The sequence below is a fragment of the Podarcis cretensis genome, assembly GCF_951804945.1.
Source record: "Podarcis cretensis genome assembly, chromosome: 7".
NCBI classification, from domain to species: Eukaryota; Metazoa; Chordata; class Lepidosauria; order Squamata; family Lacertidae; genus Podarcis; species Podarcis cretensis.
In genome coordinates this window covers 14,469,627-14,538,929 of record NC_137176.1, presented here as the reverse complement: position 1 = coordinate 14,538,929, position 69,303 = coordinate 14,469,627, and the positions used below count along the sequence as shown (strand labels likewise).

The 69,303-nt window shown below is 42.5% G+C and overlaps 1 long non-coding RNA gene across 1 annotated transcript; it reads left to right on the top strand.

Moving 5' to 3' along the window:
- Positions 1-14,285: 14,285 nt before the first annotated feature.
- LOC307220992 lies at positions 14,286-45,667 on the top strand. The gene is made up of 2 exons (XR_013841258.1): positions 14,286-14,371; positions 45,474-45,667. It is a non-coding gene; the product is annotated as an uncharacterized lncRNA (long non-coding RNA).
- Positions 45,668-69,303: the final 23,636 nt, after the last annotated feature.

Below are 69,303 nucleotides of genomic sequence, written 5' to 3'. Positions count from 1 at the left end.
GTTGGTTTTTTTTTTGCACTTGCATGTTTCATGTTTGTTTGGAATCTTTTTAGAAATCTCCTTGCCTCTCGAAAGAGCAAAGGAAACCACGTGGCGCTTCCCCCAGGCTGAGACTCTGAACTGCAAAGCATTCGCGGGGGAAGAGCTCAGCCACTCCAATCTTTGATCTAACTACACACATCTATTGTAGAAAGATAAAAAATCATTTCTGTCCTTAGGCAGGAGAACAATGTAGCCTTAGGAAGAGTCTCTGCCTTTTTCTTTCCCTCTTTCCCTGGGAGATGAAGCCTTGCATTTTTCAAGGTGAAAGAAGATTTCAGGTGATTATCATGCATTATGAAAGCCACTGATGAAATACCCTTTTAAACTGTGTTTGAAATTGGGGGGTGGGGGTGGGGTTTTGACAACGTGGATTGGATTTTTCTTCCTGATGCTATTTTTGTGCTCTGTAACAGCTGAAGCATTTAACCAGCGGTTATCAATATCCAATCTATAGGGTCTAAGGGATGTATTATTTTTTTGCTTACTCACAAATATTTTCCTACCAAATAAAGCTTCCTAGGACAACTCTTTGGAACATTTAAATTACAGGATTATAGTGGATTTAGTTGTCGTTGGCAAATTCCTTATCCCACACAGTTAAACTATTGAATTCAATTCCACAAGTAGTGATGGGGGAGAAATATGATTTGATATGCATTTAAAAGGCAAGTCTACCAAATTTCTGACATGATGTAAGAACCTAAACGCAGCCATCCTTCGAAAGTAACACAAATCCCAATTTTGTGATGCAGTTCTCTGATGAAACCAAGTTTGACAAATTGTATACATCCCATAAAAGCTTGCATAAGAATTATATGCTAGTGAAAATAGCATACAAATATAGATGAAACTGTTTGCAGAAATGTGCACATTAATCCAATTTACATACAGAAATGTGTTTATTAGGAGAAATTCGCACCAAAGTGCTGAAGAATTTTATTTATTAATTTAGCAAGTTGCTTTAAAAATATGACCTGAATTTAAGATGGTATTCAACTCTGAGTAGGCTTGCTAACATGTATAAGATGAATCAGATAAGCGCTGGAGATGCAAAGAGGTTGAGGGAACGTTCTTCACATGTGGTGGACTTGTAAAAGGGTAAAAGAGTATTGGGAAATAATCCATTATGAATTGGGGAAAAATGTTTAAAAGTACTTTCCCGAAAAAACCAGAGTCCTTTTTGTTGGGGATAATTCAGGCTGAAATTCCCAGGTGTCAAAAAAAGAAAGGAAAGGGTTATTTATGTATGCCACTACTGCGGCCAATGTTTTGTTAGCCCCCAAAAGAAAAATGAGTGAGGTCCCAACCCAAGAAGAATGGCAACTTAAGCTGACAGAATATGCACAGCTTCCAGACTTAACATATAGAATAAGAGGAACATACATTTAGAGAAGATTGGAAAATGTTTATTGAATATATGGGGGGAAATTGTGTACAGGTGAAAAAGTTGGCAGCATTAAGATAAATTCAACAGTGTAAACAAGTTTTGATGGATGCAATAATGGAATACTGAATGGTATAGTTTTTGTAAAATATGCAGGGATTTATGATATGCAAAATGAACCATGGAAAGAGAAGAAGGGAAGTTATTGATATCTTAAGGATTGTAAAATGAGTATTTGAAATTGTAAAACAGAAAATTTAAGAAATATGTATATATGACCTGAATTTAGTATTGGTAAAATGAGGAACAGAGAGAAATGGCATGGTCAGATCCTTCTACCGTACCACAAGAGGTAGTGATGGCCATGGACTTGGATGACTTCCAAAGAAGAGGCTAAGGCCGTCAGTTGCTAGTAGTCATGATGACTCTGTTCTGTCTCAATTGTCGGAGGCAGTATGTCTCTGAATGCCCATTTCTGGCAACTACAAGTGGGAAAGAGTGTCGTGGCCCTCAGATCTTGTTTTTGGGCTTCCCCCATAAAACTGTTTATCCTTCCACAAATCTTATGTTTCCCCTGAGCCTGCTAATATCTCCTTCTTCAACACGGGTGGTTCTGTTTGGCTACAGAAGAAATGGGACTTGCACCCTGAACTTTGGAAACAGAGGCAATGTTTTTATTTATTAGACAATATTGTTCTTCCAAGAACAATTTCTGCATATTTCTCATATCTGGGCTGTTTACATGACCACGAACTACTTAGCTTCATCTGGTGTGTGCCTTCGAACCATTTTCTGGGCCCTCTGTGCAAGAAACCGCCCACTTGTCTGCCTTGAAATTAGAATTAAGTAAGTTGGTTAGCCTAAATTTATCTGTAATGACCGCATAAAACGGGGGCGCCCTTTGCGTGGACGCGCGTAGCCCCTGGATCTGGAGCGGCTCCATCAGCACAGGCTTGGCTTTGCCTTCCCCCAGGTGGGATAGCTGGAGGTCTCCGCCTACCTCAGTCAGTTGTCCAATCCCATCTGGGGGAAGTGTTGCCAAGGAGACCAGGCCAGGTAGGGGAGGGACTACCTGCCCACACAATAGAGGGAGGTTCTTACCTGGGAATCCTCACTTGGCTCCAGAGCTTCTCCCACCCTACCCACCCTCAGTTAATGTCTTATTTTGCAGGTTAACTTTTCTTCACAGGTATGCGGGTGCTGCTATGTCAAGGTTGCTGTTGAAGGGCCGGAAAGGAATTCCCCTGCATTGGCAGGTTTCGCCTTTCCCGTAGCCAAACGTCACAACTTTGGCAGTATGAGGCCTTGGGTAGAATCCTTTAGTCTATCTTCCTCTTTGCAGCGGCGATACCAGGGTTCCCCATTAAAGGGGTTTCTGAGGGGAGGCTTTGACCATACGCCGAGAGGTCATCATTTCTCTCTCCCTGCGACGGCGGCATAACGGGGGCAGCTATCTCTGCTTGAACATATGTTCTCCAGAGCCGGCCCATCCCCCCCCCACACTGGATAACCCTGATGTTCCCTAGGTCCCCGGCTGGGGACTGGGGAGGGATAACGCCCAATGCCTGAGCCAAGGTCTACCCACATCTGAAATTTAATAAAGTTGTGGCCAATTTAATCCCATAGCCGTTGTCTTGAGTCGTTATTCCACATGATGGGGGGACGGGGACGCCGCCTGTCCACGCAAATCTGTTTACTTCTTATGTACGCAAGTTTTAATAGCTTCACATAAGGGGGAGGGGGAGGACATGGAATCTAGAAAATACTTTCAAGGAAAATTTCTCGGGTCTTTTTATAGTCTCTCATTTTGAAAGAAAAGTCCTGTTATTGTCATTCAGAGGCTGTTCAGGAGGTCTGAAGACCTAATAGTTTTAGGGGTGTAAGATGGGAGTCTTATTCAGGAAGCAATAACAGAAGCAATGTAAAACCTGTTTCAGGACTCCAAGCAGCCCTTAAAGCAATCATCATTTCAATGACTTATTGATTTCTGGGATAGTTAAAAGTGCAGGGCACATTCTCAGACTTGAGCAGCAAATCAACATAAAAGATGTCCCGTCTTTTGATTATGAACAAACACTAGATAGCCTAACAAGATAACTAATCTGCACTAAAGGCAATGGTCTGAAACAAGTTTGAACATGGCAAAGGAGAGCTTTTTCTGGACATTTTTAGATTATTTCATAGGTTTTCCAAACACCACACAGTTGAAGTCCATGATGTGCCTTACGTACATAAAATGGGTTGTTGTCTCTATGCGTGTTCAAGCAGGATGGGCAGAAAATGCCCAGAGAACCCTGAGGGGAAAAAAAATCTGTACCTGTTTGTGGACACTGAACTTCCCATTCAACTGCTTGCTTAGTGCTGGCTAAACGCCTAGGATAGCTTTCACCAACCAGATGTTTTAGTCTGTAACTTCCATCAGCTCCAGCCAGAGTAGCCATTTTCTGTAATGTACTGAATTTCGGGTATGTTGCCCTCAGAGATATAAAAAGTCACCTGGTGTCATTGTGATATCAGATGGCTGACAGGAGGGTGCCAAACCTGGCCAGATCCACTGGCCAGATCCAGTTACCCACTCCTGTTTAATCAGACACTGCCAGTTCAAACCCCATGACGATTATAATAAAATAATAATAATAATAATAAATAACAATAACAATAACAATAACAACAAGAACAACAACAATAATAATAAATAATAATAATAATAATAATAATAATAATAATAATAATAATAATAATTTATTTGTACCCTGCCCATCTGGTTGGGTTTCTCCAGCCACTCTGGGCGGCTCCCACAAAGACAAAAAATACACTAAGATGTCACACATTAAAAACTTCCCTGAACAGGGCTGCCTTAAGATGTCTTCTGAATGTCAGGTAGTTGTTTATCTCTTTGACATCTGATGGGAGGGCGTTCCACAGGGCAGGCGCCACTCCCGAGAAGGCCCTCTGCCTGGTTCCCTGTAGTTTTGCTTCTCACAATGAGGGAACCGCCAGAAGGCCCTCGGCGCTGGACCTCAGTGTCCAGGCTGAATGATGGGGGTGGAGATGCTCCTTCAGATATACTGGGCCGAGGCTGTTTATCGCTTTAAAGGTCAACACCAACACTTTGAATTGTGCTCGGAAACGTACTGGGAGCCAATGTAGGTCTTTCAAGACCGGTGTTATGTGGTCTCGGCGGCCGCCCCCCATGAGTGCATATGTGAAATTAAGGGATTTTATATGAATTTATATGTGGCCGATTTGCACATTAACAGCCATGAGTTGCCCTTGGTATTGGTCTTCCTAAACTTTTTGTCATTAAAATAACATTAAAATAAACAATTTTAATGTTTGGATCCCGTTTTTATCAGTAATAAATAAATAAGAGCCAATTTTTTATTGATAACAATGGGATCCAAACATGCATTCAAATTTAACTCCCCCCCCCAAAGCAAATGAATAAATCATAGGTCTGCTTACTTAAATTTTAAGAAACCAGTGTGCAAAACCTTGATGTGCTCTTCAATCCACTTGTAGTCAGTCAAACACAGAGGCAAACTTAGACCAGTCTAAGTAATGTTTGCTATCTAGGGAACTGATAAAGATCCCCTGGGCACTCAGGGATCTTCTGTAGCCTGGGGGCCTTTGTGCTGCCTGTCTCCAAAGGCAATCTCTTTCATCTTCATTCATAACAGTATTCAGTAATTGATCACAGGAAAACTCATAGCAAACATGCTGATTGTTTTATATTCAAAGTCTGCCTGTCAGACTTCTCCAAGATATTCCCCCCTGCCCCCATATTCCCCAAGTCCAGGGGTGAGGAAACTCAGGCCTGGAGGGGTCAAATACATCCCTCCAGCTCTATCTATTTGGACCCTGGGATTTCCTCAGGCCAAACCCCTCATCAGCTTCCTTGACTGTTTCCCCCACCTGCTATAATGGGCTCTTGAATGCTGATAATCGTTCTTGTTTGCCTGGTGAAGGATAGAGATGGTTGCAGAAAAGCAGTTTGCGTAAAAACTAGCCTACTGTACAAAGGGAAAAATAATTTCTTTGTCCTGCCCACTTTTTACCTCTGGACCTGCTTTCCATGAGCATGTGGTCCCTGAAAGGTTGCCTGGAATGGAATCTGGCCCTTCATTTGTAAAAGGTTCGCCACTCCTGCCCTACTTAAAATCCTATTTCTAGTTTTGCTGTTCTATGATTCCCTAGTGCACAAAACCCAAGAGCGGGGCTGGGGGTAAATTCTTTTGAATGCCAGTGGGGTTAAATTTCTTAATTCGGCCAACCATTTCAGTCCCATCTCGTGTAAATAGGTCATTTGTTCTTTCTGACTGTTCTCCTTTTGGATCATTCTTGAACACAAGCAGTTAATCTCGAGGTAATATCCTATACAGGACATTGATAGATTACTATTGCTTCTCAAAATGAGCATCTAAAACTGCACTTGTGACTTGGACTCATGCTGTAAGTCAACCAAGATCAGCAGATGTTTCTCATCTTGATATTTCTAGCGTAATGAATCGCTAGCCAATCGTAACAAAAGTTTGAGCTCCCCAAACATCTTCAGTCTGTAATCCTCAGATAATCATGGGGATCAGATTTGAAGGGAGCTCGCCCAATGGGTGAAGGTTCTGACGCAGTTGAGGTTGGAATGAAAATGGCACTTGAAGCATCAAAGAACGTGGAGCTTGTAGAGAAATTGATAAGTGAGGAAAGGGATTGACTGAAAATCCAGCATTTGGATCAGTGCTGAAGATCAGCTAGTATGTGTTAGTTTTGAATAACGTCTATGACATTTCCCTTGTATTGCCATTTCAACCCTCCCAATGCCCCATAGGCATATTTGCTGCCACTAAGAGTTTGGAATATGCCATTGAAATTCAGATAGTTGTTGTTGTGAGTGTTTGATTTGTGATTTAGTGATTTAGTGATTTAGTGACCTTTCTCCCCTCCTGTTCCTGGAATCCCTTTGTAGCTTCATATCCGTCCTTTGTAAACAAGCTGCCATAAGAGCCTGGCTACATGTTACACTCACCATCCAAAAGGAAAGGGAGTCTTATGGCACCTTAAAGGTCAACAAATGTATTATGACATCAGTTTTCCTAGACCAGACTTTTCATTGTTTTGGCTGCAGCAGACTAACATGGCTACCTTCCTGGAAATTGTCACAATTACAAAAGTGCCCTCACTTCTGTCAGTCAACACTGGCGGAAAGTTTGGTGGTATTCATCTTGGTGTCATGCTGCGAAGGAAGGAACAGCTGCTGGCCTATGGGCTTTTATCTGCTGCTAACATGCATTGTTAATTTCCCCTGTTTCTCAATAGCTGGGGGAAATTAGCAGAGCAAGATAAGAGATAGGCCAGCCGCTTTTCCTTCTCTCTCAGTGTGACATCAAGGCAAACACCTCCAAGCTTTCCTCAAGAGCTGACTGTTCAGGGGGCACCTTCAGAATTCCAAACCGTCAAAGCCTGGAGATGCCAAATGTGATAGATGTCATGTGTAGCTAGGCTCCTCCATGGTTACCAGAGGTTCCACATCATTAGAATTGAGAAGGGGTGAGGGAGAGGGCTGAGATATGCAGGAGGGTGAAAAATGAGGCCGCGGGACCCCAAGCTGCTGAAAACCAGTGCTTAAATAGTGGAACAGCTGGCAAGGTTCCTTCAACTACACCTTTCCATTAGAATTTAAATTGTTTTGCTCCAGTTCATGAAGCCATCCATTTCCTCCTGAAGAATGTTCTGGTCATTTAGGAAAAAAGGAGAAAGAAAGAAAGAAAGCAGACTCTAGAAAGGGGACTTGATTAGTTTCCAATTCGTTATATGTCAATCTCGATTGACTGGAAGAGTTGTGAATTTCCATTAAAACCGAGACACAAATTAGAAAGTGGCTCAGTATCACTGCAACTTCTGGATCTTGTGTGGTGTGGCCAAGTGGGCACATAATGGAGTGGGAGGTGGGATTTATCTTCTCTGATCGCTGTCCAAATGTGTAAATACAATGACCAATGACTGGTAGGGTTGTCAGGTTGCCACCTAGACTGCCCTATCTTCGCTTGAATGTTAACAGCACAGCAAGAAAGTTTATAAAACCATCACTGGCAGCCTTCTGGTTCATTCCTTTCCTGGTCCTTCTCCATTGCTCTTTTCTTGCAGGCTGGGAAGGAAGGTGAGTAGATGGATTGGGGGAAGCATTAGGAGATATGTGTACGGCTGATCTCAATCTCCTCCTTCATTGTTAAGGTCAGAGGTAAACCTTCACTTCCCAGGTTACTTGGATGAATGTGTTTGGACACAGTCCTTTAATCAATGGGAGGAATCCTATCATCCTGATGTTTGCCTGTCCATCCAGCTGTGGCACATTGCAAAAAGGATCAGGAAAGTTTCCACTGTATAGCGGGTATTTCACTTTTACTGGGGGGAAAATATATATTTTTTTTTGCCCTGGATACACATAGACAGATTGCATTCGGCTTGTTTGGCTCTGACCTTTGTACACTGCAGCTGTTCTACCCGGGTTAGTTGAACTGTAAACAAGGGAGAGCATGGATGGTTCTCCAAATTACAGAATAATGAAAAGGTCAGAATCTCTTTTACAGACTGCCTTGCATTTCTCCAGCCAGAAGGTATTAAAAAGCCACAGTGCTATGCCTCGTTTGGGTGTCTTAAGGGTTCTAATGAGAGCAGAAAATGGCTCTGCATGAATCTATGCTTCTGACAGAGACTGTAATGAGAAGAGCAAATGGTGATAAATGTAACCATTCATGGACCTTCTATGGCGGTTTTGCCTTGTGGCTTTTTTTTTTGCTTGTCATGCAAGGAGGAAAGCACCTCTATGAAAAAGGCTTGCCTGCAAATACACCATTCTTTTTAGCTATCGCTGGTTAACTAGTTCATACCAAATGATGTTTTCAGTTCACAGCAACATGCTTTTTAAGACGGACTCTGAGAGGAATTGTTAAGAGAGGCCAGGAATTAGTTTTATGAGTCAATGCTGCAGGAATCCTGACTTCTGTGCTTAAGATCACTAATGGGATTTCATCCACACATAACTGTATACAGTGGTACCTCTGGTTAAGTACTTAATTCGTTCCGGAGGTCCGTTCTTAACCTGAAACTGTTCTTAACCTGAAGCACCACTTTAGCTAATGGGGCTGCCGCCACGCCGCCAAAGCACGATTTCTGTTCTCATCCTGAAGCAACGTTCTTAACCTGAAGCACTATTTCTAGGTTAGCGGAGTCTGTAACCTGAAGCGTATGTAACCCGAGGTACCACTGTATTGAGAAGGACGGGAAAATCACGTCACTTTTGCTACCTCTTTTCATGCTCAGGATGGTTGAGAAATGGCTTCTTGGGTTAAAGGATCTTGATTATAATTCCCTTGTATGCTCAAATATGAATTGCATCTGCATGAGACCAGAGGTTATGTACACTCTCATATTATTTAAGATTAGGCTCTTGGGTGCAGCTCCTAGAGATCTGCATAGCAGAACATCCTGGTGGGTTGTGACTGGTGGGGACTGGTAAGAATGGCTTCCTTCCCATTCCAGTAGTCTTAATAGCATTCCAGATCTGCCAACAGAGGGGGCCACCTATGTTTAGAACTTCCAGAAGCACCATTGAAGATAGGTTCAGTTATCAGCCATGAGGATCTGTTTTTGTCTCTTGGAAACAAGGAAGATCGAGACTGGGGAACCCTTTACAAAGTATTTGAAGATTCAACAAAGCGAACTGGACTCCTTGGCTGGTTTTGAATAAATAGTTAAACAGTTTGACGATTTATACAACTGTGTAACATGCAGAAAACAGCATTTTTAGAGAAATCAAAGACTGGAACTGAGGGAAGTCGGGGGGTGAGGGTGGGTGGGTTCTGTGGGGGGAGGAAGGGGGAGGGAGGAAAAATGGGGGGGAAATAAGGATGATGTTTCTGGATAATATGTTTTGTTTTAATTTTGAATAAAAGTTATTTAAAAATAAATAAATAAATAAAAATAATAATCATTGTAGCTTTTTCACATGTAGAAAATGTACTATTGCATTTCTATTCCTCCATCTGTACCAACACAATTGTTTTAAAATGGCGGTGGCAATCCATTCTACTCGAAGCTGTTTTGCATCGAGACTGAAGGCCCTTATTTTGTTTTCCTCATGGGAAGTTTGTTTTTCAGTGAAATATTCTGAAATGAGGTTTTAATATCAAAGCATTGGGAAAATAGTTGAAGAAGATACTCCAATGATGAGACGAACTGCAGAGTCTACCACTCCTTCCCGACTTCCTTCCTTCCTTTCATGTGAAATAGAGCAATTTCAGGTGTGCACAAGGATGTGAACAGTGCCATAGAGTTTCTCTTTGAATACATTTTTATAAAATCCAGTCTACACTGGAGGAAACATTCTAGTGCAAATCCTGACAACAGGTTGACAACAACCCCACTTGTTATTTTTTTTTAATAATAATAATTTTTATTAAATTTTCAATTTTACAACTTCAAATAACATTTTATAAACTTTAAAATATCCAGTGACTTTCCTTCTGCTCTTTCCATGGTTCATTTTACATATCATAAAGGTAAAGGGACCCCTGACCATTAGGTCCAGTCGTGGATGACTCTGGGGTTGCGGCGCTCATCTCACTTTACTGGCCGAGGGAGCCTGCGTTTGTCCGCAGACAGCTTCTGGGTCATGTGGCCAGCATGACAAAGCCGCTTCTGGCGAACCACAGCAGTGCACAGAAACACTGTTTACCTTCCCGCCGGAGCGGTACCTATTTATCTACTTGCCCTTGACATGCTTTCGAACTGCTAGGTGGGCAGGAGCAGGGACCGAGCAACGGGAGCTCACCCCGTCATGGGGATTCGAACCACCAACCTTCTGATCGGCAAGCCCTAGGCTTTGTGGTTTAAACCACAACACCACCTGCGTCCCACTTACATATCATACATCTCTGCATATTTTAATATAACCATTCAAATCATTTTTCCATTTTTACATCCATCAAAAATTATTTACTCTGTTGAATTTATCTCAATGCTTCTGGCATTTTCAGCTGTATACAGTTACTTTCCATATATTCAATAAAAGTTTTCCAGCCTTCTTTAAATGTATGTTCTTCTTGCTCTCTCTCTTTTTTTTTTTTAAATAATTTTAATTCATTTTTCAAACACATAATAAAAACAAAGCACAAAACAAAAAGTCAAAACACAAAACAAAAACATACAAAACATTTAAACAAATATAACTTCAAAATTGTATTTTCATACACCTTCTTTCCTTCGACTTCCCCATACCTCCCCATCCCTGCATCCTTGTTTTATGATTCTTTAGCAACCCTTTGGTCAATTTATCCTGATTCCCTTTCATTAAATTTCCTTTAGTTTTTTAGTTACAGCTGTAATTCTCTGTTTCTTACCCCTTGACATCTTAGCATTCCTCAATTTTACAACAGTTTTTAAGGTATATTTTAAATTTCTTCCAGTCCTCTTCCACCGTCTCCTTCCCCTGGTCACGGATTCTGCCCGTCATCTCAGCCAGTCCCATAAAGTCCATCACCTTTGTTTGCCATTCTTCCAGAGTAGGTAGTTCTTGCGTCTTCCAATACTTCGCCAGTAGAATTCTTGCTGCTGTGGTAGCATACATAAAGAAAATCCTATCCTTCTTTAACACCAATTGGCCTACCATGCCCAAGAGAAAAGCCTCTGGTTTCTTAGGAAAAGTCCACTTAAGGACTTTCTTAATTTCATTATAGATCATTTCCCAGAAAGCTTTAATCTTCGGGCAGGTCCACCAAAGGTGATAAAAAGTACCTTCAGTCTCATTACATTTCCAACATTTATTATTTGGCAAATGATAGATTTTTGTAAGCTTGACTGGGGTCATGTACCACCGATAGATCATTTTCATTATGTTTTCTTTTAAAGCATTACATGCAGTAAATTTAATACCGGTAGTCCATAACTGTTCCCAGTCAGCAAACATAATATCATGACCGATGTCTTGTGCCCATTTAATCATAGCTGATTTCACCGTCTCATCCTGTGTGTTCCATTTCAACAGCAAACTGTACATTCTTGATAAGTTCTTAGTATTGGGTTCTAACAATTCTGTTTCTAGTTTTGACCTCTCTTTCTGAAATCCTATTTTCCTGTCCTGTTTAAATGTCTCATTTATCTGATGATAGTGCAGCCAATCTCGAACTTTGGGCTTTAATTTCTCGTAACTCTGAAGTTTAACCCTTTCACCATCATATTCTAAAATTTCACAATATTTTGGCCATTTAGAGTCCATATCAAGCTTTTTCACTTCCTTAGCTTCCATTGGTGACACCCACCTGGGAGTTTTACTTTCCAAAAAATCTTTATATCGAATCCAGACATTATACAATGCTTTCCTTACAATATGGTTTTTGAAGCCTTTATACACCTTTGCCTTGTCATACCATAAGTTTGCATGCCAACCAAAGCTATTATCATACCCTTCCAGATCCAAAATGTCTGTGTTCTCAAGAAGTAGCCAGTGTTTCAACCAGCAAAAAGCTGCCGATTCATAATAAAGTCTTAAGTCCGGCAGGGCAAACCCCCCTCTATCTTTTGCATCAGTTAAAATCTTAAATTTTATTCTGGGCTTTTTGCCCTGCCAGACAAATTTTGATATGTCTTTCTGCCACTTCTTGAAACAGTCCATCTTGTCCAAAATCTGCAACGTCTGAAATAAAAATAGCATTCTAGGCAATACATTCATCTTAATAGTAGCAATCCGGCCTAACAAGGAAAGTTTCAACCTTGACCATATTTCTAGATCTTTCTTTACTTCTAACCAACATTTTTCAGAATTATCCTTAAATAAATTCACATTCTTAGATGTTAAGTTTATCCCCAGGTATTTCACTTTTTTCATTATTTCCAAACCTGTTTCATTCTGAAATCTCTCTCTTTCCTCCATTGTTAATTTTTTTCCCAACACTTTCGTTTTTTGTTTGTTCAGTTTAAAACCTGCTACTCGACCAAATATTTCAATTAATTCTAATACTCTTTTAGTACTAGTGTCTGGCTGTTGCAGGGTCAATACTAAATCATCTGCAAATGCTCTTAGTTTGTAGTGTCTAACTCCGACCTGAATTCCTTTAACCAACTGGTCCTTTCTAATCATGTTTAACAAAACCTCCAAGTGCAAGTTGTGCATATTCTGTCAACTTAAGTTGCCAATCCCCTTTAGTTGGGACCTTGCTAACTTTCCATTTTGGGACTAACAAAACATGCGCCACAGCTGTTGCATACATAAATAACTTCTTTTGACAACTGGGAATACCAGCCTGGGTTATCCCCAGCAAAAAGGACTCTCTCTCTGTGTGTTTTTTTTTGGGGGGAGTAGTTTTGAACATTTTCTTCAGTTCATTATAAATCGTTTCCCAACACACTTTTACCTTTTTACATGTCCACCACATGTGGAAGAATTTAGCTGGGATTTAGTTGGGATTTAGTTGGATTTAGTTGGGACCACTTCCTTACACTTCCAACACATATCTGATTCTGTTTTATAAATCTTAGCCACCTGTTGTTGTTTAGTCGTTTAGTCATGTCCGACTCTTCGTGACCCCATGGACCAAAGCACGCCAGGCACTCCTGTCTTCCACTGCCTCCTGCAGTTTGGTCAAACTCATGCTGGTAGCTTCGAGCCTCAGCTTCACGATCTGTCCTTCCAGTGAGCACTCAGGTCTGATTTCCTTAAGAATGGAGAGGTTTGATCTTCTTGCAGTCCATGGGACTCTCAAGAGTCTCCTCCAGCACCATAATTCAAAAGCATCAATTCTTCGGCTATCAGCCTTCTTTATGGTCCAGCCCTCACTTCCATACATCACTACTGGGAAAACCATAGCTTTTACTATACGGACCTTTGTCGGCAAGATGATGTCTCTGCTTTTTAAGATGCTGTCTAGGTTTGTCATTGCTTTTCTCCCAAGAAGCAGGGGTCTTTTAATTTCGTGGCTGCTGTCACCATCTGGAGTGATCATGGAGCCCAAGAAAGTAAAATCTCTCCCTTGCCGTGGTGAAGGGGCTTGAATAACTCAGAGAAGCTATGAACTATGCCGAGCAGGGCACCCAAGATGAACAGGACATAGTGGAGAGTTTTCACCAAACGTGATCCACCTGGAGGAGGAACCGGCAAGCCACTCCAGTATCCCTGCCATGAAAACTCCATGGACCTAGCCACCTACTCAGAGTTAAATACCATCTATGAATCATTTTCAAACCACTTGTTACATATTTTACTCTGCTAGATGTTCTTTAACCGATAGCCAGTCTTTGAGCCTTCTGTCTCATTCTTGGAGAGAACAAGCTTTTCAATCCTACATTTGCCTGCTCAACATAAAACCCATGGGGCTTACTCCAAGGTGGATACACAAGTCTAAAACTGTCAACACAATGCACTGAAAGTGAAACAAGACCAATCACCTCTTTTTGCTCTGGTTGTCTTGAAATTCCTACTCAACTACACCAGGGAACACCACCAAATTCCTTATTGCCGACAACAGATACTCTCCATCTTAGAACACAAAATCTTCCTCATAAATATCACTTATTTATTCTTTACCAAGGGGTAAGTAATTTCCTCCACCATCCCAATGGCCTCCAAAACATGTGCTTTGTCTCATTTTATAATTCAGTCAATAATATATGACCATACACTGTTCTACTGCTGCAGTTAAGGTGGGGCAGAGCTGAAAAGCAGATGTTTAAGATGAGTCTTTGATTTTTCAATTGAGCACTGTTGAGATGAGGTCACAGTGACCTCACAATAAGGCTATAGTGACCTCACAATAAGCCTAGCCTCAGTGACACATACAGTGAAAGTGTTTATATGAACTATAACTCATACAGGGTTTTACAGATCTCAATATCTACAGCTAAGATACTGGAAGATCTCAACAATGACAATTAAGAGAACAATTCTGTTTACCTTGGGTAAGTGAGTTATATGATGGCGGCAATGGGATGGTTGCTGTCTAATAGCAATTGGACTCCATTATATCTTATTTCGTTTGGGGAAATTGTCTGCATATAATTTGTTTATTAAAAAACATTTCAAGACTGCCTTTATGAGTAAAACTTACTCAAGACTGCTTATGTAAAAATAACAGATAAAATACAGCTCCAGTGGTAAGAGAATACAATACAAAACCTCTCATAAAACCTGCATTAAGAAAACCAACAGTAAGAGCATATCACTCTTGGATAAAAAAAAAATTTCCCCATGGCTACCAATCCGAAAGACCTCAATAGCAGGATAGAGTCACTCATGGATATGTCAGTGAAAATAAGTAGGTCTTCAGTGCTGTTCTGGAGTTGTAGTAGCACTACACTTCAGTTACATGATCCAAATGGAGACAATCCTTTGCACGCCTATTGAATTTAATTGGTTTTAGACACTGAGCTGTTCCCTCTCAGTGTGGATATGTCTTGGTATTACTGTCCATTACTATGATGCTCGTCAGACTAATTTAAGTCCATGGACAATAGCCATTGATTTCACTGGACCTATTCTCCCCACCCCCCAACTTTTATAGGTTTTATTTATTTTTCCCAAGAAAAATAAGACCAAAAAACTCCAGGCTCCCAGGGGAGTCCCCCTTTTTTTAGTATCAACTACAAACAGGGATGTGGGTGGCGCTGTGGGTTAAACTACAGAGCCTAGGACTTGCCGATCAGAAGGTCGGCGGTTCGAATCCCCGTAACAGGGTGAGCTCCTGTTGCTCGGTCCCTGCTCCTGCCAACCTAACAGTTTGAAAGCATGTCAAAGTGCAGGTAGATAAATAGGTACCACTCCGGCGGGAAGGTAAATGGCGTTTCCGTGCGCTGCTCTGGTTCACCAGAAGCGGCTTAGTCATGCTGGCCACATGACCCGGAAGCTGTATGCCGGCTCCCTTGGCCAATAAAGTGAGATGAGCACCACAACCCCAGAGTCGGTCACGACTGGACCTAATGGTCAGGGGTCCCTTTACCTTTACCTTACAAACAGACCAGGGATCAATCAGAACCCCCTCCCTGCCTTCCTTGCACCAGTCTGAACAAATGCCTTTTGGGGTGGGTCAGGAGTGAGAAGGCAAAAGATGCTTTGGCAGATGGTACCAGCACAGGAATGTGTGTGTAGAATTCATCCATCCAAGAAAGTGGGGTGGAAGGTCGACATGTATCTAAAAAATGGGAGATTGGAACACTGTGCATCTAAGAAATCCAACATTTGAACCTAAAGGCAAGTCACTGGATCTATTCTGAGCAGCGCTTGGATGGCTATCACCCTAATTCTGTTGAAATTTGTAGTAGGAATAAATTCCTGCGCTGCGACTTGTGGATATCCTCATTTGTACATCTTGCAAGTATTAATCAGACTAGCTAGAATAGGGATGGGGAACCCAACAACCCACCTCCCCCCCAGTTTGTTGGGCGCCATGTTTCATTGGCCCAGCCAACATGGTCAGTAGTGAGGAATTATGGGAGTTGTAGTCCAAAGGCCACCTGTTTCCCCACCTTAATCTAGAAGACCCTGATAAAAGTATGTGCATATGCCTCTTTAATATTAGTCTTTGCATTTTTGTTTTTGCTTGTAGGCCATGTAGAAGGTTGCTGGAGCTCTAGCCCGTGAGGTGGGCCCTTTCTCTCTAATCTTAGATGCATTGGGATTGGTTGTACTCACTTTATAGCTGCAGGGGGAGAACTTGGCACATGCCCAGGAACAAGACAGACCTCTGGTACTGAAAAGGTGTTGTAGCACTGGGTCTGGGGATAAATTAAGCCATGAATGGTGTTTTTATAAACGAAAAACAACCCCCCCCCCAAGAAAATGCTGAACTCAATTTGTAATTTTGAAAGAGAGCAAATTCTGCATTACCCGATGATATCACAGGAAACATATTTGCTAGGTAGGTCTTTCCAGACCTGCGAGGACACCAGATGAAAAAATTGATTGGTTTGAGCAAGGGCATAGGCACATATTTAGGACTACAATTTTTCATTTTTTCATTTTTATTTCGATGTATCTGGCTTCCTTTCATCAAGCAGCTATAGCAAGCAGTGCCACTAATGGGATTCCATGAAACTGAATGCAAGTTAATGTAAAATTACTCAGTTTGCTTGTTTACAGCTGGATTTATTGTCATGCCCACGGCTAATTTTTGTTACATTAAATGAGAAAGATACCATGGCATTGATGGAAATTCTAACGATAGTCACTACCTCGGCTGGGAAGCCTCAAGTTGTTAGTAAGCCCATCAGGATTTATAAACTGAAATACAAGGTTTTCTTTTAAAAACGCATGCACACAATAGGCTATATGCCACACTTTTACAAGTAGTGACTTTAATTAATGCATTTAAATAATGCATTTGGAATAATTTGGAACTATCTGTATACTGAACAGCTGCCATGATGCATTCCCTGAAGAAGTGGGAAATTAAGTATTGTGGGCACATGTGTATGTAGCTGAAATGTCACACACACACACACACACACACACACACACACTGGCTTGATATATTGAAAAATGACTAAGAATTTGCTGCTTTTTCATGACACCTGAATAGCCACCTCAGTCTGCCCGATAGTAGGGCCAGGACTTACAGGCCCACTGCTGCAAATATATGCACACACACACACACACACACACACACACACACACACCACTGGTGGCACTGTGGTCTAAACCACTGAGCCTCCTGTGCTTGCCGATCGGAAGGTCGGCAGTTAGAATCCGTGCGACAGGGTGAGCTCCTGTTGCTCTGTCCCAGATCCTGACAACCTAGCAGTTCAAAAGCACACCAGCGCAAGTAGATAAATAGGTACTGCTGTGGCGGGAAGGTAAACGGCGTTTCCATGAGCTCCGGTTTCCGTCACAGTGTTCCATTGCGCCAGAAGCGGTTTAGTCATGCTGGCCACATGACCTGGAAAGCTGTCTGTGGACAAACGCCGTCTCCCTCGGCCTGAAGCAAGATGAGCGCTGAAACCCCATAGTCACTTTTGACTGGACTTAACCGTCCAGGGGTCTTTAAACCATTTTTACACACACACACACACACACACACACACACACACACACTTTCATAATTTACTCCTTCCCTTTGTTCTGGTTTTTTCCCCCTCAAGTGGTTTTTTCCTGTCTTTTATTCCTGCGATGAGCTCTTTAGGACCTGGGATCATGCCTCTTTTAAATAAAATGTCTCTGGCCTCCCCTGAGCTGTTCGGAAAAGGCTTTCAAGAAGACTGCACCCACGGTAAGTGGCATGCAAAGTGGATCTGTCTCTTGGTGCCTTTTTAAGAAACAAAAAAACAAGACGCCATTAGACATCAAACTTCCCACTTAACAGAGAAGTCTCCTGACAACTGTGTTTCAGATACCTGATGAATTAAAAGCCATGTCTTTAAAAGCTGCACAAATTCTTGGTATCCTTGAGCGGTTCAGCAAGGTTGGTGCACCAGAGACTGAAATAGATGATTACAGCCTTGAGGCCTTGCCACAAATTGAATAGAAAGTATTGCATTTTATTGTAATCTCTCTCTAGTCTTTCTTGGATTTGAAGCCCGTTGACCTTTCTTCTGCACATCTTTTTTATTTTATTTTTAAGAATACTGAAATAATATAATTCACAATTGCTGAGCTGATAGAGCCTGGGCTGGCTTTAATGGGTATCAGGGTGAAGCTGCCTCCCTCGGGAGGGGGACACTGTGAATTAGGCATATATGAAGGTAGGAGAGAGAGGTTTGGAAGAGTTTTACTCTTTTGTTGCAGAGTTAGCACAATGACCGCTCCCCGCTTAAAATGGGGGGCGCCCTTTGCGTGGACGCGCGCAGCCCCTAGATCTGAAGCGGCTCCAACAGCATAGGCTTGGCTTTGCCTCCCTCAGGTGGGATACCTAGAGGTCTCCGCCTACCTCAGTCAATTGTCCAATCCCACCTGGGGGAAGCGTTGCCAAGGAAACCAGGCCAGGTAGGGGAGGGATTACCTGCCCACACAATAGAGGGAGGATCTTACCTGGGAATCCTCACTTGGCTCCAGAGCTTCTCCCGCCCTACCCACCCTCAGTTAATGTCTTATTTTGCAGGTTAATTTTTCTTCACAGGTTTTGCAGGCTAGCTTTTCTTCACAGGTATGCGGGCGCTGCTACGCAACTTGAGCTCAGGGCTCAGGTTAACCCTTCCATGCACACAAGTGTGAGTCAGTAATTGTATACAGTGGTACCTCGGGTTACATATGCTTCAGGTTATATACGTTTCAGGTTACAGACTCCACTAACCCAGAAATAGTGCTTCAGGTTAAGAACTTTGATTCAGGATGAGAACAGAAATTGTGCTCTGGCGGCGCGGCGGCAGCAGGAGGTCCCATTAGCTAAAGTGGTGCTTTAGGTTAAGAACAGTTTCAGGTTAAGTATGGACCTCAGGAACGAATTAAGTACTTAACCTGAGGTACCACTGTACTGCAACAGGAATTCGTATCTGAATGCTACAGCAAACATGTTGGACCTAGTAGAGTGTGCGGGGCTTTTGGGATCTGCTTCGGGTGGAAAAATGGTTGGGGCAGGCACTGGAAGGAGAATGAGAAGTGCTGGATTTTTCTTTTAATGGCTAGCCCTATTGATGTGGTCAGAGAATGGTGGCCAGATAATAGTTGTATGGGGTGAACCAGTTCTAGGTGAGACCAGCAGGAAAAGGAAGCTATGGAGTATTTGACTAGTTTCCATTTTGTATATAGCTTTGGAGCAGCACACTGCTAAGTAAAGTTTATTACTTTTAATTCAGTCTCTGTGGACCATTTGTAATCTTGCAAATACTACATGGTGTCAAAAGACAAAATGAAAACAAGGCAGTGAAAAATGGGCCAGCTGAAGCCTCTAATAAAGCCGCTATTCGAAGAAAGTGCTGCAGAGAACTGGAGAATCTGGAAGCAAGGGTTTGAATTTTGTAAGTAGAACAGATAGGCACGCGGGTGGCACTGTGGGTTAAACCACAGAGCCTAAGACTTGCTGATCAGAAGGTCAGCAGTTCAAATCCCCACAATGGGGTGGGCTTCCATTTCTTGGTCCCTTCTCCTGCCAACCTAGCAGTTCGAAAGCACGTCAAAGTGCAAGTAGATAAATAGGTACCGCTCCGGTGGGAAGGTTCGCCAGAAGCAGCTTAGTCATGCTGGCCACATGACCCAGAAGCTGTAAGCTCCCTCGGCCAGTAAATAATAATAATAATTTTTATTTATACCCCGCCCTCCCCAGCCAAGGCCGGGCTCAGGGCGGCTAACAAGCAATAATAAAAACAAGTTGAATGAATACATCTTAAAAACAAGATTAAAATACAACATTAAAATATTGAAACATTAAAATTTTTTTGCTAGACATCGAAGCTCAAACTGCCAAACTTCCACAACACTTCTAAGGTTAGAACTGGGCCTTTTCCATAGGGCTCTCCCTAGTTCTGTGCACCTAGCCCTCCCCCTCTCTTTAATTTTTTTTAATTAAGTTTTACATAACAATTCTAAATTCAGACAGATTGGAATTTTTACAGTGGTACCTCAGGTTAAGTACTTAATTCGTTCCTGAGGTCCGTACTTAACCTGAAACTGTTCTTAACCTGAAGCACCACTTTAGCTAATGGGGCCTCCCGCTGCTGCCACGCCACTGGAGCACAATTTCTGTTCTCATCCTGAAGCAAAGTTCTTAACCTGAAGCACTATTTCTGGGTTAGCGGAGTCTGTAACCTGAAGCGTCTGTAACCTGAAGCGTATGTAACCCGAGGTACCACTGTATTATTATTTTCTTTATTTACAACATAGTCCATAACAACTCATACATGCAAACAAACCCACCACCAATTTTATTTTATTTTAAAATTTAGACAGATCATTCACCTCTTCATTTAGTATTCTCTGAATTCCTTGATTTCCCTCCACCCTTTCATTGTTACCATTATCAATCTTTTTCCCCATCTGCTTATCATATTTTCTCTAATTTGTTAAAAGAATAATAATTCATTTTTTGTACATTACAAACATTACTCAAATCCTGCCAAAGTTTTTAGTTCTTTACAATGTTCTCTTAAGTACATTGTAAATTTTCCCCATTCCTCCTTAAAATCCTTCTCTTCCTGGTTTCTGATTTTCCAAGTCAGTTTCGCCATTTCGACATGGTCCATCATTTTCATCAGTCATTCCTCTCTGGTTGGAACTTCGTTTCTTTCCATCTCTGGGCCAGTGGTATCCTCACTGCTGTCATCGCATACGTGAATAGTCGTTTCTGCTCCCTCTGAATCTCTGTACCTAAAATGCCTAACAAAAAAAGCCTCTGTTTTCCCCTATTATTTTAAACATTTTTTTCAACTCATTGTAAATCCCTTTGCAGCATGCTTTAGTTATCTTGCATGTCCACCACATATGGTAGAATGTGCCTTCTTTCTCCTTACATTTCCTGCAAAAATTGGAAGCAGTTCTATACATTTTTGCTAGTTTTACAGGTGTTTAATACCACCGACACATCATTTTCATCTAGTTTTCCTTCAACGTACAGCACGCTGTAAATTTTAAGTACATAATTTTCCCCAAGATGAAAACTGAATATTGTGCCCAATGTCTTGTACCCAGTTTATCATTACGGATTTAACTTCTTCGTCCTTAGTATGCCACTCTAGAAATAATTCATACATTTTAGAAAGTAACTTCACATTATTTTCCAATAATCCCTTTTCAAACCACGAAATTTCTATACTAAATCCATTTTTTCTTATCTATTTTAAACAAACCATTTACCTTGCACCTCTCTTTATGTGTTCTAGCGACCAGGAGTTTTATCCAGGCCTTTATAATTCCGAATATTATGGTTTTATTTTGAAGCTGCTTCAAAGTAAATTTGGTTTTATGCTCCCACTAAAAAGCTTTTGCATGTTCTCATTTTATTATTAATTTTTAAAATGTTTATTTTTTATTGTTAAAATTATAAAAGCCATCTTGAAATAACGTTATGGATAAGGTGGGATACAAATATGTTAAATATCACTAAAGTACTTTATATCCTTTTCTAATTGTTGTTTTTTATTTTAAAATGAAGGGTGTTGTAGGTTGTATGGGTTGTGGAACTTGGCTCTGCTTTGATTCAAAATCTGGGCACCAGTTGGTACCTATTAAATAATGGATATTATTCCACTCATTACACTTTATTCATAGAGAAACAATCCAAACCATTTTACAGGAAAGAACTGCCAACTATGAACAACAGTCCAATTTACTCGGCTCCTTCTTTTCTGCTTATAAGAAACAGTAGAGATGTTCATTGTGCGCATTCAAATTAGTTTTTAGCTTTGCCAAATCCAAATTATAATGTAAATGATTGACCTATTCAAATATTCATAGTTGTCTATTTGCACATCATTATCATTAGTTGCTGTCTTCCCTGATTAAATCTTAGCCTGAGCTTTGTACGTGAATATGAATCCGTTTCATGTGTATTGTATCAGTTTCTTTCTCTCCAGATGATGTCTTCGTTAGACTGGATGCAAAGCTGTGTCCTTATTCAAAATGGTAGCTTCTCTCATGACTGTGGTTTCGTTGCATCTGCAAAATTCAAAGTAGGAGAAGGATTTGAATTAGGAACTACGAATCAGGAATAAGCCATAAGCTTATGGTGCACAAGCTCTATGCTGCTTCCCCCCCTTTTTTTTGTTGACTGACTTGCAGGGATTAAATAAAACAGCTTCTCCAAGGTAGTATTGTATAAGGGGAGGCTGGGGGCCACAACTCTGCTGGCAGATGGTTGGATACAACTCTGTGTCTAAGATGGTGACTAAAATACAATAGGGTGATATAGTATCACTATAATCTAATTAATTCAATTGCACCCAATTGCACTGCATAATTCTATATATATAGATAAAGGTAGGAATTGCTGAAGAGAGAGGTTTGGAAGAGTCTCTTTTGTAGCAGAGTTGGCACAGTGGCAATCACTCTGAACCCATTAAAACTTGGTTAGATTTAAATATTCCCTCATCCACCTTTATACAAACGTTCCCAACAAAAATACCTAGGCTAGAATAAATCAAAGTCACTTTGCTTTACTCACAGTTAACATGCACAATATGACTTTTTTCACTGCCATTTATTTAGCATATTTGTTACCCATAGTCTTGGAACAGAGAACCTCAGTCCCAAGGACCTAATGTAGTTTCTCTGTCTCGCTCCTCAGACTCTTCCCCAACCCGAATCCCACACTGACCTTGCTCTGCACCTTCCTCGATGGCTCTTGCGTGGCTGGGATGTGTTTTTGTACTGTGATCATGTCTCTTGCTTGCTTGGATGTTATTTGTTGGCATCTGTCTGTCTTGAGAGACAATGACCGCTCCCCACTTAAAACGGGGGGCGCCCTTTGCGTGGACGCGTGCAGTCCTGGATCTGGAGTGGCCCCATCAGCATAGGCTTTGCCTTCCCTCAGGTGGGATACCTGGAGGTCCCCGCCTACCCCAGTGAGTTGTCCAATCCCACCTGGGGGAAGCGTTGCCAGGGAAACCAGGCCAAGTAGGGGGAGGGATTACCTGCCCACACAATAGAGGGTGGATCTTACCTGGTAATTCTCACTTGGCTCCAGAGCTTCTCCCACCCTACCCACTCTCAGTTAATGTCTTCTTTTGCAGGTTAACTTTTCTTCATAGGTTTTGCAGGTTAACCTTTCTCCACAGGTATACGGGCGCTGCTACGATAAGGTCGCTGTTAAAGGGCCGGAAAGGAATTTCCCTGCATTGGTAGGTTTCGCCTTTCCCGTAGCAAAACGTCACAACTTTGGCGGTATCAGGCCTTGGGCGGAATCCTTTAGTCCATCTTCCTCTTTGTAGCGGCGATACCAGGGTTCCCCGTTAAAGGGGTTTTTGAAGGGAGGCTTTGGCCGTACGCCGAAAGGTCATCATTGCTCTCCCCTGCGGCGGCGTAACGGGGGCGGCTATCTCTGCTTGAACATATGTTCTCCAGAGCCGGCCCATCCCCCCCCCACACTGGATAACCCTGATGCTCCCTAGGTCCCCGGCTGGGGACTGGGGAGGGAGAACGCCCAATGCCTGAGCCAAGGTCTACCCACATTTGAAATTTAATAAAGTTGTGGCCAATTTAATCCCATAGCACGTTGTCTAGAGTCGTTATTCCACATGACGGGGGGGACCACTCGGGATCTGGGGACTCCGCCTGTCCACGCAATGGAGTGCACATCCAGGGCTGAAGTCAAACCAGCAGCACTGAAGTGACCTGGATGGAGAGAGCTGCATTCATGTGGGGAGTGGAGTGCAGTGAGTGAAGCTAGGATGCAGCCTACTGTAAAAGGGTGAGAGTCCCATCTACAGCATCGCACATGTTCACACCTAACAGCTCTAGAGATCGGCAGATCTCCCAATTGGGTTTCCCTCTGTTTCAATTTATTTTAATATTTATGTTCTCTACTGTTTCTGATGGTCTTCCTGACAGTCTGCATTTCAGTGCAAATTTCTCTTAACATACACCATTGTTTATGCAATTCCCCCAATATAGACATTCTGCAATGCAATTTGCCCTAATGCAATGCATTTCTTTATAGTACTTTCACTAATATCTACATTTATTAATAATTTGATTTACATCCTATGCCCTTTTAAAATGTGTGTGTGTGTGTGTTTGGGGGGCTATTCGGTTGTTGTTTTTATTTTTATTAGGTATTTTTTGGGTTTATATCTTGATTTTTATTCTGTGAACCGCCCTGTGACCCCTGTGTTTAGGGCGGTATTTAAATAATAATAATAATAATAATAATAATAATAATAATAATAATAATAATAATAATTTGTGCACACACTCTAACTATGCATATTTGTACACTTTCTTGGCTGGAGAAATGCATTGCAAAATTCAGAGCAGTGTCTGATGATAGATTGGGCAAGAGATGTTGGACATAACATAATGTCTGAAGATTGGGAAAGGTTATGGAGGAAAGGGGTCAAATTCACTGCATGTATGGTGTTAAAGGAAAATGTTATGAAAATGATGTATAGATAGTACTTAACCCCTGTAAAACTAGCAAAGATCTACCACAAGAGTGCTAACCTATGTTGGAAATGTAAAGAAAAAGAAGGTACCTTTTACCATATGTGGTGGACGTGTCCCAAGATGAAAGACTTCTGGGAAAAGATTTATAATGAATTGGGAAAAAAATGTTGAAATATACATTTTCTAAGAAACCAGAAGTCTTTCTACTTGGAATAATAGGTTTGGAATTGCCCAAGAAAAATGTTAGATTGTTTCTGTATGCCACAACTGCAGCTAGAATTTTGTTGGCCCCAAATTGGAAACTACAAGAAGTACCAACAGTGGAGGAATGGTAGATGAAGATGATGGATTTTTGGGAGCTAGGCGACCTGACCGGAAGAGTCCGCGACCAGAAGGAGGAGGAGTACCAAGAGGAATGGAAGAAATTCAAAGATTACTTAGCTAAATATGTCAAGATAACTTAAATAGAATCACTTGTGAGTATCAGATAGGCCTAGGATTTAAATATGTGATGTTGTAGAATACTATGTTAAAATTTAAAATGAAAAGAGAGAAAGATGCAAAGTAAATTTTATGTGAAAATAGTTTTGGAAAGCTGCTACAATGATTTATATGGAAACTCAGCTAGGGCGATTCAAAGGAGTCACTTAATAATGTTAACAAAAGTGGAACTATTATAGTAAGGATAAATGTCTGCCTGCCTGCCTGTCTGTCTGTCTGTCTGTCTGTCTGTCTGTCTGTTTGTTTTTGATTTTTTTTGTGTGTTATAAATTTGGAAAACCAATTTTTTTTTGGGGGGGGAATAATAATTCAGAGCAGTGTGAATTTTCAAGGGAAACCATTTTTTGTTTTGTTCCAGAAAGTGTGGAGCAAGTACCTGACAGATTAGCGCTTAAGAGTCAAACCATCTTAAAGATACAGTAGCATATATCAGCATGGGATGGGTGCACAGAGGGGGCTGCAGAACAGGAGAGAGGAGGAGGCATGGAAATGTGGGTGGTGGTCTGTGTGCAAGGGCCAATTTAAAAAAGGTGGAAGGGGGAGGCAGGGTGAAGGTGACAATGGTGTTTGTGAACATAGGGGGCTGCGCAATAGAAAAGAGGGCAAGGCATGTAAAATGGGGTGATCTGTGTGCAAGGGAGAGTTGAGAAAAGTAAGGAGGTAGATGGAACAGAAAAGGGGTGCAAAGGAATATATGCTGCCACTGCTGTTTGGATGTTATTAGCCCAGAAATGGAAAGAAGGCAAAGTCCCTACTAGAGAAGAGTAGCTGATTAAGTTGATGGACTGTGTCGAATTGGAAAAAATGACCGGAAGAATCAGAAACCAGGAGGACAAAATTTTTAATAAGGAATGGGGGAAATATATAATTTACCTTTAAAATCATTGTAAACATTTATTAGTAGGAATAACACTTGTATCCTAATGTTGAATTTGGGGTATAATGGAGATTTAAAAGATTTGAATTTATTTATTTTTACAATAATTTTTATTCATCTTCGATTACAATAATCCAATGGTAGCCTCATTATAACAACGCCAAATTAGAATACAATTACTAATCTCAGTCATTCAGATGCCAAATGATATAGTTTAGGTGGTCTCCCATGTGTTAGAATTGATGGTTTGATGCTTTACTTTGTTTCTGCGTTCCAATATCTTATCCCTCTCAATTGCATTCTATTCTAAATAACCATCCCTTATATAAAAATTGCAATATTAACGACATCCATTGATCTTGACACATTAAATGATTTATAAACCCATAGGTGAAGCATTCAAATTATATCCTTATTACTTCTCTGTGTGACAACTATTCTGTCCGTGGTGTTCCTTTCTGTCCTTGTAAAATATTACGGTATATCTATCCTTTCCCAACTGATGCTTCCATCATGCCTCGGGCAGAGCTAATATCCCATTGTTGTTTCAAAAGTTCTCCATTGCACAGTCATGTGGTTCATTATTTTAAGACTTTGATTAATAGAGAAGATGCAGGAGGAAAACGTTAATATAAGGACCCACAAAGCACAACCAAACTTTTGTGTTTGATCCCTGTTTGTGTAAATATTCATTTAAGCATTCCCATTATTTCTGTACCATAGTTTTAGATTTATGCCTTATTGGCAAGAATGGCAAGCAAAATTTATGGAGTATGCTGAAATGGCAGAACGTACCGGGAAACTCAGAGACAAGGACAATAGAGACTTTAAAAAAGACTGGGAACCATTTATGATGTATTTACAGAAATATTGTGAAGAAGTGGACTCACTAGCAGGGTTTGAGTAAACACAATTAAGAAAACAAGGGTCAAAGTCAAGGAGCAATAACTGGGATAATAACAAAGTGTAAGATGTAATTTGAAAAGATAGAGTATAAAAATGATATGAATATAAGAATATTTAGTTAAAAGGTTTCAAAATTAAAGTAAAATGAAATAAGCAAGAGAAGCAAATGTTTAAAGAACCAGAAGAGGAGGTTGAGGGAAGTCAGAGGAGGGAGGTTTAGATTTGCATATTTTTCTTGTGTGGCGATGATGTTGAATGTTGAATGTAAAATTGTAAAATTTAATAAAATCTATTAAAAAAAGAAAAGAAAGATGATTAATATGGGGTGAATGGCAAGGGGGGTTGTGAGTGGAGCAAGGAGATGTGCAGCCCCTAGTCAACATATGCTTTTCACTGGGTTTAAAGGTAAAGGTAAAGGTACCCCTGCCCATACGGGCCAGTCTTGACAGACTCTGGGGTTGTGCGCCCATCTCACTTAAGAGGCCAGGGGCCAGCGCTGTCCGGAGACACTTCCGGGTCACGTGGCCAGCGTGACATTGCTGCTCTGGTGAGCCAGAGCTGCACACGGAAACGCCGTTTACCTTCCCGCTGGTAAGCGGTCCCTATTTATCTACTTGCACCCGGAGGTGCTTTCGAACTGCTAGGTTGGCAGGCGCTGGGACTGAGCAGCGGGAGCGCACCCCGCCGCAGGGATTCGAACCGCCGACCTTTCGATCGGCAAGTCCTAGGCGCTGAGGCTTTAACCCACAGCGCCACGTGATGCTTATTTATCCGGGTTTCAGAAAAGAGCCACAGAACTGGAAATCAACTTTGCTTCTGCTAAAAGGCTGCACTGCAATTCAGCCATATCTGCCGCAAATCTCTGCTTGCAACATAATCCGTATCTTTGCCGGTTGATCCTTCAGAATAAGATAATAAGAATAGGAAGCCACTGAGACAGATCAGAGACTGTAAGATTAATAGGAAACAAAACCTAGGAGCTTCTTTCATTTACAGTCCTAGAAACACATCCTAGTTTTAAACAAGCAAGCCCACGGTCTAATTGGATTGATGACTTCCGGCATTTGCATATATGTGTGTGGATGTACATGCTGCAGGAGCTGTCGTAGTTTTGCTAATTGCAGACAGAAAAAGGAGAACCCTAAGTTAGGAAGAGGAAGGAAGACCAATTAGTCCTCCAAAATTATTGGCTTCAAAGGAATTAAGAGAAGAAAGCCATTCCACAGCAACCTAATAGGCTTGCCTAGTTTGTGCTTTGGGTCTTATATTCCAAGTTACTCCTACACATTAAAGTATTTATCACCACACTAGAATGTTGCATTAGGAAGGATGAAGAGCATCATAACACAAAATCCCTTGTTCAGAGTTAAATTAAGTTTAAAAACGGGAATGAGGAGCTCACTTTCCTTCATCAAACTTGAAGGCAAAGACCTCTTCAGCAACAGAATCTAAAGCTGTAAGTTTAGTCCTGAGAAACAAGGTATCTCAAACATGATCCAGTGTTATATAAGATCATATTGTACCAACCACACCATATTAGCAGAACTTGAGTGATAATTGTAAACACAACAAATACCGTTTGTGGAGTAGACGGGAACAATATTAAAGAATATAAAACTGTGCGAAAAAAACCATGACAGTATAAACAGTACAATGAGAATGATTGGAAGACTCGTTTTGTCAGAAGTCTTTTTTATTTAAGTGTTTATTTAAGTATTAATTAGGAAGATTAAGTTTTTTTATGCACGTAAATCTGCTTTTTCTTCTTTCTTTTTTCTGTATTTTCTTTTCTTTTTTCTTAATTGCTTTTTCTTTAATTTTCTTTTTGTAGTACAATATTGTAAATTCTTTGTATATTTGTGTAATTTAAATTAATAAAGATTATTTTTTTAAAAAAAGAAAGAAACATGATCCAATGAGGTAGAGAGGGTGAATTCCTTTTCAGATTTTCCTGTTCTTGCAGGGGTTATACTCCCTCTGAAGGAGCAGGTACGTAGCTTGGGGTTTCTTCTGTGTCCATTGCCATCACCTGAAGCTCAGGTGGCCACAGTGGTGCCGAGTGTTCATCTAGACTTACTTTTTGTGCCACGTTTCTAAGCACAGGTCTGGACTTCCAAGCTCTGTGTCTGAGCAGTTCTTTTCCCCTGTCCTGGTGCTTTCCCTGGGAAAACTCGCAAACGGCAACTAGAGCTTCAAAATGTGGGTGCACACCTGGAAAGTGCAGAACACAAGGTAGTCTGAATGAGTCCTGAAGTAAGGGATCAATGGGACCAGCGTAGGAAACTCAGAAAATGTTGGACACCAGTCCTTCCCAAAGAGTAGAAAGTACCAAAACTATGACTACATTTTGCCAACACCGCTACAAATTAACAAATTAACACTTAAATTTCATTGCTAAGCCATCTTTAAAATACTGTGCAATTCAATAAAACAACTAACGTAATTTCTGTTTACTTATTCTATCACCTCTTTAGTTCCTGCTCAGCCACTTGATTCTGTTGATTGTTTACAATGATTGTTAGCCTGTATCTATAAATGTGAAGCACTTTGAACATCTCTTAGGAAGCAGGGACTCCTTATTCTTTGCCATTATACATTTTTAAAAGTGCTATATAAATGCTAAGTACTACTGGTTGAATGAACTGAGGCCTTGGGTTTAACTTTCCTGCTTGGCATTCTCTTTATAACATCATGATAAGCAGTAGATAAGGAGAGAGATCTTTAGAATCTGTCTGGATTTGGTTGATGTAAAAAATATCTTTGTCAGGGTCTGCTCTTCAATGACCCTGCATAATATTGCAAATCAGAGCTGTGGAACATGAACAGATTTGTTGGAATGAGTTTCTTTAACAAAGGCACATGGTTACATAAATGGCAAAATAAGCCCTGCAGGAACGCATAATGAATCTTTATTTTTCTTTCCTGTGGATGCTTGCTAACATTCTTGGAAGCAGCCACAGATGCAAAAGCATTTGGAAGAGAGAAAATGAAAGGACGAGAAGGAGCTTTCATAAAGGAAATGTTTGAGACGGATGCTTAAAGTTTCCAGGGGAGGGAGAGACTTTGTAGGCATCGTATTCAGGTTGGTTCATGCCTGTTGGAAATTGGGTAGGGGTGAGGAATCTGTACCCCTGTGAGTTTTGTTGGGCTTTACCTTCCATCAGTGCAATAATTCATGCTGTTGTCTTTATGTAATAATAATAATAATAATAATAATAATAATAATAATAATAATAATAATAATTTATTATTTATACCCCGCCCACCTATCTGGGTTTCCCCAACCACTCTGGGCAGATTCCAACACAATATTAAAATACAGTAATGCATCAAACATTAAAAGCTTCCCTAAACATGGCTGCCTTCAGATGTCATCTAAAAGTCTGGTAGTTGTCGTTCTCTTTGACATGTGGTGGGAGGGCTTACCACAGGGCGGGTGCCACTACCGAGAAGGCCCTCTGCCTGGTTCCCTGTAACTTGGCTTCTCGCAGTGAGGGAACTGCCATAAGGCCCTCAGCGCTGGACCTCAGTGTCCTGGTAGAACGATGGAGGTGGAGACGCTCCTTCAGATATACTGGACCGAGGCCGTTTAGGGCTTTAAAGGTCAGCACCAACACTTTGAATTGTGCTCAGAAACGTATTGGGAGCCAATGTAGGTCTTTCAAGACTAGTGTCATATGGTCTCGGTGGCCACTCCCAGTCACCACTCTAGCTGCCACATTCTGGATTAGTTGTAGTTTCCAGGTCACCTTCAAAGGTAGCTCCACATAGTGTGCATTGCAGCAGTCCAAGTGGGCAATAACCAGAGCGTGCACCACTCTGGCAAGACAGTCCGTGGGCAGATAGAGTCATTGCTCCAGCTGGCTGCTGGAAAACCTAAAACAGCAAATCAGTTCCTCCCTTTCTGTATTTTACTCTTGAGAACTTTTTTATCTACATCCTGAAAGTCACACCATTGTTCTCTTTGAAAGCCTTATTTATAATTTCTGTTACTTTGACCCATGCTCACTGTGAGATACACACAATTGTAATTGAAGCAAGACCACCTCCATCTTTGTTATAACAGAAGCAAGATTAGTGCCCTCTTCTATGGAATGTTGAAATTAAGTTCACTGCGTGTAGAGCTTTGAAAGAAAATGTAACAAAAATGATGTACAGATGGTACTTAACCCCAACTAAATGAGCTAAAATGTGTAGAATGAAAAATAGAAAATGTTGGAAATGTAATCAAAAATAAGGAGATTTTTAGCATATGTGGTGGACCTGTGATAAAGTTAACGCATTTTGGCATAATACCGTATTTTTCGCCCCATAGGGCGCACCAGCCCATAGGACGCACCTAGGTTTTTTTTTTTTTTTTGGGGGGGGGGAAATAAAGAATTTTTTTTTTTTATTTCTCCCCCAGGCGCAGGGCTGGGGTGGGGGAAGCCCGAGCTTCCCCTGACCCCAGCCCCCAGAACAGACAGCTCTCCGCAAGCCTTGGGAGACCGGCGCAACTTCCCGCCAGGCTCCCACGCCTTGCGGATATCTGCCTGAAGCCCAAACCAGGTCAGGGAACAGCAGGATGGTGGCGCTGCGCCTCCCTGCTGTCTCCCAGATTGTGGGGCTGGCAGCGGGGAGAAGCGCACTTCTCCCCACCGCTACCCTTCAAAGCAGGTCAGGGGACAGCCGGAAGGTGCACTGCGCCTCCACGCTGTCCCTCGAGCTTGTGGGGCTGGCGGCAGGGAGAAGTACGCTTCTCCCTGCCACCAGCCTCCAAACCAGGTCGGGGAACTGAAGCCTGGGGCGCACTGTGCAGCGCGCCCCAGGCTTCGAGATGCAGGCTGCTATCCGCAAGCCTAGGGAGCCCGGAGGGAACTCCCACAGGCTCCTAAGGCTTGCGGAGAGCTTCCTGAAGCCTGGAGAGCGAGAGGGGTCGGAGATATACCGGTGAAAAATACGGTATATTTCATGAGTTAAAGAAAATGTTACAATATACTTTCCCCAAGAAACCCAAAGCATTCCTGTTGGGAATGGTAGGAGATGAAATATCTAGATCAGATCAGAAACTATTTATGTATGCCATTACAACAGCAAGAACTTTAATTGCCCCAAATTGAAAACAGCAAGAAATACTGACGCTACAAGATTGGCAGACGAAGATGATGGACTATGTGGAACTGGCAAAGCTGACGGGGAAAATCCAACACCAGAGTGTGACCAAGTGTTCCAGAGAGATTGGAGTAAATTTATTTATTATATAGAAAATCAGTGTGTGCCATGAAAAACGCTAGGAGGATTGAGATAAATCTCACAATGTTTACAAGAAGAATTTTTCTACCTGTATTTTAAAAAATTGAATAATTTAGAAAAATGTAGAATTGTGATGATATAGATGTGTGGATTTAAGGTAAGTCTTAGAAAACCAGAAGACGGGTGGAGGGAAGCTAAAAAATAAATATAAGATATTGTATTATTGTTAAAAATTTGGAAATCTCTCTCTCTCAATGCTATCATGTTGCAGTCTGATGTCATAATCGTATATTTTCATCATGCTGAAATGCAAGCTTCAGAAAAAGGAAAGGGAAAGTGGAAACACAAAAGGGAAAGTTGCAAGGGCATGACCTTTAGAACGAGGATATAAAAAGGATGGGGGGAGGGAGAGATGAAATAGACAATGCCACCATTTCCTCCTTGATCTAAAAATTGTATCAGAACATTCAAGGAATGTGAAAGCTGCTGGATGAGCAGAATTCAATATGCACATCAGTTGATGCAGTGCAGACTGGGTCAGTTGGTATTAGAATTCGCAAATACCAAATTCCTAAAGTGCCTGTAACTTTCAATGCGCTTGACACTCTTAGGATACCTGCTGACCCCCTCCTCAAATTTCTTTGACTATCAGAGCTTTGGTTGGTTGTGACAATGAGCTGGGCATTTTTAGCTACAGCTCCACATTCTCACCACAGCCCTATCGAGGGAGGAAGGCGTCTTTAAAGTTATTTAAGCTCCCTTTGCTTCAACAATTTCACTTTCAAAACTAGCATTCTAATGCGCACCTTCAGCTAAACGTCCCATTTGCCCTGCTCCTCACTCTGCAGTCCTGCATGAAGGCTCCGAACAGCTTCCTCTTTCAAAAGGGATTTCTGTCGGCTGGATGAGCTTTTATCATCTTTAAGGGCAATTTCTTGCACAGTATCTACCTGTCACCAGCAGTTTATGTTTAACGCTTACTGTTCCAAAATTGCTTTTGATTTCTACAGGTTTTTTTTAAATGGTTTTGAACAACTCGAGGGAACCAACCTTTGGATCCAGAACCAAACGAAAAATAATTAAAAAACTTATGTATTCACAATATCTATATACTCATACCTCGGGTTACAGATCCTTTGGGTTGTGCGATTTCAGGTTGCGCACAGTGCTGAACCCGGAAGTACCGGAATGGGTTACTTCCGGGTTCCGGCACTTGCCCATGTGCAGAAGTGCTAAATCGTGCTTTGCGCATGCGCAAAAGCACCAAATCGCAACCCGCGCATTCAGTGCTGCGGGTTGTGAACGTGCTTCCCGCATGGATCACATTGCAACCTGCGCATCCACTGTATAAGGACAAGAATTCCCCCACTTTCTGCTATCAAGGTTGTGTCATCCGCATATCTGAGGTTGTTGATATTTCTTCTGGCAATCTTAATTCTGGCTTGGGATTCATCCAGTTCAGCCTTTCGCATGATGAATTCTGGGAGTTCTCAGTCCACTTACTGCTTAAGCCTGCCTTGTAAAATTTTAACCATAACCTTGCTAGCGTGTGAAATGAGCGCAATTGTGTGGTAGTTGGAGCATTCTTTGGCTCTACCCTTCTTTGGGATTGGGATGTAGACTGATCTTCTCCAATCCTCTGGTCACTGCTGAGTTTTCCAATCTTGCTGGCATATTGAGTATAGCACCTTAACAGCATCATCTTTTAAAATTTTAAATAGTTCAGCTGGAATATCATCACTTCCACTGGCCTTGTTATTAGCAGTGCTTTCTAAGGCCCATTTGACTTCAGGATGTCTGACTCAAGGTCAGCAACCACACTACCTGGGGTGTACGAGACATCCATATCTTTCTGGCATAATTCCTCTGTGTATTCTTGCCACCTCTTCTTGATGTCTTCTGCTTCTGTTAGGTCCTTTCCACTTTTGTCCTTTATTATGGTAATCTTTGTACGAAATGTTCCTTTCATATCTCCAATTTTCTTGAACAGATCTCTGGTTTTTCCCATTCTGTTGTTTCCCTCTATTTCTTTGCATTGCTTGTTTAAGAAGGCCCTCTTGTCTCTCCTTGCTGTATCTTTCACTTTCTCCCTCAAATTTTGCTTGCCTTCATGGATCACTGCCTTGTCATGGCGAAGGGGCCTGAATAACTCAGAGAAGCTATGAGCTATGCCGTGCAGGGCCACCCAAGATGGACAGGTCACAGTGGAGAGTTTTGACTAAACGTGATCCACCTGCATCAGGAACTGGCAAGCCACTCCAGTATCCCTGCCAAGAAAACTCCATGGACAAAGTTGCATTTACATGCATTGAATATTTATGGTCTTTTGGCAGCATGCATCTTTTCAGCCAGAGGGCAGTAGAATATAGATTATGCTGTGTCTCCCTTACATAGGAAATGGGATGTTTAGTTGATGGTGCATGTTAAAATGCTAATTTTTAAATTGAAATCATTGAAGCAAAGTGAACCTTAAATAACTTTAAAGAGGTGTTTCCCTCCCTAACATGATTTAATGTGTGATCAGTAATAGCAACATTAACCAAAGATGCATCAGAATCCCTCAGGAGACTTACACTTTATTAAATTGCATCCCCATTGAGCACATTTTTTTTTTGAGCCTTTGTTGCTACAAACACTTCAGGGGTAGGTGGGATACTGCTGATTAAGATTTGCTCTGCAAAGTGCAACGAGAAGTGAGCTGTGTGGATTGACTGTCAGGCTACAAGAGTGAAGACCCTTTGTTTATTGCCAACAAAACAACAAACACCCATGTAAGTTTTACCTTTTTCTCCACAATATAATAAACTAAAGTGGAACTCCTGAAGGTCCAGTTCCTGGAAATCACAAGCAAGGGGTGGGCTGTTACTCCCAGGTCCTGCTTGCAGGCTTCTCATAGTCATCTGGAACCCACCTATCAGAATGGGAATCTAGACAAGATGGACTATTGGCCTGATGCAGACTCTTCTTATGTGGAAATGCTCTTTGACTAGGTGGCTGTGTCTACTTTGTTGTTGTTTAGTCATTTATTCGTGTCCAGCTCTTCGTGACCCCATGGACCAGAGCACGCCAGGCACTCTTGTCTTCCACTGCCTCCCGCAGTTTGGTCAAACTCATGCTGGTAGCTTCGAGAACACTGTCCCACCATCTTGTCCTCTGTCGTCCCCTTCTCCTTGTGCCCTCCATCTTTCCCAACATCAGGGTCTTTTCCAGGGAGTCTTCTCTTCTCATGAGGTGGCCAAAGTATTGGAATCTCAGCTTCAGGATCTGTCCTTCTAGTGAACACTCAGGGCTGATTTCCTGAAGAATGGATAGGTTTGGTCTTCTTGCAGTCCATGGGACTCTCAAGAGTCTCCTCCAGCACCATAATTCAAAAGCATCAATTCTTCGGCTATCAGCCTTCTTTATGGTCCAGCTCTCACTTCCATACATCACTACTGGGAAAACCATAGCTTTAACTATATGGACCTTTGCTGGCAAGGTGATGTCTTTGCTTTTTAACATGTTGTCTAGGTTTGTCATTGCTTTTCTCCCAAGAAGCAGGCGTCTTTTAATTTCGTGGCTGCTGTCACCATCTGCAGTGATCATGGAGCCCAAGAAAGTAAAATCTCTCACTGCCTCCATTTCTTCCCCTTCTATTTGCCAAGAGGTGATGGGCCCAGTGGCCATGATCTTTGTTTTTTTTGATGTTGAGCTTCAGACCATACTTTGCGCTCTCCTCTTTCACCCTCATTAAAAGGTTCTTTAAGTCCTCCTCACTTTCTGCCATCAAGGTTGTGTCATCTGCTGTGTCTACTAGCCTAAAGCTATTCCTACTTTCAAAATTTGGATCTTTGCAGAGCTTTCTAAATTTCTCCATCAGGCGCTAGAAGAAAATGGCTTTCAGAGTGGGCACATTCTATCTGGACCGAGCTTGTAAACAATAATTATTACTTTCTTCTGAGCGTAGGTGTTCCTAAATACCTTAACTCTTAATATCTGTGGCTGGCTCACCTTAGCAATACGTTTGATGACTTGCTCTTTGGGAGCCCTCTATCAGTGTTTGCCTGTGGCTGCAAATTTCGTTAATAAGTTATTGACAGTTTGTTTTGCCTTCTGGATCATGTTCTGCCTCTGTTGTAAATAATGTAGCATTAGGAATCAAGCTTCCCAATTCCAAGAAGGCAAGAAGAGATATGCCGACCCCCAAAGCTTTAATGTGAAAAACAGGAAATCGATTCGTTGACATTTTCAATCTTCTGCATCTGCACAATCTATTAATAATGTTGCATTTGCAAAAGAGGGTTCCTAACCCCCTCCCTCCCATTTTTATATAACACCACGCAGCAGCAGCACACAGTGGTTTGAGAGAGCATATGAGCGTATTTTTGAAGAACTAACCATGCGTCAAAATCCAACTTGAAGCCGTATGTTTTCCATGCTCTTCTTCTAGTAGAAAGAGGGTCTTGGCAAACCAAAAGGTCCTTAAACCTGTTTTTCTGCCTGCTGTAATAATTGTAATTTCCCAGTGGGAAAACTGCTTTTGGTCCACCTGGGCATGGTGGAGCCCCTTTTCAGGAGGTTAGGATTGCACTGTTGTTGTTGTTGTTGTTTAGTCGTTTAGTCATGTCCGACTCTTCGTGACCCCATGGACCAGAGCACGCCAGGCACTTCTGTCTTCCATTGCCTCCCGCAGTTTGGACAAACTCATGCTGGTAGCTTCGAGAACACCATCCAACCATCTCATCCTCTGTCGTCCCCTTCTCCTTGTGCCCTCCATCTTTCCCAACATCAGGGTCTTTTCCGGGAGTCTTCTCTTCTCATGAGGTGACCAAAGTATTGGATCCTCAGCTTCATGATCTGTCCTTCCAGTGAGCACTCAGGGCTGATTCCTTCAGAATGGATAGGTTTGATCTTCTTGCAGTCCATGGGACTCTCAAGAGTCTCCTCCAGCACCATAATTCAAAAGCATCAATTCTTTGGCGATCAGCCTTCTTTATGGTCCAGCTCTCACTTCCATACAGAGAAGCTATGAACTATGCCGAGCAGGGCACCCAAGATGAACAGGTCATAGTGGAGAGTTTTGACCAAACGTGATCCACCTGGAGGAGGAACCAGCAAGCCACTCCAGTATCCCTGCCAAGAAAACTCCATGAACAAAGACAACAGGATTGCACTACAAAATCCTTATTCCTTTACGGCAATTAAATTATTATAACTTGCATTTTGATACTTTTGAAAGCATCACTATTGCCTTATATGTTACCATTCCTTTCTCTAGCTGACTTAAAATCAGTTTTCAGTCTTTGTAATTGGAACTAACTTGTTTTTTGTTTCGTTTTGTAAAATTCTCCATAAGACTTGCTCAAATTTGTTTCCCTGTCTTTGCCCATCAGTCCTGGGAATCTGCTGTATCCAGCCAACACTAGAACAGATACAGACTTATTCACAATAATATCTTGCAACAAGTCTATAAAGTTCCACATCTCGTTTGTCTGCAATGCCTAATGAGCTGAACATAATACGTTCACTCCATAATTGGAGCTCCATGTCAGTGTAGCCAATTATGAATCGCAATCCTTGTTCCTTTGAACTTCTTACCTGAAATTTATTTTTTCTTTGCTTTGAATTCAAGCCACTATGATCATAGTCTTTCAGAGAATCCTAGAGAATTCATTTATTTGTGGCATTCAGTGGCTATTGCCTGACTTAATTTGCTTTGTGCCTTGAAATATATTACTGGTTAACATATATTTAATATCAGCATCCCCATTCTCATACTGAGCATTGAATGGCTAACTTTCCTATTGGTTTCCCTATCTCAGAGACCAGGGAAACTTCCAGACTGAATTGCACTCCAAAATAGCAACAGTCACTTTTTCTGGCAAATTCAGATCGTGAAATTAAAGTTCACTTGGAACCCTTGCACACAACTCCCCCCCCCCCCAGCCAACCAACCCCCAACTTTTATGATAATGAATATGATAGAAAACTGTGCTGGAAAGTGAAGAAAAATGTTTTCTGAACGTAACACCATCTAACCTCCCTGCAAACCAACCAAAATGAATGTTAAGTAAATAGTCGATATCCCCACAAACTTTGTGCAAACATATCAAGGTAAATACTCAAGAAGGGAGACTGTCTGGAAGCAACTTGGTGTCACAAGCCCCAGTCAAGAGTAGGTCAGTAACAAAACACCCAATGTCAGTGAAGTTAACCCTTTATTCACTAACACAGTTCAGCCTAGTGTATTGAACACACAGCAACTCTTCCCAGTAGGTCTTGCCCAAATGAGGCAAGACTGAAGGTCCCTGATTTTCCACAGCTCTGTAAGGCACCTCCCCTGGTTCCTTCCCCAGCAGCTTAAGGCTGTGTCATTTTGTCTCTCTTTGCTGCACCCACTTCATTTCTATATGTAATCTGGGAGATCGGGGGGGGGGGGGACTGGCCATAGCAGGAAGGGGAGACTCTCTGGATTCCTCTAATTCAGGACTGCTCTCCGCCCCAGCCTCTTCCTGTTCACTAAACCCTGTTGCCTCTTCAGCTTCCAACATCTCTTCCCACTCTGCCTCCTCTTCTCCTTCTGACCGCTCATCGCCATCCCACCACCAATCCCTTGGCTATGAGCCTTCTTCTCCCGGGGTTCCCTTGGGGGTTGCCCAGCCAGAGCCTTCCACCACTCCTCTGCATTCTGCCAGTCTATGACGCCTGGGTTGAGATTTGTAGAGCCCAGTGAATGAGAAAATATCACTTTGAAGTCTTAGTTTGGTTTCAAGGCCATTCCTAGCTTGGTTCCTTTTAAATCATTCATTAATTATGTGAAACTTGTTTTGTTTTTTAAGTTTGTGTTTTAAGAGAGCTTACGTGATACCTCAAGACAAATCACCCAAACATAAAGATTATTCAAATGAAGAAAATACAAACTAGGCTAGTAACCATTTAATTAATTTGGCCATTTTTATTTCTGCATGCATAATGTTGTTTGATATTGTTGCTTATGACCTTTATATTATCATAATATTGTTATGGGCCAGTTTTGAGAAAAAATGCACCTTTAAGTTTAGAATTCTGTGAAGGCTAAATGGAAGGAGCATTTAAATTGTGAATGTGTGTGTGTTTTCCTGTGAAATGACCTTGCCCTTGGTATTTCAGTGATTTTCAGGGAGAAGGATTCACTCTGCAGGTTTGGGCTCTAACCAATTGCACACCTATCTCCTGAGTGTAACACTACTGTATGTTTCCAAAATGAGTGCTTGGAAGCATAAACATACCTTTTTATGACTGAGCAGAAGCATGTCTTCTCTAGGTACACCTGGGGCTGCATAGCTACTATTGAAATTATGCTTGTTGATTTCTCACACAAAGCAGTTCAATTGAAATATGTAAAATCAATTAACCTAAATTGGTTTAAAATATCCTGTTCACATTCAGTGGAAATCACTGCATGCTTTTGCATTCTCCTAGTAGCATGGGTCCAGTTAAATATAATTAGAAAGATTACTAAAGCACAGTGTCATGAATTCAAGTGGTAGAGGAGAATGTTTTATCATAGCAAAACATTTTTATGGGTTTGTAGGTACAAGGGGTGGGCAATAAAGGCTGGAGCAAATAGGAAAAGGATGAGATTGAAAAATCAGGACAGAGCCCAGCCTTGAATTCAGGGAACCTGAGAACAGTAGTTAGAGAGTTATTTTATGGGTAATACAGGAATAAAATTAGCTAGGAGGATCTCAGAGGTTTATTGTGTAAGTTTCAGTGAAGCAGATGTCTGTCTGTCTGTTTGTTTGTTTGTTAAACATATCTCACCCTTTCAGTTTTAAAATTTTTTTCATAAAAGCTTACATACCACAAATATAAAATTACACGCTGGTTAGCTTAACATCTATTCTGGGTAAACCAATTGCATGTTGAGGTCCCAAGCTACCCCAAATAACTCACACATCACACAGAATTTTTGTTTAAGGTTTTTGGCATAATTTTGGCCACAACTTTATTAAAATACAAAAAATGTGAGTAGTTGCTTAGGCATTGGTTGTGACTATCTGCCCCCAGCGGGGACAGACTGACATTTCGCAAGCCTGCAAAAATCAGAAAAGGGGAATACATTTTGGGGATAGCGACAGAGCAGGGAACCTGCCCTCAGCCCTCCCCAAATGCAACCAGGGGCTCTTGCGTGGCCCGAGCCCCTTGACAGTGTACCCTTGATGGAATACCCTTGCAGCAGCAACATTAGAGGGGCAGGCACAGCCAATCCATGCCCCTCAACCAACCAAAATGAACCAATGCCTAACCACAACCTTACAAGTTGTGATGATTTGCTACGCAGTAGGCAAAAACCAAATGGCCCCAGCCAATCAGCCAAATGGACAAAATTCCTACCGGGCCCCTGCCCCAAGAGCGAACGACCCCATGACAGGCATAGCAAGGTCAATGCGAACAACCCTAAATATAGGAAGGGGGGATGGGCAATCTGATGCACGGAGTGAAAAGAGGAAGCTCTACGCTTCGTGCAGGGAGTTTTAACATTTCTAGCTGTCAGTCATAAAATGGCAACATTAACTTGTGGTTCGAGGACCCGATCCCCGCGTAGTGGAATGAAAACACAAGGACACGTGATATAAGGTTAATGGGCAAGAAAAGGCCACAACTTTATTGATTACAGCAAGTGAAAAGGTATTGGCTTAGGCATTGGATTATGTCAGCTGACTCCACCCCCTCAGAGAGGGGTGAGTCTAAAACAGGGGGGTTTATTCACCAGTAGGTGGAGCCTGTTGATGCTAATCCAACTATAAGCTCTCCCCTGATGTCACCGAGGGTCGTGCCATGGCCTCCCGCCAAGCAGGCATCGGACAGAATACACGACCGCCAGATTCCTTTAACGGAATACCCAAAATTGAAGGCGCAGGCGATGGCCACACCTAGCCCTTCGACACCACAACACATTATTCCAATGCCTAACCTACCCACCAATACCACGAAAGTTGTGACGATTGCTACGAGGTAGGCGAAAAAACCAAAAAGCCTAATGCCAAATGGAAAAATTCCTACCAGGCCCCCCAGACAACCAGGGCGACCAACCTAAGGTCCACAGCAACGTCAAAAGAAAACTGAGACCCTGAGCTCTAAGGGAGTGGAGGGTGGGTGACTCGCAATGGGACAACGAAAAGTGAGGCCGGAAGGCTGGTGCCGCAGCAATTTAGGCTGCTAAACATGCCCCCTCGCAGGCACCTGGTTGGGTGCCTGCCCATGGGCGTGGGCGCCAGCCAGGTGAGTGGGAGGCAGGGGGCTAATGCACCCTGCTTGAGGCGGAGTCCGGCTCCCGACCACAACCACTCCACTCTCGCAAGAGGAGAGTCTTTCTTCCCAACAACAAGGGAAGCCCAATCACAACAGTGGCCAAATATCAATTAGCCCGCCCCACAATTTTGGAGTGTCTTGTCGGCCCCCACCGCAACCCATGCTCTCTGTGAAGGAGAGCATGCTTTCTCAGAATTTCATGAAGCCTATAGAGCAGGAGTGGTGAACCTTTGGCCCTCCAGATGTTGCTGAACTATACAGTACTCCCATCAGCTTCAATAATCCTGGCCAGTATCTATGGGTGGTGGAAGTTGTAGTTCCACAACATTTGGAGGGCCAAAGTTCCTCATACCTGATACCGAAGAACAAGTTCTGCAGCAGAAGAATCAGCATGGCTTCCATGAAGGTAAGTTCTGCCTTACTAAGCTTGCAAAGTTATTGGAGAACATATCAAATATATGCAGAAGAGAAGCAATGGAGGAAGATATTGTCTACCAGAGCAGCAACTTATTTATTTATCAATTGTCTCATTTGGGTTTTGCTTCCTGAATTTCAAATAAACCATGCTAAGGTCAGTCGAGAGGGATGCCCAACTATTTCATAGTTCGTAGTGGTTTTGCTTTGATTTCCTTTGGGCAGGAGTAAATAAAAGTTGTGTTACCTTGTATCACCCACCGGGAAAACTGTTTGGGAAGAAATGAATTGGTTGCTAGTCAGGCAGCAAGTCATTTTACTGAAGTCTTGTTCCTGAAGTCAAATACGCCTTAGTTTAATTTTGATGGGATTTAATTTTAGAGCCATGTTTAACAATTCTATTTTATGTACTGTGTCTGATGTCTTTCTAGTCCTTGTTTCTCCTGTTCTGATTAATTTGTGTGACTGTGTGGGTGCTGTGTAGCATCTATTAGCATCCTCCACATAGCTTATTTTCCATTCTCAGTAACTACCAAGTGGCTTATTAAAGTAATGCAAGATCTCGTTCTCAATTCCCAAAGGAACCTCTAATGCTATGGGAATAGAGGGTTGTAATGCAGGGGATGTTTACAATCCCTCAAGACATCTGTGGAAGGGAATTAAATGGTAGAATGCTTTGGAAAATTTACAGTAGTGAGGAGTTGTTGAAATTTGTGAGCACAGCATCAGAAGAAAGCCAACCAATCCTGCTGGCATGCCATGTATACCCAGGCTACCGGGACACGGGTGGCTCTGTGGTCTAAACCACTGAGCCTCTTGGGCTTGCTGATCAGAAGGTCGGTGGTTTGAATCCCTGAGATGGGGTGAGCTCCTGTTGCTCTGTCCCAGCTCCTGCCAACCTAGCAGTTCGAAAGCACACCAGTACAAGTAGAAAAATAGGTAAATGGCGGAAAGGTAAATGGAGTTTCCATGCACTCTGGTTTCCATCACAGTGTCCCGCTGCACCAGAACCAGTGTGGTCATGCTGGCCACATGACCCGGAAAGATGTCTACAGACAAATCACAGCTCCCTCGGCCTGAAAGCGAGATGAGTGCCACAACCCCATAGTCACCTTTGACGGGACTTAACCATCCAAGGCCCAGTGGCACAATGGATAACATGTCTGATTACGGATCAGAAGATTCTAGGTTTGACTCCTGGCTGGCTCGGAAAGGGCGTAATTTTAAGGGACGCTGGTGGCACTGTGGGTTAAACCACAGAGCCTAGGACTTGCTGATCAGAAGGTTGGTGGTTTGAATCCCTGCAATGGGGTGAGCTCCCGTTGCTTGGTCCCCGCTCCTGCCAACCTAGCAGTTTGAAAGCACAACAAAGTACAAGTAGACAAATAGGTACTGCTCCAGTGGGAAGGTAAACAGCGTTTCCGTGTGCTGCTCTGGTTCGCCAGAAGTGGCTTAGTCATGCTGGCCACATGACCCGGAAGCTGTACACTGGTTCCCTTGGCCAATAAAGTGAGAAGAGCGCTGCAGCCCCAGAGTCGGCCACGACTGGACCTAATGGTCAGGGGTCCCTTTACCTTTACCTTTAACCATCCAGGGGTCCGTTACCTTTTTACGTTTTGCCCAGGTTACCCATCATGTCCAGCTTATGCTGCGGTCTTTAAGGTGCTGCAAGACACTCTGTTGTTTTTGCTACAATAGATGGACATGCTACCTCTCTGCAGGTTGTACCCCAAATTTCACCTATGGGCTGCAATATCAATTATCCCTGAGGCCTTTCTACATGTTCAGAAAAAGCTTGTGGTACAGCTCTTCTAGGCCTGTACCACTTCAGAATATAAATGTCTGGGGGGAGCAATGTCAGGGCGCCGCCCCCATTCTCCCTCAGAAGTTGGCGCTTCTGACTCTGATCCTCAATTTCATCCAGAACTGCGGTTCTTATGAATTGCTATTGTGAGTTCCTGGGGAGTGAGAGTCATAAGATTATGCATGAAGTTGCTATTACCCGACTGCTCAAAAAACAACGAAAACCTGTTTTCCAAAGACCGAAGTTGTGTTGTCTCACGTCCTTTTGCAGCCTGTTGTGTGATTTGATTTGTTCACACCACCTATTCAAGCACTGCAATGTGAGTAAACATATTTGAGCGACTCGAGACATTTCAACAAAAATGCAGTGGATTTATAATGGAAACCTGAGGCAGGATGAATGGGGTGTAAAATGCTACAAAATGAATCCATCTTCATGTCAATGTCAGGCTAACCATTGGATAATATAGCACAAAATTTCCCCTTGCATAGATCTGAAATTGGGCATTTGAAGTATAAACTCCTTTTTGGTGCTCTGTTCAAGTCCTATCTTCTCCAGCAGTTGTGCCTAATTTAGCAATATAGTTTCCATTTGTCTTTTAGATAGAAGACTTGAGGACGGATTACGTGGAGTTCATGTAAGAGCTATCTAAGCTTGTTTCTGCAGCTATTAAAACTGATGCTATCTGCACGATTCTAGATCTGCTACTGAAGGTAGCCGCCTCACTCTAAGGTTAGGGCCGGCTCTGCAAGTGTCTCCACCTCCTTTCCACAAGATGCAATATGGGGATAATTCATAATAATATACCTTACAGGATTGTTGTACAAAAGTGCTTTGCAAACTCTGAAAGTCTAATAATAGCACATCTATAATTCCTCTATGTCAGATGAGTATGATGGCAAAAATCTGCAATGATAAGCAGCTCCGAGTTTTAAGCACCATCCTTGTATACAAGGAAAATGAAACTTTTATAATATTGAGGGGGAGACCGGGCAACAACAAAGCCACTTGGATCACAGCTTGTTGTTGGGACTGTCAGACAGGTCGCCGCTGAAACATATTCTTAGCTTGAAAGATAGGTTTCATTAACTGAATTGACTGGGAATGTTTTGTTTCAGCGGGCAGAGAGTAGTAAGAGATTTCATTATTCTGTTTTGCTCTGTCAGCCCCAAATGGAATGTTTCAATATGCCCAAAATGAGCTATTTCATTTCAGCTTGTCAAAGTGAACTCTCTCTCTCTTTCTCTCTCTGGAAATATTTTACCTTCTTATTAAAATATGCTGTTGAGTTTTGTTTTCTTTTTTAGCCGAGTTGTTGGAAAAGGTCCATGGAACTTCAGAAGAGATTGGTTTCTCTGGCTGTGATGTAAGTTGTGCTTTAAAAAAAATCAAATCAGAGAAATCTTAATTACCAACATAGTTCAGTCAGGGCAACAGAGATATTAGTGGTCCTCTAAGCAGGAGTAAGGGGACGTGGGTGGCGCTGTGGGTTAAACCACAGAGCCTAGGACTTGCCGATCAAAAGGTCGGTGGTTCGAATCCCCGCGACAGGGTGAGCTCCCGTTGCTCGGTCCCTGCTCCTGCCTACCTAGCAGTTCAAAAGCACGTCAAAGTGCAAGTAGATAAATAGTAGATAAACCTCCAACGGGAAGGTAAACGGCGTTTCTGTGTGCTGCTTTGGTTCACCAGAAGCGGCTTAGTCATGCTGGCCACATGACCTGGAAGCTGTACGCTGGTTCCCTTGGCCAATAAAGTGAGATGAGTGCCGCAACCCCAGAGTCGGTGACGACTGGACCTAATGGTCAGGGGTCCCTTTACCTTTAAGCAAGAGTAATGTCTAAAGCTAGAATGGACAATCTTCAACTACCACCATCCCTGGCTGTTGTCAGTGCTGGCAGGGGTTGGTGAGAATTGGAATCTAGCAAGATCTGCATAGTCACAGATTCCCTAGCCCAGGTCTAAACAATGAAATACTTGAGCATATATCACTGAAGAACTGCCTCTCATCACATGATTCTGCCTTCCCACCCAGGTCTTCAGTGGAGGCCTTGATCCACATCCCACCATCAAGTGGGAGTCTTCTCCACTATGATTTTGGAGTTCTGCTCCAGGAGGACAGAACAGGCCTCCTATGATGCTTTTTCAGTGCTGTGTGATAAGTTTTATTCGGCCATGATTTGAATTTCACTTTCCCTCCTGTTGTACTTAAAGCTGTTGTTTTGTTGATTTCATGCCGTTTTATTATGGACTGGTTTTTATCTTCCATTTCGGGGGGCAGGATGAATTGTCGCAAGCCTTGGAGATCCCATTATTGAGCAGGAAAGCGCAGGGTGATATTTCAGCAAATAAACAAAACACACAAAATAATGAAGCCAGGATTAGTCAGTATCGGATAATTCCAGCAGCAATTGCTTTTTGTTCCCTGCTATAGCTCAGTCCACTTTAAAATTGTGTTTCCATAGGTCTGCCTTTGGTAGGAGCCGAGGAAGCAATTTAAAGTTGAAGCATATTCTGTGCTGCCCTTGAGTAGGAATTAATATCATTTCTGTGGATCCCAATTTCTTCCTGGCTTGCTAACTGCCATTTTTCACAGCTTAATGCTTCCCTCGTAGTTGGCCAATTTCCTGGAAGACCTTGGAAGAAATTCCATAATATGGAGACTTCAGCATGTCTGAAGTGGTTGTTACCTATGCCAGCGAACCATTCAAACATTTCATATTATTTCAGCATTCTCCCCCCCCCCCAATCAAAACCCCAACTTCGCCTACAGAGGTATGTATCTGTCTTGTAAGATATGTCAGGCACTCTTGCTATTCTTCTGCTGCCTACTGGGTAATGTTGGCTGCAGCTCTGACAACTGTGACAAACAAGAAATGAAAAATACATTAGCATCATGTGTGAGAGAGATATACTTCAGCTAACGTTGCTGATGAAGTATGGCAGAGCTGTTCAAAAGGCTCATAATATTTCTCTGCTGTTTTCCCTTCTAAAACGGAAAGCTTCTGAGGGCTCATCCACATGCCCACTTGCCCCATGTCTAGAAAGCACGGGGTCCAAGCGGTTTTCTGCTTCGCCCACTGCCTCCCCCAGGAAAACCCACTCTTTAGGGGGGCCACTAGGTGGCACATCAGAAGATGGCTGACAATAACATCTCTCCGACCCACACGAGGTAATTTGGAGGCTATGATGGGGGTAATTAGCCTCCTTAACCCCCCCAGGATTATGAGCGACAAATGCCAAAATTTACGATGGATAGTGATGTTATCTACAAAGGAGATATATGGAAACCATCTGGACTTAGTGGAGGAATGGGAAATCCACACAGGATTATTACACTTGCTATCGGCTTAAGGAGACTAACAGAAGAGATCGTAAAGGAAAAAGAGAAATTATACGAACAAGATATGATGTGGCAACACCAAGATAAGACTGGATAGAATTATGAACTTTGTTTGGACTGATTGGGACTGATTTGGACATTAACGCAGTAATAAGAAGATGATCTGAATTCCCCTTTGGATCTTGAAGTATGGGTTCCCCCCAAAAAATTTAAAAATTTGGCTTTGTAATTCGGAATTTATATGATGTGATTTAATTTGATGTGATTGGCCAGTTAATAAAAATTATTTAAAAAAAAAAAAGGAAAACCCACTCTTTAGTGCTGAATCAGAGCAAATGTCAATCCTTTCGCCCCCTCAGCCATTTAGGTGAGATTTGAAGCAAAACTCTCACCCATTTCAGTTGCCTATACTAAACCAACCTTCTGCTCCTCTTAGCACAGCTGTCAACTTTTCGCTTTTCTTGTGAGGAATCCTATTCAGAATAAGGGAATTTCCCTTTTAAAAAAGGGGAAACATTGACAGCTATGACTCTTAGGCATTAGTTTCCTGATAGGAGGGTGTTCCTTACCAATTTGATTATCTCTGTTTATAGGGGGGGGAGTTTCTCCACCTCTTCCCTTTGTTTAACTCTGTGTTGGTTAGACATTATTTCCACAATTTGATCGGTGATTGTATTGGCTTTCTCTGGAAGCCGAAGGTGAATAAGGGTGTCTCATAAAGAAGTCATTTTGCTGATTTCTTCCTGTGACTGGTAGTAGTAGTAGTTGTTTAGTTGTTTAGTCATGTCCAATTCTTCGTGACCCCATGGACCAGAGCACACTAGGCACTCCTGTCTTCCACTGCAGTTTGGTCAAACTCATGTTGGTAGCTTCGAGAACACTGTCCAACCATCTCGTCCTCTGTTGTCCCCTTCTTCTTGTGCCCTCAATCTTTCCCAACATCAGGGTCTTTTCCAGGGAGTCTTCTCTTCTCATGAGGTGGCCAAAGTATTGGAGTCTCAGCTTCATTTGATTTCCAGACTGGTCGTAACTATGCGGATTCTCCAAGATGATCAGATTTCTGTCTGTGCTATCTTTTTGCTGATGTTTCATTTTTCTACTTACCAGGGCCATAAGTGTTTTGTTTTTAAAATATTTGTTTACCTCTATGCCGACTTCCAAAAGTTTGAGGTTTCCCCCCCATATACTCTATTAGTAATGTTCCAAGTTCTAAAAGTTACCACTGAACGAGCATAGTGGTAATCATAGAAAAGGTACTCTATGTTTGATATATCCTCTATACTGAGAGATGATGGAATTATTGCTTCTACTAGCCGTAAAAAAATGTATCTTATGTGGGGTTTGAGTAAGCATACCTCTAGGCTTAGGAAAATTTAAGAAGACCAATTTTAGGAAATTTAGAACCAAAATCCATTTTAGAGTTGATGTTAAATTAATCTCATATTGGTCAAGAAACGGTTGCTTAAGTGTATATATTGTCCTCTGTTAAGGATGTGTTAGTTTCCTTCAACTCAGATACTTGGAAATGAGCTAGACACGATCTTTTTGCATAAGCTCAAGAATCCTATGGGGAACAGTACAGGTGAATAAAAGCAGAAATATCCAGTAACATAACCCCAAGATTCTTAAATGAAAATAAAAATGAGTACAAACAGGCATCCTAGAGTCTCCTGTTTATGCTAAAATAAAACTTGGTACCTTGAACTGCATACTGGCAGTGCCTGAAATTTAGTGCAAAGCAGAATGCTCTGTAATCCCAAAGCCACACTAAATGGCCATGGCTTTTTAAGAGTCTTCAGACACAAACCAACGTAGAATCTACAGCAGTTAAAGTGAAGTGTGAGAGGCTTTGAGTGGCTTGGAGGCTGCTTGTGTAATGAACGTTGACAGAACACTGGCCAGATGTTCATATGAAAAAAAAGAAAGAAGCCACAGTATTGAAGATGCCCTCCTAAGATTTAACATCCAAATGTCTCTGGAGTTTTCCTATTTGATCAAGCAAAACAAGAGTCAGTTGAATACTGCATATTGAAAATATCTGATGGCTAAGTATAATGCTGGCAGCTTGTTTCCGTTTGTGGCTGCGTGGAGGGTAGTTTCAGGTCCTATGATGGCTGCCGCAGAGTTAGCAAGACTGCAACACCAGCTAGAGAGAGGAAGGAATACTTAGCCATCCCCTTGTGCCTTCAAGAGTTCAGAGTTCTGAGGGCTTAGGGGAGCTGATAGCAACTACCTTGGAAGAGCTGAAATAATGGCACCACACGATCCAAAATTTAACAATAAACTAGTTGCTTCTCTTTAGCTTTGCCTAAACTTGGGGTTGGAAACCTCAGACATGGGGGCAAATGTGGACTCCAGGTCTGTGTCTGTCCCTTGGGCTTTGTTGCTGTTGTTTGGTTGTTTAGTCATGTCTGACTCTTCGTGACCCCATGGACCAGAGCACGCCAGGCACTCCTGTCTTCCACTGCCTCCTGCAGTTTGGTCAAACTCATACTGGTAGGTTTGAGAACACTACCCAACCATCTCATCCTCTGTCGTCCCCGTCTCCTTGTGCCCTCCATCTTTCCCAACATCAGGGTCTTTTCCAGGGAGTCTTCTCTTCTCATGAGGTGGCCAACGTATTGGAGCCTCAGCTTCAGGATCTGTCCTTCCAGTGAGCACCCAGGGCTGATATCCTTAAGAATGGATAGGTTTGATCTTCTTGCAGTCCATGGGACTTTCAGGAGTCTCCTCCAGCACCATAATTCAAAAGCATAAATTCTTTGGTGATCAGCCTTCTTTATGGTCCAGCTCTCACTTCCATACATCGCTAGTCCCTTGGGCCTGCTTGCCTGGATAGAGGACACAGAGTGCTGTGAGAGATGGTTGGCATCCCTTTGTCTCAGGAGACAATGAAGGAGATGGAGTCAAACTGTTGGAAGGTTACAGTGCCTGCTGTAGAGACTGATAGGGGAGAGACATGTTTTGTTGCAGCTGGGGCAGATGAAGGTATCCGGCTGTGCTGATGCAAGTGTACCATGGCATTTCTTCTTTGTGTGCTCCTCCTAGTGGCCCTTCCTGCTCTGGTCACTGCTGTGGATACACAACCTGACTGTCTCTCTCCAGGCACTGTGGTCGTCTGCAAAGGAATCCCCACATGGCAGGGTTAATGTTGCCAGCCTTCATGTCTCGTATGCAAACATCTTTGTAAAGCAGAGTTGGACTGCCAACAGGCCTGGTGTCCGAAGGCAGCTCCCCATAGAGTACATCCTTGGGGATCTTGCCATCCTGTATTCACCCCACTGACTAATAGTAGGGCTGGATCTGGAACTAGGGGGCCTGGAAACCGCAATTTGTTAAGAGCACTCAGAATTGTAGCTCTCTGAAGGATAAACTACAGTTGCGTGTTGAGTCCCACAACGCCACCCTCACCAAGAAATCACACTTCACACATCAATTTTGTTTAAGGTTTTTGGCATGATTTTGGCCACAACTTTATTAAAATACAAATACGTGAGTGGTTGCTTAGGCATTGGTTATGACTATCTGTCCTTGCCCATGGACAGAGCTGGCCTTCCGGATTCCAGCGGAAGCCAGCGAGGGAAACAAGTATTGGGTGAGAAAATGAAGCCGGGTATCAGTCTCACACCTCTCACCCTCATGTTCCTGTGGGGCTTGCACGGCCCAAGTCCGACTCCGGGGACAAGGACGAAATGAATGGCAAGCCCCTGGATTCCTTTAACGGAATTCCCTTTTCGCACCACCATTTGGAGGGGTAGGCACTTACCCCTCTTCCAACCAATTTTAACCAATGCCTAACCGCCAACCTTACAAGTTGTGACTTATTTGCTACGCAGTAGGCGAAACCCAAATGGCCCCAGCCAATCAGCCAAATGGTAAATTCCTACCAGGCCCCCGCACCAAGGCGGACGACCCCATGACAGGCATAGCAAGGTCAAGCGAACCATAAAACCCAACCCATTAAAGGGAGGGTGGGCGGGTGATCCAGTGCAGAGGCCAAGAGGACGCCCCAGGAGAGGCGACCTGCATTTATAGCCTCTGACCCCTCCTCCCCTATTGGCAACATGCAAAATTCCCTGGCAACACAATTAACCCTTTATGGTTCGGCTTTTTCCCCTACTCAGCGACTGCAGTGTGGCTTGTATGTCCCAACCGCAACACGTGTTCTCATTTCAGGGAGAACACGCTTTCTCAGGATTCTATGGAGGAAACAATGTGCCTGTAAATGTATGGTATGGATATGACCTTACTAGCAAACATAATGTATACCTGAAAGAGCATCTCCACCCCCATCGTTCAGCCTGGACATTAAGATCTAGCACCGAATGCCTTCTGGTGGTTCCTTCAGTGCGAGAAGAGAAGCTACAGGGAACCAGGCAGAGGGCCTTCTCAGTAGTAGCACCCACCCTGTGGAACGTCCTCCCATCAGATGTCAAGGAGTTGAGCAAATATATAACTTTTAGAAGACACCTGAAGGCAGCCCTTTATTATACCTTAATTCAGGCACGTCCAAAGTCTGTTTCAGGGGCCTAATCCGGCCCAGTGGTCCATTTAATCCGGCCCCTGTGGCAGTTCATTTCCTGGGGCAAAATCCTAAAAAAACTTCAACAACTGTCGGCCCTTTGGTCAGCCCTTCATTTCATCAAATCTGGCCCTCTTTGAAAAGTTTGGACACCACAGCTTAATTCATGGAGTTTATGACTATAGTATCAGTTTACCAGGCTCAGTTTATTTTGGAGAGTTCCTAAAAGTAAGGGGTTGAGGGTTGTGAAACAGGAAAATTCGATTTATTTTCAGCATTCCTCGGAGCAGCTGGCACTCGGTTAGTTTCAGCGCCCCTTTTTGATGGTGCCACAAATGAGGAGGTGATGAAGCTGCTGAAGGGAGAATTTCAAGCGTGCAATTCCCTCTCCCCCTACACATCTGACTAGAGCCAGCTTTAAAGTTGTTCAAAAACATCCCTCTGAGTAGAAGGGGGAAACACTGGCTTTTTGAATGTTGCATATATATATATCCAAAGGAATAAAGAGAGACTGCTGCTGGCATCTAGCACAAGGCAGTCTGGAAATCGAATGAAAGTGCCTGTTGACGGAAGGCTGTGTGAGCAATGCAACCAAAGGAAAAAGAATAAAAAAAGGAAGCAAAACCATAACGGAAAGAGCGACTGTTTTCCTGTTCATTAGCGTTTGAAATGGGCAGTTTGAATCTAATAGGAACGTGAAACAGTTCTGATAGACATGCTACTACCATTGCTGTTAGACATTCACTGAGCACTAGGTGAATATGCAGTATCCATAAATAATGTTGACAGCAAAGGCTAGGGATAGGCTGGGTGGTGTTTTATGGATTGGGGAGGGATGCCTGTTCTATTTGTGATACAATGGCTGTGTACTGTTCTTTCTGTGATACAATGGGCATGTAGAAATGAGCAAGTCTCATGCTCTCCTATTTCCTTTTTTTAAAATAATATTTATTCAACTTTTAAAGATTACAAAGAGAAAAAATAAAAAACAAAAAATAAAAAAATAAAAAAGACAGAAAAAATACAAGCAATTTTAAAAAATCACAACACAAATCAAACCTTTACATAACTTTCTTTCCTTTGCTTATTTCCTTGACCTCCTGACACCTCCCTTTTTTGTATTCTAGTTCAATTAGATATTTCAGCAAATCCTTTCCAGCTTTGTTTTTATCCTATTAATTTATCTTAATATACTGTAATTTTACATTCTCGTCTTTCACCAATTAACAAATCCATTTTTACCTAATCCTTTACATCATTTCTGCTGAAACCACATTACTTCATTCCAACATCCTTCTAACATTCCTTAATTTTGCAATGTTTCTGTAGATAAACTTTAAATTTTTTCCAATCTTCTTCCACCGACTCTTCACCTTGGTCTCGGATTCTGCCAGTCATTTCCGCCAGTTCCATATAGTCCATCACTTTCATCTGCCATTCTTCCCTGGTGGGTAAATCTTGTGTCTTCCAATACTTCGCGATGAGTATTCTTGCTGCTGTTGTTGCATACATAAAGAAAGTTCTGTCCTTCTTTGGCACCAATTGGCCGACCATGCCCAGGAGAAAGGCCTCTGGTTTCTTCTGAAAGGTATATTTAAGTACCTGTCAGAGCTGCCCCTAGGTCCCAGCTCACAGAGGACCAACGCGAGGCTGTCGTTATGTACAAAAGTCTTTATTGAGGTTCAGTTTCCATTTCAAAGCCGCAGCGCGCAGCTCTACGTCTTAAACCCTAGACCGGCGAAGTACCGTCTGAGTCTCCTCCCCTATGACACCAGTTTAAGATCCTAGCCCTGCTCCACCTTTTACGCTGCTCTCTCCTCCTCTGGGTCCTCCTGCCCGCTGGGGCATTGCCCTTTCTGGACTCTTCCGACGCTGAGTCACTTAGCTCCTCCCCCTCCCTCTGGCGGGCTTTAGGACCCGGTTCCCAATCCTCATTCTCTGCTGTCCCGCGCTCCTGTACATTTGAACTTGCCTCTCGCGCCAACCCAGTGACCTTCCTCCTGACCGTTACACTACTTCTGTCACTGCTTCCCTCTTCCGGGATACTGGCCGGATCTGACCTCCCCTCCGTTGTCTGACTCTCCGAGGGAGGCGTGGTCAGCTCTGCCTCGTCTTCTCTCCCTGGTGGGGGAAGCACTGGCCCCGATACCTGGGACTCTTCCCCCCCACTCTGCTCTGGTGGGGAAGCTGGTCCTGACTTCCAACTACTGCTCTGGGAGTCCCTGCTGCCCCCTTGCTCCTGGGGCATTCCCCTTGGGAACCCCCTACCCCTGGCCACTGGCGCCCCCTTCTGTGAATCTTCCGATTCGCTGGAGAGGCTCATGGAATCCCTTGGTCCACTGTCCTCTTCTCCTACGCTCCCCTCGGATTCTTCCCCTTCGCTCTCCATCTCCTCTCTTCCCTGTGCCTCTGCTCCTGAACCCCTGACAGTACCTTTTTCATTTCATTATAGATCATCACCCAGAAAGTCTTAATCCTTGGGCACGTCCACCAAAGGTGAAAGAATGTACCTTCAATCTCTTTACATTTCCAACATCTGTTATCGGGCAACATGCTCTCCTATTTCCACAGGGGCTTCCACTTCTGATTGACCACAGTTTGCCTTGTCATCCAGACCGGGAATTGCGATACATCCTAACTTCAGTAACTGTGGTTTGAAGATGACTTGTTTGATGTTGCCCCTCTGTATGCCCTGCAAGTCGGCTGCCTTGGCCTGGTGGTGTTGTGGCTCTAGGATGCTGAAGGGGTGATACTGCATTGGCTTTGGGCTTAAAAGCTTTGGCCACACAAGCTTCCCACCCAGTCACCTTCAGTGACATCACTCATCCAGACTTCTCCTTGTCTCACCACTTTCCCCTGGGAAAACTCGCTCTTGACCATGGAATAGGGTTTTCAGCAGGTTGCTGTTTGCTCCAATTCAGCACTAAAGAATGGGTTCCCCCTGGGAATGTGGCAGAACAAGCAGAAAACCACTCAGATCCATGCTTTCTAAGCACTGGACAAGTGTGGACAAGCCCTTAATGTTTTGCTAGGCTCTTTTGGTCACCAGTAAACAAGGCCAGAAAGGAGTTTTATTCCAATTGGCTCCAATCCCTCGGTGGCTGGCATCAATTTTGTTAGGTGTTCTCAAGTCTTTGACACAAATCTGTGCACAAATGGTATTGGGCAGGATCAAACCAGTAACAGGGAGCATAAGGGACCTGTGAGAAGTTAGTGGATCAAGGCATGCCCCTAGTTTCTGTGGTGCCCAGCCTTGCTTAAACCCTTCTCCTGGTCGCCCAGTGGTATTCTGGATACTTGGCTTGCCTCAAGTCAGGTCAACTCCCAAGGGTGCATTGGCGGCTTCCCAAACAATTGGCCAGAATGCCATTCCAGCAGCAAAGGCAGATTGTAATGACAACCCTATCTTTGTCCCATTGCCAGGCCAACTTGTGGGCTATTTCCACCCAACAACGGTGCCAGGGCTGTCTTAAGCATATGCAACGCCGGGGTGCAAAGCTCTGCCCGGCGCTGCCCCCCCCCCAGGTTGCCCAGGGTTGTCAACCTTTTTTTAGGGGGGACCCCAAAATTGTTGACCTTTTTTAAGGAAAGGTTCTCCAGAGTTGTCGACCAAGGCCCTACACCAATCCCAGGCATGCAGGAGGGTGGAGCAGGCTGGCCGCCTCAGCACCTTGCTAACTCGCTCACCCCCGAACTCACAGCACAGAGCCACCTGCAGCACAAGAGGTGCTCCGACCGTTGGGCGGGTTCTTCCCCAGACTCCAACTCTTGGGCCCCGGACTCTCAGCCTGGTGCCCCTGAGAGCCCGGCGCCTGGGTGCTCCGCACCCCTGGTGCCTATGGTTAAGACGGCCCTGAATTGTGCCTAGTGTGTAGCATTCCTACTATACCCACAAGCCACACAAACATAACCATAAGTGAGATTAGCCAAAGTCTATTGTTCTAGATCAGGCACGTCCAACCAGTGGATCACGATTGACTGGTTGATCACGGGGTGTCTGTGTTTGTAGTTGACTCCAAAAAAGCTCAACAACTTTGCTGAAGCCTCCCCCAAAAAAGCTCAGCAACTTTGATCAATCCAATGGGTAAATCACTGCCAGTTTATTTATAGTGGGAGTAGATTGGAAGTTCTCTTGGAAGTTGGACGTCCCTGTTCTAGATGACATGACAAACCATGGGAAGCCAAGGGAAGTGGAATGCCCTCCTTTTTGAGGTCCACCTAGTACCATCATTAACCTCCATTTGGTGCCACGTTAAAGCTTATCTCTTTTCTCAAGTTTTTAATGGATTATTATTATTATTATTTCTGTTGCCTAGTGCTTGTATTTTTTGCTGCTGTTTTATTGGGTTTGTTTTATAGGTTATTGTATGGCTTTTATAGTAACACATTATTCTTTTTTCTGATTTTATGTCATGCTTTCGCTAAGTCCCTTGGAGATTCCGGATGTGTCAAGTGCCTATAAACTGAATAAATAATAATAATAATCTATGGCTGTTCCCCTCCATCAAACCAGCTCTGTTTCTTTGCTGTGTTCTTGAATGTGACAAAAAGATAATATATTGGGAATTGGCTATTTTATATGCATTCCCCCCCCCCAACACTTCAGATTATAAATTTCCCCTTAGGGTCAACATTTCAAATTAACAATGGTAAAGAAACGTGCGGTAATAATATCTTAAATCAAGGCACAGAGCATCTCATAAGTATTTTCATACTTGAAATCTTTCTTGTAAAGTAATAAACGTACAAACTCAGCCTTGACTGATCTGGGGCAACGAAATTGAAAGGCAGGATGAGAGCAATCCATAGGATAGTCATCTTCAAATATCTAAAGGGGAAGATGGAGCGAGCTTGTTTTCTCCTGTTCTGGAGGGAAGGACCTGAACCAGTAGTTTCAAGTTACAAGAAAGGGGATTTCAACTAAACATCTGGAAGAACGTTCTGATGGTGGGAGCTGTTTGAAAGTGGAACAGACTCCCTTGGAAGATGGACTTGCCTTCCTTGGAGGTTTTCAGGCAGAGGATGGATGGCCACCTATCTGTTAGAATTCCTGCTCCGTGATTGCAGTCATGGGATTGTTGTCTTTCATTTGACAGTGTATGTTTTGACTCCACAGAGTGGGAAGTGACGGAGACAGGATGTTCGTGTTACTGTGTTCCGTGAAGTGGGACTATTGTCTTTCGTTCTCTTTCTTTGCTGTCTGATGCTAGAGAGAGAGGGAGCCATGTTGCAGTGCTCCATGTGTGTTTATATGTAAATAAAGTAGATTAGCCAAAATGCTGAGTTCTGTTACGCAAGCTGCGAAGACTTTGCAGATCCCTAAGTGTGCTGGTGTCTGTTGGCATTGGTCGCTGTGATGTTCAGGCAGAAGAAAGCTTTTGAAGCTCCTGAATGGAAGACCAGGAGGGAGGGAACATGGCAGTTGGGCATGTTTCTCTCCCAGGGTCCCACTCGAGTGTAGGAAGAGTTATTGACACTATCATGGGTGCTTTAGTTGAGATTCCTGCATTGCAGGGAGCTGTATTAGATGACCTTCCAACTACAGTGGTAAGATAAAGGTCAAGGGACCCCTGACCATTAGGTCCAGTCGTGACTGACTCTGGGGTTGCAGTGCTCATCTCGCTTTATTGGCCGAAGGAGCCGGCGTATAGCTTCTGGGTCATGTGGCCAGCATGACTAAGTCGCTTCTGGCGAACCAGAGCAGCGCACGGAAATGCCATTTACCTTCCCACCGGAGCGCTACCTATTTATCTACTTGCACTTTGACGTGTTTTCAAACTGCTAGGTTGGCAGGAGCAGGGACCGAGCAACGGGAGCTCACCCTGTCGCGGGGATTCGAACCGCCGACCTTCTGATCGGCAACTCCTAGGCTCTGTGGTTTAACCCACAGCGCCACCCGCGTCCCAGACTACAGTGGTACCTTGGGTTAAAAACTTAATTCGTTCCGGAGGTCTGTTCTTACTTAACCTGAAACCGTTCTTAACCTGAGGTGCACTTTCGCTAATGGAGCCTCCCGCTGCCGCCGTACCATCACCGCACGATTTCCGTTCTCATCCTGGGACAAAGTTTGTAACCCGAAGTACTGCTTCTGGATTAGTGGAGTTTGTAACCCGAAGTGTTTGTAACTTGAGGTACCACTGTATTTGATTCTATATCAGCTGTTCTAAATAAGGCTAACAAGTTTGATGCTTTTCTCCTTATTTTGTATCTTTAATTCTTTGGAATAAACTTTCTCATTAGCCATCTCTCTCTCTCTCTCTCTCTCTCTCTCTCTCTCTCTCTCTCTCTCAACGAAAAGCATTAAAATTCACAGTGATCAGGTTTTTTCTTCAACCCTTCCCCCTCTAATCATTCCCCTCTATTTTCTCCATCTAGAGCTCCCCCAGCTTTCTCTTTCCACCTGTCACGGACATTACCGTAGCCTTCCTTTCCCACCGTGACTTTACCGCCACAGATGACAGACTGGGATGTAATTTGCATGAACTGCTTTCAAGATTGCCTTGTAAACATGACAGTGTGCCCAAGCACTGTCACAGGGAGCTTATTAATATCATTCCCCATTAACTTGACAAACTGGCAGAGAAATGTGCACATGTGAGAGAGGGTACAAGGGCAGTGTGGCAGGCCCGTGTGCCTCGCACACTCCATCAACAAGAGAAGGATGCTGCAGCAAACAGAGTTGCTAGACAGAAGTGAGCAGAACCTGGAATAATTGCTCTGGGGAAGTTTCTATGACAGAGGAGGACTTTTCTTTGATCTGCGTATTTCATAGAAGATGGAACAAGATTCCCTGGCACAGAATATATTACTTGAATACAGAATATATCCAGACAGATTGTGAAAGCAATTTTGAAGAAGGGTCTTCCATGACCGGTGGGTGGAAATGGTGTGAAGGGGTGGAATCTTCAGGGAGGAAAGTGATCTTTGCAAATTATTGGTTCATTGCTGTTCTTATTTTTATAAATATATTGTGATTTTTATATTGTAATTTTGTGTTGCGGACCACCCTGAAATCTATGGATGAAGAGTAGTAAACACAATCAATAAATATTAAATATAAATATAAATACATAAATACAAATTTACTTGAGCTGCATTGCCCAGAGCGCTAAGGGCCTTCTGGTTGTTCCCTCACTGCAAGAAGTGAGGTTACAGAGAACCAGGCAGAGGGCCTTCTCGGTACAGTGGTACCTTGATTCTCAAACCTAGTCCGTTCCGGAAGTCCGTTCCAAAACCAAAGCGTTCCAAAACCAAGGCATGCTTTCCCATGGAAAGTTATGCAAAACGAATTAATCCGTTCTAGACTTTTAAAAACAACCCCGAAAACAGCAATTTAACATGGATTTTACTATCTAATGAGACCATTGATCCCTAAAGTGAAAAACAATAATCAATGTACTATACTATAAAATAAATAAGACAGTATTGTAGATGATAAAAATTAAAAAAAAAAATTCTTACCTGCAGCGATGATAGTCATTGTTTGGATGAGAGGACTTTTATCCATTTCCACAGTCACAAAATCAATCAGTCAGTAGCTAAACTGGGTTCCACACAGTCACAAAAACAAATTAACCAAAAACCCCACAAAAACGCAAAATAACTAGCAAAAACAAAAGTGTCAAACTTAATTCATTCCGGAAGTCTGTTTGACTTCCAAAATGTTCAAAAACCAAGGCTGAGTGGTGCAGGTGCCCCAGAAACAATAGCCGACAGTCAGATAGGACGTTTGGCTTCTGAAAAACATTCAAAAACCAGAACACTTACTTCCAGGTTTTCGGCATTTAAGAACCAAGGTGTCTGAGAACCAAGGCATTTGAGAATCAAGGTACCACTGTTGTGGTGCCTGCCCTGTGGAATGCCCTCCCATCAGATGTCAAGGAAATAAACAACTACCTGACTTTTAGAAGACATCTGAAGGCAGCTCTGTTTAGGAAAGTTTTTAATGTTTGATATTTTATTGTGTTTTTAATATTCTGTTGGGAGCTGCCCAGAGTGGCTGGGGAAAGCCAGCTAAATGGGCAGGGTAATAATAATAATAATAATAATAATAATAATAATAATAATAATAGCTTTCCAGAACCTTCTGCCCTCCACATGTGGCCATACTGGCTGGGCTTGATGAAAGTTTGAGTTAAAAACATTTTAGGGAAGGTTGGTCTACAATGTTAGATATCCCCTGATTTTTGCATATCCTGAATGTTAACCTTCATCGCTTTCCTATTTGTCCAGAGAACATTCTGGAATGCTACACCCATTTTGGGCAGGAGAGCAGTAGGATGTTAAAAACTAACAGTTAACAAGACAGTTGTTAGTTTTGCTAGGTAGGCAAGTTGCCCTATTTGAATTTGGAACTTTCTGACCCTTCTCAAGCTACCTCATTATTTAGTATAAACAAAGGTGAGATAAATTCTGAGTATGACTTTGATCAGCTCCTGAGAGCCTTCATCTGACTAAAACAAGGAAACAAACCTTTTTAACTTTTCTACCTTTCAACCTTCTCCCCATAAGCCTCTTTTAGTACTTTTAATTTTCAGTTGAAAGCCACCTTGGAACTATGCAGGTTCATGAAATTAGAGGAGAAACTTCACCTCAACAATTAGCGAAGCCATCTTTCTTTTTTTATGTATCTATTAACCCAGATCCTTTGCAGTCCCACCCGTTACTTCTAATTCCCTAAAAGCCGTCCAGCCCCATAGCGTCTAGGAAGCTCAGCCTCTAGGGGTGTCTTTATTTTTCATTCTGCTTTGTAATCTGCCGTTAATCTTATCTATGGGCTTGATTACCTGTTACTTCTTAAATTATCCTTCCAGTTCTCAGGCAGGCAATCCAGAAGACATGTCTTGAGTTCAGTATCAACTCAGGAGCTCCTGAAATTAAGGTCTCTGAAGCATCCTTTATATATCTCCATCCCCATGGAGACTAGACTTTCATTATGACATAAGAGACAGAGGAGAAACTCAAACACTGTTGGCTTGAAAACTCCTTGACGGCTGCTGGATAAAATATTGAGGTGAACAGAAGGGCCTTGCTAGGCTGGAGAAAGAGAGAGAAAATAGGAATGGAATGAACTTTAAAAACAAGACAGTAACTTATCTGACATTAGAATGAGGTGAGGTCTTGTCCTTATTTATCTAGGTTCAGTGATATTTTAAAGTTCTTCGACTCAAGTCGTCTTGGTGAAAGAATGTATAAACTTTCAGAATTCTTGTTTAGGTAGCACCGAAAGCAAGCTCATTCTAAAAGGTGTTAAATCTGCTATTTCTAATCTAAGTAACCATCACCTGGATTTTTATGCACTCTTCACTATCACCTGAATATTTCACAGAGGTATTTAACAGTTTTCTTTAAGCAAGGAGTATTGGTAGGCTGTCAGCCCTGGTAATTTCCCTGCATGCAGGCTTACCCAGAAAAGTTACTGCAAGGATGTTTTACTTCCACACGGCAGTGGCAATAACCCACCCTCACCCCAGCCCTCATAGAAAAATATGCTGGTGTGAAAAATCATCATGTGATCCAAGCAGCTATTGGCTACCAATGTGACGTGAAAGGCAGCCAGAGAGGAAGCTTGCTGGTAGCAGCCACACAACCAATTTAAGCCTTCAAGGTGCCATCCTGTGCATTCTCATCTGGGAGTTGTTGTTGTTTAGTCGTTTAGTCGTGTCCAACTCTTCGTGACCCCATGGACCAGAGCACGCCAGGCACTCCTGTCTTCCACTGCCTCCCGCAGTTTGGTCAAACTCATGCTGGTAGCTTCAAGAACACTGTCCAACCATCTCGTCTTCCGTCGTCCCCTTCTCCTTGTGCCCTCCATCTTTCCCAACATCAGGGTCTTTAGCAGGGAGTCTTCTCTTCTCATGAGGTGGCCAAAGTATTGGAGTCTCAGCTTCAGGATCTGTCCTTCCAGTGAGCACTCAGGGCTGATTTTCTTAAGAATGGATAGATTTGAGCTTCTTGCAGTCCATGGGACTTTCAAGAGTCTCCTCCAGCACCATAATTCAAAAGCATCAATTCTTCAGTGATCAGCCTTCTTGATGGCCCAGCTCTCACTTCCATACATCACTACTGGGAAAACCATAGCTTTTACTATACGGACCTTTGTTGGCAAGGTGATGTCTCTGCTTTTTAAGATGCTGGGAGTAGGGACAGGCAAATCTGTTCATTTCAGAATCCCCCAGTTTCTCTTTTTCCAATCTTCAGTTCTCCACATTTCTGCATCAGTTTACAATTTTAGTGCACCTTTCTTGTAACAGGCACACTTTGTATTCATTTTTGCCCAATATTCATTTTTTTGCAAAGCTATCTCCCCCTAAAATAATGCAATTTTGTACGCTCTTTTCTCAAATGTCTGGATTTTTATGCACACTTCACCTTAGTTTATGCAATTTTGTATGCACTACTTAGCTAGAGAACTGTGTATCAAAATTTAGAGATGTGAATTTCAAAGGATGACTGAGTTTTGGTTCACATATTGTTTTGGAAATGCGATTCAGTGGGTTGAATCCCCACGACGGGGTGAGCTCCCGCTGCTCGGTCCCAGCTCCTGCCAACCTAGCAGTCTGAAAACACACACAAAAAAAGTGCAAGTAGACAAATAGGTACCGCTCCAACAGGAAGGTAAACGGTGTTTCTGTGCACTGCTCTGGTTTCGGTGTTCTGTTGCACCAGAAGTGGCTTAGCAATGCTGGCCACATGACCCGGAAAAACTGCAGACAAACGCTGGCTCCCTCGGCCTGTTGAATGTGCATGATGTCACACTTGCAACACACATGAGTGCCATCACGTGCATTGAAAAGAGGCTGCAAGGCCCAATGAGGCCCTCCGCCACAGCAGGGAGGCCCAATGGGGCCCTCCACCACTGTGGGAAGGTCCTGTGGTGAGGCCCGATGGGACCCAGCCCCTCAAGTTTTGGGGCACTCAGCCACAACCCTGCATACTTGGGGGTGAGGGCTGAACTGTCCTCAGTTTCATAGAGTTGGCACGTGTGGCAGATGGGATATTTTCTCCCCTCAGAAGAAGAGTTGGTACGTGTGCCTGATGGGATAATTCTCCCCTCAGCAACAAGCATGTCGGCACAAATTAACCGAGACTGCAATGCAGAAATTTCAGGGCCTCAGCTCAGAGCAGAAATTACAAGATGGCCACAAATGTGGTAGCAATAAGACTTTCTTTAAAAAACGAGAGAGAGAGAGAGAGGAGAGTGCAGGAGAGGGGGGAAAGAAAAAGATGTGCAAGAAGTGGAAAAGCAAGTAAACAGGCAGGTTGCTGGGAAAGAGCACAAGACTATAAATGAGATCAGGTTGAGCTGTTCTCGGTAGCTCCCCAAAGTAAAGGGGACATTGAACCTGACAGCTTTTCATGCTTGAGACTAATTTCTCTACTTTGAAACACCGAGCTTCTGCATTGCTAAGTGCTTCCTCTTTGATAAAATACATTTTTTTTGAAAACTTTGGGAGCACACTTTCTGCTTCCTTCTGAAATCATGATGAAAGGGGCATCTCACGTCCAAGTGAGCTTCACATTGATTATTTGTAAGTTTTTTTTGTTTGTGTGTGTGCATTTATCTTATATAAACAGGAATAACTTTAATTCCTTTGGGTCCCATGCAGTTTTCCTCAAGTTCTCATGGCATTTAGAATGGCCTGAGGAGAAGCTCGGGTAAACATGAATGGGAAATTGAAAAGACAAGTACCTAACTTGACCCATTCTCCCCATTCTAGTCTTCAGCCTTAAGTACAGGCGCACTCTGAGGAATAAAAACAAGCTAGATGGAGAAAGTAGAACTGCATTGCACGCAGCCATTTAAAGGTCCGGCCTGCTCACCCATCTCTAGTAGCTTCTGCACTTGGTATGGTTGGAAGAACTAACCTTCAGCCATAAACCATTATGCAAACACACTGTTTCCTTTGGGCCTGCCCACCAAGAGCTGCAAAATAAGTTAGGGAATTACTTGAAGGACAGACAACTTTTGTATCAGTAATCTTTATTTGATTCCCTCACCCCAAATGTAGCAAAGCTAAAACTTTGAAGAAAATAGATTTATACATTGGTTCCAGCTGACCCACAGAAGCCTAGGATTGTCCTTTTGTTGTGCATAGCTGTCAAGCGTCCCTTATTTGGCGGGACAGTCCCTTATCCCAGCGCCATGTCCCACTGCTGTCCCTTATTGATGATGTCCCTTAAATTTCCCGGGTTTCAAAGGAAGCAGTCCTCTCCCTCCCTGCCTGCCGGTCAGGGAGGAGGGAGGCTCCAACTGTGTTGCTTTTGGCTGCTGATCCATTATTTTCAAATCTGTAAGTTGACAGCTATGTTGTTGTGGTAAAGGTGTTGTGAAAAACTGCCTTCATCTTTTAGCCCAGGTAAGAGCATGGAGCAGTTTTCTCTTTCTTTTTTTTAAGGAGGCAGAGATAATGTAGGAGATCTAAACAATCACTTGTACGGTTGTTGAATGTAAGATGGAACAGAAGCTAGATTGAAGCTGGATACTTCTTCAACCATGGAAATTCACCGGTATTATTGATCAAAACATTCTAAAAACCAAGGCCGAAGAGGCATTGAGTGGTAAATTATCTGCTGCATTTGCAGTCCTGCCAGTCATGGCAGATGGGAAGGGCAACTGAAATGGGCCAGTTTTCTTTTTTTTATAAAAAATTTTATTAAAAGTTTTGTTAATACAATAGAGAAAAGACAGAATCAACAGATAATAGACAGAAAAAAGAACAAACATAAAATTTAACATCTTGTAATACCCATCTTTTCTTCATCCTTTAGACTTCCTCACATCTCCCACTCTTGCGTTCCAAATTATAAAACTTTAACAAGCAACTTATCACCTTGTTTCAATTCTTATTGTGCACATTTCCAATGTTTTGTCCCTAACTTTGAATACTTTTATCTAGGTCTTACATACCTAACTTTAACACAATGTTCATTCAAAATTTGTTTTTCTCATAAAATTCACTCATTCTCGTAATCTTATCTACTAACTTTATGGGCCCTGTTATTTTCAAATCTCTCATCCTTCTTAGCACTCATACAGTTTACAACGTTTTTGTAGATAGTCCTTGAATTTCTTCCAGTCCTCTTCCACGGCTTCCTCTCCCAGGTCTCGGATTCTGCCGGTCATTTCTGCAAGCTCCATGTAGTCCATCAGTTGCATCTGCCATTCTTCCAGCGTGGGCAAATCTTGAGTTTTCCAATACTTAGCAACGAGTATCCTTGCTGCTGTTGTTGCATACATAAATAATGTTCGATCATTCTTTAACACCTTCTGGCCGACAATACCCAAAAGGAAGGCCTCTGGTTTCTTGGGAAAGGTGTACCTAAGTATCTTTTTCAGCTCATTATATATCATTTCCCAGAAGGCCTTAACCTTAGGGCAAGTCCACCAGAGGTGAAAGAACGTTCCTTCAGTTTCCTTACATTTCCAACACTTATTATCTGACAAGTGATATATTTTTGCTAGCTTGACTGGGGTCATGTACCACCTATATATCATTTTCATAATATTTTCTTTCAAGGCATTACATGTCGTAAACTTCATACCGGTGGTCCATAACTTTTCTCAGTCAGCAAACATGATATTATACCCAATGTCCTGTGCCCACTTTATCATAGCTGATTTAACCGTTTCATCCTGTGTATTCCACCTCAGCAGCAAGTTATACATTCTTGAAAGTAATTTAGTTTTAGGTTCTAACAGTTCTGTTTCCAATTTCGATTTTTCCACCTGGAATCCTAACTTTTTGTCCAATTTAAAAGCCTCTTTAATCTGAGCATAATGTAGCCAATCTCGCACTTTGTCTTTTAGTTTCTCCATACTCTGCAATCTCCAGTTATCTCCATCTCTTTCTAATATTTCCCAATACTTTGGCCATTTGACCTCCATGTTGGGTCTTTTCACTGCTTTAGCTTCCATAGGTGATAGCCACCTCGGGGTCTTATTTTCTAATAAGGCTTTATATTTTGTCCAGACATTAAACACTGCTTTCCTTACAATATGGTTCTTGAAATTCTTATGAATCTTAACCTTGTCATACCACAAATATGCATGCCATCCAAAAGCATTATTAAATCCTTCCAAATCTAAAACATCAGTGTTTTCAAGAAGCAGCCAATCTTTCAGCCAGCAAAAAGCTGCTGATTCATAGTACAACCTTAAGTCTGGCAGGGCAAACCCCCCTCTTTCTTTAGCATCAGTTAGTATTTTAAACTTAATTCTGGGCTTTTTGCCCTGCCAGATAAATTTAGAGATATCTCTTTGCCACTTCCGGAAACACTCCATTTTGTCCACATTCTGTAAAGTCTGAAAAAGAAACAGCATCCTTGGCAATACATTCATTTTTATAGCAGCAATTCGGCCCAACAAGGAAAGTTTCAGTCTTGACCAACTTTCTAAGTCCCTCTTGATTTCTGACCAGCACTTTTCATAATTGTCCTTAAATAGACTCAGATTCTTTGCTGTTATATTCACCCCTAGATATTTTACTTTTTTAACCACATTTAACTCTGTTTCTTTCTGAAACCTCTCTGACTCTGAAGTTGTCAATTTTTTTTCCAGCACCTTAGTTTTTTGTTTATTTAGTTTAAATCCCGCCACCCGACCAAAGTCTTGAATCAGTTGTAATGCCCTTTTTGTACTAGCTTCTGGCTCCTGTAAGGTCAAAACTAGGTCATCTGCAAATGCTTTAAGTTTGTATTGTTTCGCTCCGACCTGGATTCCTTCCACCAACCGGTCCCCTCTAATCATATTCAGGAGCACCTCCAGGACCGAGATAAATAACAGAGGGGAAATAGGGCAACCTTGTCGTGTTCCTTTTTCAATTTTAAACTCTTCTGTCACCACATTGTTAACTATCAGTTTGGCCTTTTGTTCTGAATAGATTGCATCTATCCCATTTTCAAATCCCCGTCCCACTCCCATCCCTTCCAAGTTTTTCTTCATAAACTTCCAAGAAATGTTGTCAAAGGCCTTCTCCGCATCTATAAATATTAGCACTGCTCTTGTATTAATATTTGTTTGCAGAAGTTCTAAAATATCAATAATATTCCTTGTGTTAGCAAACAAATGTCTTCCTGGGACTTTACAATGAGTACCCCTGGTGAGGACATTGCCGGTGATAGTGCTGTGGGGGGTCTCCGTGGCAGTGGAACCCCTCCCCCATTAAACGAGGCCAGTGGAAAGGCACTTCCATAGTACCCTAACCCCCTTTAGCAGTGCAAGGGACAGGATTCCTCTGCATTTAAATTTATTCAAGGCATTTCTTCCTTAGATGTTGAATCCAGCTTCAACATTTGGAAGAGTGCAAGCCTTCCAAGTCTTTAGGATTATCTGTATAGCCACAGGGGCTGTATATTTAATCCAGAACATCTGTGACTAGTCTAAGATCCAGATGACTGGTACATATCCAATTATTAAGTGAACAAATGACAACTCAAAATTTGTAGAGTTGGGCTGATTCATCGTATGACTGCTGCTAGAACTTATGGGTAGCTTTGCATTCTTAATACGCACGGGTCATTGTTGGGAGTCCCAGTTCCCTTCTTGATAACACAGCAAACAAAGTTAATTAAAAAGGAAGATTTATTGCAGAAACAGAGTTCGCCGGACGGCTCCAACAAGCCGCTAGTCTCATCAATCATTATGACTCTTCTGAAGACTGCTTCCTGTGATACCAGAAGCAACTGAACTTTCGCTTCTGAATTCTCTTGTTTTGCTTCCTGTCTTGGAGCCCTCCCATTTGTCGAGACCGTGGACTGGGGGGGGGGGGGGGGTCAGCTCCTGCCTCTTCCCCATTTTCTGAGAGGCTGTCTCTTAGGTCTTTCCCGCCTGATGAACTGCTTACTTCTCTGTTCGTGGCATTTTGCACTTCTCGAAAGCGTTGGCAGGGTTCAGTCATCTCTTTATCAACCTACATTCCTAGGGGAGGAGGACCTGGCACTAGCTGAGGCTCAGCTTGCCTGGCAGTTAACCCTCTCTGTTCCTCACTGTTTCCTTCACTGAAAGCTGGCTGCAAACTTTCCCTGGGGGCTGGCTCATTTATGACAGTTATGGTAGCATCTACTTCTCCAGCATAAAATAAATGGTATTATTATTTGATTCCCAGTAATCCCTTTTAATATATAAGTCTTGAGTGCTGAAATATGAATATCGAATCGAGTATCTGTTTCCTTTGAGCTTGGCTGGTTTGGTGTTGAACCACACTGTTGTTTTCCATGCCATGCAGAGTTCTGCTTAGGCCATAAGCCTGTTGGTAGAGGGGGCAACATTTAAGAATACCCTTCTCCCTTTGTCGCCCCAGTACCACCCCTAACACTGTTCTCTCCAGATCATGGTGCTTGAGACTGCATGGGGGGGGGGGGAATCAACAAAAATCCCTTGCCCTCAAGATAGCAGGATCACAACCATCAGTCTCAATTTACTTTAAAAAAATAATAATTCTATTTTTCAAAAACTTGCAGACATACAAATCACAAACACACAAATCCCATACAATTCCAATACACATATGTGTTTGACTTCCCTCCCCCTTGTGTTTTCTTTTTAATTTAATTTTTTTATACTGCATTTTCCACATTAATCCATTTTTAAAGTTATTCTTTTGTTTCTTTGCATAATATGTTTAACTGCTTGTTTTACATTAACCCTGCTATGAACTTATTTGCCTACAAGAATTTTTCAAATACAGTGGTACCTCAGGTTACAAACACTTAGGGTTACAAACACTTTGGGTTACAAACTCTGCTAACCCAGATGTAGTACCTCAGGTTAAAAACTTTGCCCCAAGATGAGAATGGAATTAGTGGCGGCAGCAGGAGGCTCCATTAGCGAAAGAACGCCTCAGGTTAAGAATGGTTTTGGGTTAAGAACGGACCTCTGGAACGAATTAAGTTTGCAACCTGAGGTACCACTGTATTCCACAAATTTTCCCTAATCTTTAATAATAATAATAATAATTAATTCTTGGTTTTTTATTATACCTGTTAATCTTGCCATTTCAGCACAATCCATTAATTTAATCATCCACTCTACTGTGTCTTCTTTCCATCTCTGGGCAAAAACCATTTTAGCTGCAGTTTTAAGCATACATAAACAAAACAAATGGGCTTTTGGTATCTCTGTATCTACTATCCCTCGAAGAAATGTTTCTGTTTTTTTACTAAGAGTTATCTTAAACATTTTCTTCAGTTCATTGTAAATCATTTCCCAGAAAGCATTTACTCTCTCACAAGACCTCCACATCAGTCTTAAATTACTGTAGCTCCACACTTTGCACATTAAATGTTATGTAATCTTTAAACCTCCACATGTGTCCATGTACTTGATGATACCAGGTGCTTGTCCGTAATTGATGTATTTCCTCTGGGTCGTATTTAGTTATTAAAAGGGATATACACCACGTTATGAGGAATGTCTCGCACAGAGGTGCTTGCAATCTCCAGTAAAACCCAGTGTTTTAAAAATATAAAATATTAAAAGACTAAATACTGTTCCGCTACACACACAAAATAGCAGAAAGTAATACAGATCACAAACTAATGTTAAAACGTCAAAACCAGAGGACATAGAATCATAGAGTTGTGATAGGATATGAGGGTTTGGGGGACAAGTATCACAACTGTAGAGAGACCTGTTGGAATCTAATGTAAAAGTGCTGTCTAAAATGTATAAAATATTATTGGAATGGGAGACAAAGGATGAGCAAGTAAAATCCTCAATGCTACATTGGGCAATAGATATCGGTCATAATATAGACATGAAAGCATGGGAATGATGGTAGAATCTGAATGTAAAATTTACAGCATGTTATGGTCTAAGAGAAATTATATGAAAATGATATATCAATGGTATCTAACACCGCCCGCTGGAAGTGACACATAGGTCAATTCAAGCAGGGGTTCCTTAAGAGAAAATGATATGAAAATGATATATTAATGGTACCTAACACTGAGTAAATTGGCAAAAATATATAAATCTAAATCAAATAAGTGTTGGAAATG